Raw genomic sequence first — 71606 nt, forward strand, 5'->3', positions numbered from 1 at the left:
TTGAGTGGGAAGCGAGCATTCTACCCCTGCACCATTTCGGCGGAGCCGCGCGCATCTCTTAAACGACGACACATTGCAGACTACCGATCGCAGCGCTACAAGCGGATTGACCCTGCTTAGGCTTCACTTTTCGAAGCTCGTTCCGGGCACTCCCCTGTTCTAGTACACTCTAACTATAGCAAAGAGCGGAAAGATAATAGAGGGTGAGAAAGAATGATGCGAGGGTGAGAAGGAAGGAACGGAGGAAGGGGAGAGCAGACCATAGCACAGCCAGTATACGGCCGCGGCGGCCGCATTTTCGATGGAGGCAAAAATGCTTGAGGCCCGTGTACTTAGGTGCACTAAAGAACCCTACGTTGTCGAAATGTCTGGAGCCCTCCACTATGACATAGGAAAATGAGGGTGAGAATTGAGGTGGAGGGAAAGGAGGAGGGAGAGGTCAGGGCATTGTATAATCGTGTATACTATAGCATAAGTGTGGGTGGAAAATGAACATGAGGTAGAGCAGGAGAGATGTGAGGGTGTTGAGGATAAACGCTTCTTTGCACATCGAGGCTACGGTTTTTTTATCGGGTGGTCAAGGGGTATTGCCACATGTCATCATGTGTGAACCATCCACTGTGGCACGCGCACGCTTAGAATGTGGAAGAAGAGAATGCTGCTCTGGTCTTAATCTGTCGTCATTACCCTCCGTAATGGTGTTGGGGAAGCAGGCAGAAGAACGGGGCTCACAGCATTTTCATTTCATTTAATGGCTGCGAAGCCCATATACTTGTGTATTTCGTGCGTACCAATGCATATGTTATATGAGGTTTGCATTTCCGTATTTTCTACTTCTGTGTATTTTCTGTGGGTTAGTTTCTTGAGGACTGCTTCGTTTCTCTGATTTTTTGTAGTATCTATACTTTGGAAAAAATTATAATTCCTGACTTCTTAATCAGCCCGAACGTCTACAATAGTGTAAGGCCTAGAGGATAAATAAAGAAAGAAAAAATACAGAAATCAACCCATGATAGCATGCGAGAACCGTTATTGAAGATGGCTCTCGCCATGGGATCAATTTACAATCTCACAGGAAGGCCTTTAGAACTATTAGTGCAAAATATATGGCAGCACAAGTACAAATGACGACGAGTACCATGGGATCCAATGGTACGTCCCCGGCGTTAATGAGGGTTTCTCCCGAATCCTTCGAGCGTATGAAGTCGAAGTCGCTCACGTGCTGACGCCCAAGCTCAGAGGCGCTGTGGGTGCGGTAAAATAAAAGGTCGGAAAGGAGAAGGTGCCGAGTGGTGTTTCAATGATTCCTTGCCTGACTGTATCAACCTCTACAGTTGACCACAAAAGAAGACGGACATGACGAGCGCGTGCCAGAATTGGTGTATGCGCCATCTAGTGGCGAGCCGTCTGTTGTCGAGAGCATTGCTCTGGCGATTGCGTGACCAGAGCTGTGCTCTCGACATAAAGCCTAATTAATATATCAAAGCAAGGACGTGCCAGCAAACGCGATCGTCGAACGCACAGGGTCCACGAACTATGACGTGGACTTCAATAGCGCGAAGATAATTTAAAAAAACAACCAAACGGCAAGTCCTCTTGGGATATTAATTCACATTCACAAAACTGAAAACACGGTCAATCGTCAGCGAGGCGATCTGCCCCCGATATACACACAGTACTTATATCCCGAAACCCACATGACCAACATCACTCAGAACGTATCATTGAAGTGTTGGGTGCAGGGCCTGTTGGCACATATCTCGAACAATCGATGAACCGAGACTTAAAGGACACGTACACAAGATGACAAATTTCGGAAAGGCACAAGTGTGCAGCGCGCGTGTTCGTGAAATTTCTTTGGCGTACACGTCCTTTAAGGCTGAACTCGTCGATCTTTCAAACTGAGAAACGTCAAATACATCGTTACCAAGGCTTCCGTAGTGGGGCCGAAACGTCTTTTTATTTCAACGTTTGGTCTCCGCTTGTTATTACCCACCGTTTAGCTCACATCCAGGCCCTTTTTAGCAAGGCAGTATTGCATCCGTTTACAAAACCTGTCTTAGAGCTTGCAATATTCATGCCTCAAATTGTGCTTATATGGTTGAAAAGAAGCTGTGAAAATATTTTTCTTTTTTCGCAGTGAATGTGAACCTGTTGAGAAAGCCGCCGATTCGGAGTCCTGGCAATGGCTGATGGGCCCGCTTCTGCTGGACATTTGCCCAAACATAACGACTGAATCTATCAATGCTGCAATAAAGCGTTCACAACTCTAATGTGAAGACTTGGAACCGAACGTCCTCCGGCATGTGCAAATCTTGAGTCTTTCAGCATGACCGCTTCCCCATATCGCATAGAAATTGCGTAGGCTTATTCATCGAACATTTTGCAAGCAATATGAATACATGCGTATGCCATTGCGTGAACAGTATATTGCGGGTCACATCTCAGACACCCCCCGTATTCCCGTAGGAGAGGCCTACACTCGCTATTAGTACAACACAATAGGTGATCGTTAGAAGAAATACGCAGCAGATTGCTGCCGCAAGAGTGACCGATACATTTCAACTTAACATCGTAGACTTCTAAGAAACAAATGCAAACAATGATGGCCGAGCAGAGTATATAACTCTAGCACGCTTCAAACCTTCACTAAACATCCCAAAATGCTTTTAGAGCGCAGCTCCTGGCGTCTATTGGGTTTTTCCACGTCATTCCCTTTTTTGTCTTAAACGAGCGAAAAATTAGCCCACGGTTGCGAGAAAGTGCGAACGCAGAGCTCACAAATTAGCATTGTAGGTAAGTGATGAGGCACAAGTGGTAGAATCTACAGTGAATGCACGAAGAAGAAACTGTAAGAAAAGGGTCGCGGACGAGGAAGCACAGTGGCGTATAAAATCTAAGATCACGACGGGATAGAGCCAGCGAGCATTGAAGCAAAAAGGTACACAGCTGAAGCATTAGAGAGGAAGCGGAAGAGACGGGTATGCAAAAGCGACAGAACGGAGCAGATTTTTGCACCATACGTGCTTCTTTGCAGCCAACTATTATGCGATGGCCCCATGTAGTGTGGCTGGTAAGCGTTGACGAATGACGTCATTCTAACGTATGTGACGACCTTAACGACCGTAGAGTTTAGTTAAAGCACGCAAGAGGGAAGCCACGCGCTAGCGTCTATGGGAGCTGCAGCGCATGGTAGCACATCGATTTGCTTAAGCTTCGTTCATTCGATTCTGTGTGACTTTGTGTGGCCTGCTGGCGCTATCTCGCGAGACAACGTAGAGCAAAAGCTCAACTGCCTCACTGCAGCACTTTGACCCATTTAGGCTGAGCACTCCCAATCAGCTCACGAGGTTCCCAACGAGCTATTCTTTTATCCAAAAGAAAAGCCGAAACACAACCATAAACAAAGCCACAAGTGCGTTCGAAGCATCAAGAACGAAGACGAGGCAAAACGATGCACTACCCATTATACCTGCGGTGACTGAACTATCGCAGCGGCGCAGTTGCCCCTAGTAATTATAGTAGGAAACTTTATATAGTCGACTGATAGAAAAAAAATTAGACCATCTCCCTGAAGGGAACCCTGATGGGATGCGAAGCAGCAGCGTTGCGCACGGGTGGCGTCACGGGTTGAACGGCGCCAACACGGGTGCTGCGGTGAGCGCTGGAAAATTCGTTTGAAGCGAAACTCGGTGTAACGTTTACTGGCGTAAACGTTTGCTTGAAACGCAGACACGGGAGGCGAGCGGGCGTTGGATCCGGCAGCTGCGGGCTCTCCGGCGGGTGAGGGAGAGAGTGACGTACCCGTGCCCCGGTGAGGGAAGCGTGCGAGGGGAGCGTGACGTCAACGCCCAGCTGCGCCTTGACCTACTTGGCACCGCTCCAACACCTGCGCCGAGGGAAGCGCGTTGCCTGTGCGGACGGAGTGACAGCGTTACACAGGCTAGTCAAAGCTGCTTTCGCATCTAATATGCAAATGAAGCGCTGGCGTTGGTTTGCGGCCAACAGCGCAGTCAGTACCACGTCCTCACTGCCAAAGGCAGATATTAAACGTGTAAGTGTGGCAACATTAGAGGGTTGGTGAACTTGCATGGTGACTGAATGAAGAGCGCTAAGGAAAAAAAACGCCAGGCCTGCGCGGAAACCGCAGCACAGTCACAGCGAAAGCTGGAAGAGCGGCGTTTCTAGATCCCGTTGTAAGCTCTCTTGGGGCTACAATACAAGTACACTAGAAAGGTACCCACTACGCCATAATTCACAATTTTTGTGAAGTTGGGAAGCACCTACTAAGCCATTATTCGTCATTCTGCGGAAAAGCGAGGCACCAGCTACACGTCTGTAAGGCATTATGTGCACTTTGTTGACGCGACGACTGATGACGATGAAGAATTATGGCTCAGCGCTTTGTAATGGGTTTCAAGCTTTAAACCGCCCACCAGTTATGTAATTTGCATTGGGTGACGCCCGGTCGCTATTTCCCTCTCCCGTCATGCTGTATAACATACGTTGACGTGGGAGAGAGACGGGGGGGGGCGAAGAACTTTACTGAGACCCCGAGGAAATGGATCATGCGCTTATGGGCTTCCTTGGCAAACAATACAAGTGCACTTGCGAGGAACCCACTACGCTCTAAATCATTGTAAATTTACTGAGACCCCGAGGAAGTGGATCATGCGCTTATGGGCTTCCTTGGCAACCAATACAAGTGCACTTGCGAAGAACCCACTACGCTATAAATCATTGTAATTTTTGAGAAGTAGGGCAGCAGGCACTGTGCCATTTTTCGTCATTCTACGGAGAGCGTTGGTACCTGCTAAACGCATGTAAGGCATTATGCGCACTTTGTTGATGCTGTGCCTGATGACGATGAAGAATTATGGCAGAGCCCTTCGTAATGGGTTGGAAGCATTCAACAACCTACTCGTTGCGCAATTCGCATTGTGTGACGCCTGGTTACAGAATTCGCGTTGTGCGACGCTTGGTGCTTATTTTACTCTTCTACCACGCTATATTGCATAAGCTAATGTGGTTCCTTCCCGACATGAAGCCTGTATAGGACCTTTTTGCAAAGCCGTTTCAAGCACCGGCATGGCTCAGAGGTTGAATACTGGGCTCCCACGCAGAGGACCCAGGTTCGAACCTCGTTCCATCCTGGAATTTTTTTCTTATTTCGTTTTTTTTCTTATTTCGAGCGATACTGGTTACGGACACCGGCGGCGGCGGCGGCGGCGGACAACTACGGCGCCAAAAACGGCCGGTGAAATGAGCTCATAACAACTTTCGCTGTAAAATTGGGGGACTCTTAAGGTACACCTTTAGGGGTTGAACATGGTAGCGATATCGATATGTTGAACGCGGTGGCGATCTTTATGTGTGTGTGTGTGTGCGTGCGCACGCGCGTGCACACACGCACAGACACACACACAGGCACACACACACGCAAACACACAAACACACGCGCAACGAGCTTTGGCACAAGTGCAAACGAGCTCTGCAAGTTGCACAAGTGCAAACACAAGTGCAAATGAACTCTGGCTCCTATCTTTATGTGCATCGTCCTAGAATTTTCGTTGAAGGCCAACGCTGCGTTTTCGCTCACAACCGTAGGCATCGGAGGCTCTTTAACGCTCTCGAGTCAGAACCGGTGGGAACCCGGAGAAAAATAAGGTAGAGAGGAAAGGCGCTGGCTTTAAGCCTACAATTGTTTCACAATCGCACAGGAAATACGTACATTTATTGTTCCAGTTACCTAAGATACCAACATAAGAATGAATAAAAACCGCGCTACAGTACAATCGCTTTTACCATAGGCTCAAAGAAAAGTCTTACAGGTTAACAAGGTTCAAACAATTAGAACTGTAAAAAAAAACGCAGCAGCAACATTACTTTGCACTGTTTGCAGCAAACTGTCATTCAGCAGCAGCTGCATGGCAATCTCATAATAATGATATCTGGGAATTTACATCCCGAAACCACGATAACATTATGAGAGACACCATTGTGGAGGGACTCCGGCAATTTCAACCATCTGGTGTGCTATTAACATGCACTGAAATCGCACATTAACGGGCCTCGAGCATTTCGCCCCCATCGAAGTGCAACCGCCGTGGCCGGGTTCGAACTCGCAACCTTGGGTTGAGTAGTCGAGCACCATAACCACTCCTCCGCCGTAGCGGACACACGGAAATCTTATCAGATGTAAATTGAGGCCATTTGTTTCAATAAGGTTGACCGACCATTCTCTCAGACACGTGGCGTCCTCCTTGCTGAAAAATAATGCTTGTCTTAAATCTGTAATTACTCGAATATAATGATAAAAGCTCGAGCCACTTCCACGCCACGAAAAATGTCCAAAGGTCAAGCTGTCTCCCCTTTCGTGAGTCTGTACACATTGCTTTCTTTGTTTCGGCAAAGTTTTCACTAAGCGTTTTACGCGCCCTCTAGCAGGCTCGTGATAAGCGCCTCGAGTCTTGAGCTCGAGGTAGCAATCTTCAACACTCAGAGCTACGCTATTCGCCGCGAGATCGGGCTATAGGTGGCAGCACCGTCTCCACGCTTGTGTGGATAGGCGGTCCGCGGCGCATATACAAATATACGCAGCGGCGCTTCGCCGTAGACGGTTTGAGTCGATTGTCAGCAAATAAAGCGCGTTGACTGCAGCCTAATGGTGATGTATACGCCCTCCATTGCCACATTAGTGCACGAAACCGTCCTAACGTTCCTATTACGTGTGAGAGAAGCGCAATGTGCCAATCAATGGGGTACTAGCCTTCAGTGACATTCGTGTTTTGCACTGTGCTCGATGTTTTTTCTTGCTTTATTTGCACGTGTTTAAATTGTGTTGCACGACTGAGCCAATTAAAGTATTACGTCTTGATTTAGTGGCTACAAAAATAGAGAGCCTGTATTTCTGCGAAATTTGATGAAGTAGAACTTTGTGCATGCTGCTTTCTGTTTCCATGAATACGCTTATTCATAGGCTTGCGCAGGGTTCCCCTTCAGAGGGGGGGGGGGTGGAGGTTCATCGCGGCGCCCCCCCTCCCCGCCCTGTTAAGTCAATGTATGGGTCAGACTTTGCGCCCCCCTCTTCTTAGGTGAATATAACGGGGGAGGGGGCTGCCCTCTCTTTGCGCACGCCTATGCGCGTACTTCTATAGAAATGCGTGGCTTCAGGGCTTTTTTACAGCTGACCGGCCTCTGCAAACGCTAGTTCATGCTTTGCGGTATCACAAGGATTTCCAAATCGCGAACACTTCACGAGATGGTGTCGCTAACATTCTGCATTCACACCTCGACATTTAGTACTTTTTTTTTCATTTAGGACGACGCCAAATGCACTATATGTGATGTGCTTGAACGGCAAAGTGGTACCCACGTTGAAATGATTTTGGCGAATGGACGGTACGATGGTTAGACCTAGCGCCATATTGACACCTGCATGTATACTCGCTTATTGGAGTGCATACAACTCTCGTAAGGCGAAATGCTTATGTATATCGTGTAGGCATACGTACAAGCATTTGATACTGTGCTATCCCAACGAAATAACCTGTAATCTGATTACGTGCATGACGTACACACTGCTGCAAACGCGCATCATGTTTTTGCAACAGCGGAGCAAGGGTTTCATTCTATCAATAATATATCTTATTATTCATTACAGTTTAATAATTCATTTTATAAGGAATTCTACATTAAATGTTTTAGAGGGGCATGTGCAATCTCTAGATGAAAGTTCATGATCATTGCCTCGTTCGGCGGCAGCTTTCGTTTCCCTTTTTACAGCTAAGCCTTATATGGCTAGCCTATGGTAGATCACGCCGGCGTAGAAAACGACGCGTAGGATCACAATTTTCAGCACACCTCACCACTACCCATGTCTTTTTCACAAATGCCGCATATCAAATTTTTGACACATTCGAAGTTAATGATGCTATAAAAAATGCAGACGTCGCAATTTCTACTTCTTATTACCTATTTCTCTATTTCTATCTTCGAGTCTGAGATGACAAGTACACTGATTATTTATCTTGACAGTCCTCACAGCAGCTCATAGCAACACCAGCGCCAGTCCTGTCATGTGCTTCTCTGTCTTGTCCTCGTCAAACATGGCGCTGCAATATTTTAAGTAAGAATGTGTCACCAACTAGCGCCCCAACGTGTTTGTTCAGCTCCTAACAAAGTAACGTTATATTCACGACGCCTTAATTATACAAAACCAACCACTAATTAGGATCATACAAGATCGCATGTGAAGAATACGTGCCTAAGGAGAATATTACTATAAAAATAAGAATACTCTTTTTCTTTATCTGCATTCAGTGGGGAAGTGTATAAAGGGAGCCTGGCTGCAATCCAGAAAAAGAAGCACTTTTGGTGTAATCACCATGGCGAAGGTAGCGAGCATACGCATTTTGGTGTTTGTGGCTGCCTTTGCCTTTCTTCTTTCAGCGATGCAGAACGATGGCATGTCATGTGCCAATGCAGCCCCGACTCGACGCCCTGTTCGACCTCCCAACAGCTGTGCGCTTCCTGGCTGTTTTACCGGTCTTCTTAACAGATTACGATGAGCACCTGGTCCACGACAGCAACCTGGTCCAAGACCTCCTCCACAACCTCGTCCAGGACCTGTTCCTGGAGCACCTTCAGCATCACCTCCTGGATCATCTATCCGAAGACCTAATTATTATTTCGCCCAGAACCTGTTCCTGGACCTTCTCGATTATCATCTGGATCATTTCAAGGAAGACTTCCTCCAATACCTCGTCCAGGACCTGTTCCTGGAACACCTTCTGGGTCATCTTCATCACTTTCAATGTCACCTCTAGCCATATCTCTAGGATCATCAATAGACACGCCTCTTGGGTCACCTCTGGCATCACATACTGGATCATCTCTAGGGTCACCTCTTGGATCATCCCTAGGAACACTACCTCCATTATCTCAAGGATCACGTTCTGCATCAACTCCAGGATCAGGTTTGTCAAAGTGGCTTTTAGGGCTATCTGGTTAAAAGCATCAAAATATATGTGCTAGCAGACATTAACGAGGAAGACACAACGGCATCCGTGCTAACTTTCTACTGAATATTTGCTGTCTGAAGCAACAGTATAACTAGGTCCGCCCTTAGAAGAACGCCCAATCACCGCACATGAAAACCTGCCGCGTCCAGAAAGGAAAATTAATTCGCAGTCAGCGCCACCAAAGGGCAGCTGACAAAACAAACACGAGACTTCGCTTTCATGGAGGCATACACAATCTCTCGCGTAGTTTACTGCGATAGCTATTGTATAGACTCTCTCGGGTAGTTCCTGCCGTCGGCATCGGCGTCGCCTTTGCCATCATGTTTTGTAGAAAGTGCAAATTCGTAACATCCCTCCTGGCACCGTATCTTCTACCGCGGGAAAATGCGCGCGATCGGAAAGATGAATGCGGCTGAAGCAGGGATCAAAAGATCCGGGCATTTCCGTCGCTCGGAGGGCGCATTCTATACATCCCCGCGCGTGTTAGACCAGCCGTCGATTGCTCAAGCAGAGAGGAAACGCCCCACGCGTCCTGAACGAGCATGAAGATATGCGGGGGGGGGGGGGAGGGGGGGCACTCGAGCAGCTGCTGTGAACTTTGATTCTAAGGGCACAGGTATCAGCGGTTGGCTTGTAGCATCATCTCTGTAGGCATCAAATGAGCCGGCCCATCTCCATCGCCTGGACGGCGCATGCGATAACATCACCCCGGCAGAGAGGAACCGCCCAGGCCGTCTTGAACGAGCATGAAGAGATGCGGGGGAGGGTGGGAAGATCGCTGGAGCAGCAGCTGTGAACTTTGATTCTAAGGGCGCAGGCATGAGCGCCCGGCTTGTAGGATCATCTCGTCAGGCATCAGGGGTCGGCTGATATACCATTTTACGTCCTGCGCTCTCAACGCGAATAGACTGTTCGAAAAAAGCATCTCTCCCTGGAGCGGCCATATTCTCTTACACCAGCGTTTTGTAGAGTTACGCGATATCAGATCCAAGACAGTTATCTGCCAGCGTTACTTCGTAAAATATTACAATTTTTTGCTATCGCATTCATTGCTTCACCCTTGCGGTGAAACCGTAGTTTTTACAGCGAAAGCTGTTATGAGATCATTTCACCGGCCGTTTTTGGCGCCGTAGTTGTCCGCCGCCGCCGCCGCCGCCGCCGGTGTCCGTAACCAGTATCGCTTGAAATAAAAAAAAAGGAAATCAGAAAAAATTTCCAGGATAGAACGAGGTTCGAACCTGGGCCCTCTGCGTGGGAGCCCAGTATTCAACCTCTGAGCCATGCCGGTGCTTTAAACTGCTTTGCAAAAAGGTCCTATACAGGCTTCATGTCGGGAAGGAACCACACTAGCATATGCAATATAGCGTGGTTGAATAGTAAATTAAGCACCAAGCGTCGCACAACGCGAATTCTGTAACCAGGCGTCACACAATGTGAATTGCGCAACGAGTAGGTTGTTGAATGCTTCCAACCCATTACAAAGGGCTCTGCCATAATTCTTCATCGTCATCAGGCACAGCATCAACAAAGCGCACCTTACATGCGTTTAGCAGGTACCAATGCTCTCCGTAGAATGACGAAAAATGGCACAGTGCCTGCTGCCCTACTTCTCAAAAATTAAAATGATTTATAGCCTAGTGGGTTCCTCGCAGGTGCACTTGTAATGGTTGCCAAGGAAGCCCATAAGCGCATGATCCACTTCCTCGGGGTCTCAGTAAAATTACAATGATTTATAGCGTAGTGGGTTCCTCGCAAGTGAACTTGTATTGGTTGCCAAGGAAGCCCATAAGCGCATGATCCATTTCCTCGGGGTCTCAGTGAAGTTATTCGCCCCCCCCCCGTCTCTCTCCCACGTCAACGTATGGTATACAGCATGACGGGAGAAGGAAATAGCGACCGGGCGTCACCCAATGCAAATTACATAACTGGTGTGCCATTTAAAGCTTCTAATCCATTACAAAGGGCTGAGCCATAATTATTCATCGTCATCAGTCGTCGCGTCAACAAAGTGCACATAATGCCTTACAGACGTATAGCTGGTGCCTCGCTTCTCCGTAGAATGACGAATAATGGCTTAGTAGGTGCTTCCCAACTTCAGAAAAATTGTGATTTATGGCGTAGTGGGTACCTTTCTAGTGTATTGGTATTGTTGCCCCAAGAGAGCTTAAAACGGCCTCTAGAAACACCGCTCTTCCAGCTTTCGCTGTGACTGTGCTGCGGTTTCAGCGCAGGCCTGGCGTTTTTTTTTTTATTTCTATTTCTCTTCGCAAATGTGCTCTCTGAAGAAAGCTTCGCATCCACATTCGCCCCAATTTACAGACATGTGACCATCCCAATATCGGCCCAAGTTCTGCTTATGTTCTCTTTTCCTATCGTTCAGGCGTCTTCCCTACTGCCCAATGTAAACTTTGCCGCAAGAAAACGGGAAGCGATACACGGTTTACGCGCGAAACAAATGTGGAGCAGTGCTTAGTTGCACACCCTGCACGTGTCTCGGCTAACGGGTCCGTGTCCTTGGAACAGCTAATTAATTTATGCCGAACGCCAAATAGCGATAGCGCATGTACGTTTACTTTCCGTCCAATTTTCTCTAGACCATGTGTTACTTTGGGCATATAGGGCACGACAACTTAAAGTGTTGCGTATGATAATAAACATTCAGTTGAAAGTTAACGCTTGTCCCATTCTGCGTTCCTCATCAATATCTGCTAGTGCTATGACATCTTTTTATCCTGAATAAATATCTGGACTAACCCCTCGTTATGGTGATATGCAATCATGTTATTTTTTTTAAGTGCGGAGCACATTAAGGGTCCGGGCGGTGGTGCGCTGACGTATGTCGTCATCTCGTGTCTTCTCTTGTAGTAACGCAGTCAAAACCATGTATAGCATAGTCATGTGTAGTATACTAACGCAAGGAGCGGATATAGAATAGAGGGTGAGAAGGAAGGATGCAAGGGTGAGGAGAAAGGAACGGAGGAGGGGGAGCGTAGACCATAGCACAGTCCGAACACGGCCGCAGCGGCCGCATTTTCGATGGAGGCGAAAATGCTTTAGGCCCGTGTACTTAGGTGCACGTTAAAGGGACCGACAACTGATTTTTCTCGACCCACGTTTTTACAACGCCACAGAAACCTCACGCATCGCAGTGTTTGTAGCTGCAGTAGTTAATCCCAAAAGCACGTAGTTATTTTACAAGCAGTGTTTTTCGATCTGAAAGGCTCTAAACACGGATGTAGCTTTCCTCCAGCAACGCTGAGAATTGATAGCTATGCCGTCAGCCCTTTTCGCGATTTGTGAAATCTATCGTTTTTCTGCTTTCCCGGGAGTTCCTGTAACTATGCTTAAGCACCTTTCTTTGTAGCTTTTCAACTGTTTTTGAAAATACCAAGCTGTTACAATGAGATGATGTAGCATTATACACCTTCCCTGTATTTGTACCACGTTGTGTGCGCATCTGTCCAAGGTTGCATGGGCGACTTATCACGGCGTCGTTACTCTGTCGATGTACGAGCCAAGCAAGTCATGGAAAACGTCACTACGCATATGCGCGGCAGCGCCGAGTACCAGCGCGCGTCATTTCTGAGACGAGGCGTAGGTAGCAAAACTACAACGCTCCAAAATCTTAGCGACCTGGAAACTGCGTTCATGGTTGCATGAGCATGCTGAAACGTTGCCCAAGACGCGCTGACGAGCATGGCATTATTACGTCACGCGAAGGCAGCGCCCCTTCAATGCATACTACTAACGCAGGCCAATGTGTAAGTTACTTTGGAGTAATACCTTTTAATATAAAGAAACGAACGATATTTCAATACTAATAAAAAAATCGTCGACCGCGTACAGCAATCAACTGTCACATGGCCGTCTTCATCGGATCATTCATGTTTTTGCCGCCAGAGGCGCCACAGGTCATTTTTCACGACCTTCAATTAAGAAATAAAAATATAAATCCATCTCTCACGAAAAAAAACAGGGTTGGTTTGACTCAATGCGACGGACAATCTTTACATCAGTGAAGTCAACTCATTTCATATTCTCGGCAGTTGTCGGTGCCTTTAAAGAGCCCCAGGTTGTCGAAATATCTGGAGCCGTCCACTATGAGATAGGAAAATGAAGGTACGGAGATGTGAGGTGGAGGGAAAGGACAAGGGGGAGGTCAGGGCATTGCATAGTCGCGTATACATTGTTACATAGTCGCGTATAAAAGTGGGTGGGAAGTGAAAGTGAGGTAGAGGTGGAGAGCTGTGAGGGTGCTGAGGATAACCACTCCCATACACATCAAGGCCATGGTTTTGTATCGGGCGGTCGAGCGGTATTGCCACATGTCGGAGTCGCCCACTGCGAGCTAGGGGGCGTCCCGCAGGACCTCATTAAAGTTATTTCAATCAATGAAGCGTGAACCAGCCACTGTGGCACGTACACGCTTATAAGTGGAAGAAGAGAACGTTGCTCTGGTCTGGTTGCGTGGAAGACGTGGCCTCCTGCCTCTCTTTTTTCTTTCGCCCGTGACAATATGAATGATCGAATTGCGCTTGGTTCGTGAGGAAGTCCTTTTCATGTAAAAAGTATCCTACACGATGACACGTAACCGAAACGTACATTTCTGTGGCAGCCGTTCTTGCATCTTTCTTAACTAGAAGACACGTCGAGGGTAAACGTGATAAACATAAATCACACAGGTATGGAATATTGCAAACTGTTCAGCGGAAGTGCAGAAGATGACAGTGGAAGTGCACAAACGAGAAAAAATATGTCATCCCTACTGGCTTGGTAATAAGGCTTCATAAACTGCTATAAAACTTGGCGCCCCCCTATAGACATCGACCAGTTTTGAAAATCGTTCTTAATCTGTCATCATTACCCTCCGCAATGGTGCTCTGGAAGCAGGCAGAAGCATGGGGGTCACCTCATTTTTATTTTATTTCATGGCTACGAAGCCCATTTACATGTGTATTTCATGCGTAACAATGCATATGTTATGTGAGCATTGCATTTCTATAATTTTTACTTCTGTGTATTCTCTGTGGGTTTGTTTCTTGTGGACTGCTTCATTTCTATGAATTTTTGTATTATCTGTGCTTTGGTAAAATTCGGACTTCTTGATCAGCCTGAACGTCTACAATATGTAAGGCCTAGAGGATAAATAAATAAATAAACAAATATAGAAATAAACTCAGAATGGCATGCGGGAACCGTTATTGAAGATGGCGCTCGCCATGGGATCAATTTACAAATTCAGAGAAAGGCCTCTAGAACTATTATTGCAAAATATGGCAGCACAAATAAGAATCACGATGAGTACCATGGGATCCAGTGCCGTACGTCCCTGTGGTCAATGAGGGCTTCTCTCTAATCCTTCGAGAGTAGGAAGTCGAAGTCGCTCACATGCTGACGCCGAAGCTCAGAGGCTCTCTGGGTGCGGTAAAAGAAAAGGTCGGAAAGGAGAAGGTGCTGGGCGTTGTATGAATGATTCCTTGCCTGACTATATCAGCCTCTACAGCTGACCACAAAAGAAGGCGGACAAGGCGAGCGCCTGTCAGAATTGTTGCATGCGCCATCTAGTAGCGAGCGGTCTGCTGTCGAGAGCATTGCTCTGGCGATTGCGTGACCAGAGCTGTGCTCTCGACACAAAGCCTAACTACAACATCAATGCAATGACGTGGCAGCAAACCCGATCGTCGATCACACAGCTCCACTAACTATGACGTGGACTTCAATAGCGCGAAGATAATTAAAAGGGACCAAACGGCAAGGCCTCTTGGGATATTCATTCATATTCACACAACTGAAAACACGGCCAATCGTCAGCGATGCGATCTGCCCCGATATACACACAGTACTTATATTCCGAAACCCACATGACCAACATCACTCCGAACGTATTGTTGAAGTGTTGGGTGCAGGGCCTGTTGGTACATATCTCGAAATATCGATGAAACGAGACTTAAAGGGCACGTACACAAGAGGACAAATTTCAGAAAAACACAGGTATGCAGCGTGCGTGTTCGTGAAATTTCTTTGGTGTACACGTCATTTAAGGCTCAACCCGTCGATCCTTCAAAATAGGAAACATCAAATGCATTGTTAACAAGGCTTCCGTATTGAGGCCGAAACGTATATTTATTTCAACGATTGGTCTTCGTTTGTTATTTCCCACCAGCTTACTCACATCCAGGCCATTTTTAACAAGGCAGAAGTGCATCCTTTTACAAAACATGTCTTAGAGCTTGCAATATTGATGCCTCATGTTGTGTTTATATGGTTGAAAAGAAGCTGTGAAGATATTTTTTTCTTTTTTCGCAGTGAATGTGAACCTGTTGAGAAAGCCACCGATTCGGAGTCCTGGCCATGGCTGATGGGCCCGCTTCTGCTGGGCATTTGCTCAAGCATAACGACTTAATCTATCAATGCTGCAATAAAGCGTTCACAACTCTAATGTGATGACTTGGAACGTAACGTCCTCCTGCATGGGCAAAACTTGAGTCTTTCAGCATGACCGCTTCCCCATATCGCATAGAAATGGCGTACACTTATTCATCGATCATTTTGCAAGCAATATGAATACATGGGTATGTCATTGCGCGAATAGTAGAATGCGGGGCACATCTCAGACACCTCCCGTATTCCCGTAGGAGAGGCCTACATTGGCTGTTAGTACATCAGAATAGGTGATCGTGAGATGAAATGCGCAGCAGACTGCTGCCTCAAGAGTGACTGATACATTCCAGCATACAAGCGGAAGAGACGGGTATGCAAAAGCGGAAGAAGGGAGCAGATTTTTGCACCATACGTGCTTCTCTGCAGCCAACTATTATGCGGTGGCGCAATGTAGTGTGGCTGGTAAGCTGTTGACGCATGACGTCATTCTAAAGCATTCGACGACGTTACAGACTACAGTTTTTCGTTATAGTACACAAGAGGGAAACCTGGCGCGAGCGTCTATGAGAGCTGCAGCGTATAAGAGCTCATGGATTTCCCTAAGCTTCGTTTTTCGATTTTGGATGCCTTCGTGTGGCCTACAGGCATTCTCTCGCGAAACAACCTACAGCAAAAGCTCAGCAGCCTCATTGCACCGCCTTGACACATTTAGGCTGAGCACTCCCAATCAGCTCACGAGGTTCACAACGAGTCATTCTTTTATCCAAAAGAAAAGCCCAAAGAAAATCATAAACAAAGCCACAAGTGCATTCGAAGCAGCAAGAACGAAGACGAGGCAAAACGACGCACCACCCATTATACCCGCGGTGACTGAACTATCGCAGCGCCACAGTTACCCCTAGTAATCATTGTTTGAAACTCTCTACTGCCGACCGATATCAAACATGTAAATCAAGCTCTCGCGTTGGTTTCCGGCCAACTGCGCAGCCAGTACTACGTCCTCCCTGCCAAAGGGAGATATTAAACGTGCAAGTGTGGCAACATTAAGGGGCTTGTGAACTTGCACGTTGACTGAGTGGAGAGCGCTCAGGAAAATTGGGGACCCTTAAGCTTCGCCTTTTGGAGTTGAACGTGGTAGCGATATCGATATATTAAGCGGGGTCGCGATCTGTGTGTGCGTGCACACAGGCACACGCGCGCGCACACGCGCACACACACACACGCACGCACGCACACACACACACACACACACACACACACACACACGCACACACACACACACGCAAACACACAAACACACGCGCCTGCGTACACGAAGCCAAAGTGCAAACGAGCTCTGGCTCCTATCTTTATGTGCATCGTCCTCGAATTTTCGCTGAAGGCCAACGTTGCTTTTTCGCTCACCACCAAAGGCACCGGCGCCGACGCCGCTGACAGACATAGGAATTTCTGCGAAAGGATATATTTAACGCTCTCGTGTTAGAACCGAAGCGAACCTGAAGAAAAAGAAGGTAGACAGAAAAGGCGCCGGCTTCAAGCCTATGTTTTTTTCAGAACCGCGCATGAAATATGTACATTTAATATTCCATTTACATCAGATGCCAACATCAGAATGACTGAAAACCGCGCTACAGTGCAATCGCTTTTACTGTACGCTCAAGGAACAGTCTTACATGTTAATAAGGTTCAAACAATTAGAACTGTAAAAAATACGCAGCAGCAACATTATTTTCCATTGCTTTGCAGCAAACTGTCATTCATCAACAGCTGCATGTCAATCTCATAATAACGATATCTGGGCATTTACATCCCGAAACCACGGTAGCATTATGAGAGACACCATTGTGGAGGACTCCGACAATTTCAACCATCTGGTGTGCTTTAATGTGCACTGACATCGCACAGTAACGGGCCTCGAGCATTTCGCCCCCATCGATGTGCAACCGCCGCGCCCGGTTCGAACTCGCAACCTTGGGGTGAGCAATCTAGCACCATAACCACTCCTCCGCCGTGGTGGACGCATGGAAATCTTATCAAATGTAAATTAAGGCCATTTGTTGCAATGGGGTTCACTGAACATTCTCTCACACACGTGGCGTCCTCCTTGCTGATAAATAATGCTTCTCTTAGATCTGTAATTATTCGAATATAGTGACAAAAGATCGAGCCACTTCCATGCCATGAAAAATGTCCAGAAGTCAAGCAGTCTCCCCTTTCGTGAGTCTGTACACATTGCTTTCGTAGTTTCGGCAAAGTTTTCACTAAGTGTTTTACGCGACCTCTAGCGGGCTCGTGATGAGCGCATCGCCTCTGAAGCTCGAGGTAGCTATTTGCAACACTCAGAACTACACTATGGGGACGTAACCATGAGTTGGAACACCTTTGGGACATGCCATTCCTATAATTTGTTTATCCTAGCGTAGCTTGCCTAGAATGACACTCGACACACACGCAGGCTCAGTTGCATGGTCAAAGCTTGCGAAAACGATTTCTTGGCTACCCCATCGCCCACCCAAGGTTAGGGCAGGCCAGGACAGTTTGGTTTCAAGGAACATGCGAGCTCGTAGCGGCTGCCGGGCGTCCTAAGATGTGGCTGAAGCAAGGGAGGTTGATGTGAATGCTCGCGATCACTGTCTTTCACGACTTTTTACAAATACAGAAATTTGATTAAACTGTAAAGAACTCTTCTTTTGTTTATTTGTCTTTTTTTATTTCTTACTTTGTGTATTTTAAATCGGGCCAAGCGCGGGAACTGGTTGACTTGTGTTCGTAGCGCTTGCCTCTACTCACCCTTGCCACTCGCTCAGCGATATCACATGTTGGATCGCGCTCGGTTATCGCGCTCGGTTGGAGTGCAAACTATGAATACGGGAAAGGTAAGACATTTGATCTGGTATGCAGCGAACAGAAGCAGCAGTGAGCCACGTCGAGCAGGTCAACCATGCATTAGACGAAGATGGCTAAATTGGGGCATCACATGTTTTGCGCGGCTCTGTGGTGTGTTAACCCAGGGATTTCTAGTTCCGCGAAGGTTTTTCAGGTTTCGTAGTGACAAATGATGAGGACAAGTATTTGGGTCCATTATTTGAGCAGGTGGTGGAAAAGGGAATTGAGAGGGTTAAGAGGTGGGAAAGGATGACAGAAGAACTTGTACATAGATAGATAGATAGATAGATAGATAGATAGATAGATAGATAGATAGATAGATAGATAGATAGATAGATAGATAGATAGATAGATAGATAGATAGATAGATAGATAGATAGATAGATAGATAGATAGATAGATAGATAGATAGATAGATAGATAGATAGATAGATAGATAGATAGATAGATAGATAGATAGATAGATAGATAGATAGATAGATAGATAGATAGATAGGATTGCTCAAAGTGTCTTAGGTTCACTAAGAAATGCTTCGCATTTAAAAGAGAAAAAAAGGAAGTAAGCATAGCCATGTATAGCAAGCATTTTTTGCTGCGTGGCGTAGAAAAACTATCTTCTTCATGAACAGGCACGCGCTCTCTTCGTTATCTTCTTCATCTTCGTCCTCTTCTTCCTCTTCTCCTTCTAGTCTACTGGCTCTACTGTGACCCAGCTTTGCGCGACTTCGTGCAAGCTGCGCTAAGTTATTTGCTGCAACAAGCGAACTTCGATATATAAGCGCAAACCTATGTATTCAAGGAGCACTGATTTTTGGGCTAGTTGGTTTTCCATCACCGATCACTTCAGCGCGCGAAAACAAGGACAAAGGGAGGTGACTACAACACAAGCGCTTACTTCCATTTGCTGACATTTATTTACAGAAATGCATAATATGAACACTTTTTTCATGACGTCGCAATATCGTACTGCTGATATTATGTGAACGTGCTGAGAAACCGTGTTTCTTTCAACGACAAGATAATGGAAGGTGCGCATACGCATGACTGACCCGCCTTTGCAATCAAATCCTCCTCTATTATTGAAGTTCGCTTGTTGCAGCAAAGAACTTAGCGCAGCTTGCAAGAAGTCGCGCAAGGCTGGGTCACAGTAGAGCTAGCAGACTAGAAGGAGAAGAGGACGAAGATGAAGAAGATAACGAAGAGAGCGCGTGCCTGTTCATGAAGAAGATAGTTTTTCTACGCCAAGCAGCAAGTTTTGCGTGCTGTAGGGTGGTAGCTAGAAATAGAAGCCAAGATGTGAGGGAGATAATAGAGGCGGATTTGATTGCAAAGGCGGGTCAGTCATGCGTAAACGCACATTCTAATATTTTGTCGTCGAAAGAAGCACAGTTTCTCAGCACGTTCACGTAATATCAGCAGTACGATTTTGTGACGTCATTAAAAAAGAGTTCATATTATGCATTTTCGTAAATATAAATGCCAGTGGGAAGTAAGCGCTTGTGTTGTCGTCGCCTCCCTTTGTCGTTGTTTGCGCGTGCTTAAGTGATCGGCTATGTATTCAGCCTCCAATATCACCACATTAGAAGGACGTAACTAAGAGGTGGCACGCACCAGAGCACATGTCACTCCTAAATTTTATGCTTCCTACAAGATCCCTAGCATAGTAGGACATTCTACACAGCAGGTGGCCCTGTTCCTATGCAACCCACCAGAGAGGACTGGGAAGAAGTCCTCCTCGGCTGCTCCGACCTCCAAGCCCAACAGGCAATGGTGGCTGGAGCCCGAGCTGTCGCGGAAGCTACATGATTCCGGACTTTGGATCCCTTCTAGTATTTGCGACGGGCGGGTTCTTCCGACTCACCTGAGTCATTCCTCACAGTGTAAATAGTTAAAGGGATACTAAAGTGAAACAATCAATCAATTTAGATTGATAATTTGTACTCTGAGAGCTCTAATGTCGTTAATTTCGCCATCATATGTGTATTAATACGGGAGAAAATGAAAGTCAAAGTTTGATATTTAAATTTTGCGCCGAATTCTCCGCATCTGAAATCCTGGTTTTCAAGCTGTATTTTGCGTATTTTGGTGACATTGGCTCAACGAAATTTCCTGAAACTTGGTATGTTAGTTCTACCGTTCCGTCAGAGGACACTGTACCTCCTTTTTGCCGATTAGGACCAACGTATAACCTAGTTAACACCGTCAAAATCTATGACGTCACGGCGTTTGGTGCTGGAATTTTCATGTGGCGCCACCGCTAGCCGTATTTTCTTTTCGTGTGTTTTCTCGCTTACCAAGCATCTTCTCGTGTAAACAATGGTGTTCTCGCTGTTGTGAGATTCTAACTTACAATTATGCGAAAAATCATTTTTCTCTTTAGTGTCCCTTTAAATCAATGTTTTCTACTACCACCACAGCCTGTTGCGGATTCAAATATGACCTCCAGAAATGAACTCTTGGAAACGCCTACCTCCCCGCAAGATTCACATTAGACAGCAACATTGAGTACGCAATACTGGTTTTCACAAACGTGCCGTAATGAAACCTTCAGATGACATGGTCTATTTCTGTAAAAATAGTTGTGAACTTCCAATGAGAATGTTCATTTATTGTCGAAGCATGCGCTCACACTCTAACATATTGTGCACAACATCAATTTTGAAATTTAAAAGAAGGGCAGTATTTTTGCCACAAGGCGGTCACCGTCTTGCTACGCAAAGTTATGACAGAAATAGGAAAAATAGCTGATATATAAACAGTTCATACCATGTAAAACACACAACTGTTTAGCACACTTCCACAGAAATCATTACGACATATCATATTTAAATATTTTATAGTCCCAGTACACTATTATTCAGCGTTGCGTGAAAATTACCAAATAACAACGTCTCTCCTTAAGAACATCGGTACGTCACGTCAGCTTCACTCGTTGCCAGCGTGCGTTTCAACTTTCCTGACAAGTGTGCTATGCTAAAGACTGATTATGCGCGCATGCATGAGTGTGCACGAATATACCTTTAAAACATAATAGAAATATCCTTACAATCTTACAACCCATATGTTCGGTACCTCTTTCTGTATTATAATTATTTGATTTTTTTTTCATATGCACAACTTAATGAAAAAGAATTCTTCCGGGAAGGCAAACCCATAATCACCAAAGATGTTGCCGACGACAGAGAGCAAGAGAAATATACTTAGTTATATAAGCAGTGATGTTAGCCCGATTGATCACCTGCCTTACTACTTCTCGAAGAAAATATGCACTCGCAATACCGCGCCAGAAGCACAGCAAGAAACGAGAATATTTTCTCTACGGCACAGCAAGAGAAGAATGTATGTGGCAATGCCATTATCACAATGGGATAAGAGGCAATAATGGATCTAGTCAAAAGTTGAACAATTTTAAAACATGAGATCAGTTGTTCCCTACGTTACACGAGGGAAGCATTTCAATTCGTCATCAAATTCCGATGTAATAGCTGTGCTAAAATAACGACACCATCTGGCTTCCTTAATTACTTTTGCATTCCCTGTTAGGTATGGCGAGGAAGCTGCATTGCTAAGCAATATGCGTCGCCCAGGAATCTGCACTGGTCTTTAGCTGTTCAAAAATACCATTCTAAGAACAATCACAGTGCACACCACTGTATGACACATTATTCCATTTCCTAAAAATACTCAGCACTCGCGTGCTACCGAGTGCACGCTGGCAACGCGATAGAAGAGCCAGAGTCCGGTTGAACGCACTGTTTATTCAGGACGACCGTCCGCCAGGGCTGTGCTCAGTGACCGTCTTCCAAACGCGCATTCCCGCTCGGACGAAAACAAATTACACCATCTCCCACTAAAGGGAACCATGTGGGTATGCGAAGCAGCGCATGGCTCGACTTAAAGTTCCGTTCATCACGGGCACCTTGCCCGATGTTAACGCGTCCTTGCAAGTGGAGCACACCATGAATTCACTGTAGTTGCTGTTGCTGTTCGCCATCACGTGATTGCTGAGAGAGCGTAAGGGGGAGAAGCCACAACGTCTTACCCAGCCTCTCACACAGGCCTGAACGCGCTAGCGCGTGCCAGCGCGTTCTGACTAGGATACAACGCGTTGGTTCATCGCGCGTCTGCGGAATCTCGTTCCCCGACACCATCACATGATTGCTGAGAAAGTGTATGGGGAGAGGCCACAGCGTATTACCCAGCCCCTTACACAGGCCCGAACGCGCCAGCGCGTGTCAGCACAGATTGTTTTGTCTGCGTTTCGCCAAGCTAGGACAGCATACGGCAGCCCGGGCCCCTAAAGTGCTCAGCACGTATTATCATCAAGGCGGTCGAAAAAAAATCACAGCATATCCACGTGGTGAATGATGATGAGTGGGGCGAAGCGAACTCGCGCTGCAGCACGGCGATGGCATTGGCGCGAGCGTGGTCCTTCTTGATGGAAGATATTGTAACTAGATTGTTTGAGCACCACAATCTGTCGCACACACCGCAACTATAGCCGAAACTGTTATCAAGGAAGTCCCGCTGGAAGCGCGCGTCGGCGCCTTCGGGCAGAGCCCTCCTGATGCGTTTTGCAGCCACTTCACATGCTCGCACAGCCTCGGGCTCTGCCTGCCGGTACGCGCGCTTTCTCGCCGCTTCACGGTCCTTCACATTTTGAAGATCCGATTCGCGCCGCAGCTGTGCAGCTTCGGCCTCGCGGGCTCGAACGGCGGGGTCTTCGCGCCGCAGCCGTGCAGCTTGTCGAGCAGCTTCGGCCTCGCGGGCTCGAACGACGGGGTCTTCTCGCCGCAGCCGTGCAGCTTGTCGAGCAGCTTCGGCTTCGCGGGCTCGAACGGCGGAATTTGCTTCGCGGCGTCGACGTGCAGCTTTGGCCTCACAGGCTCTCACCTCAGGATTCTGTCTGCGAGCGCGCGCTGCCGCCGCCTTCCGTGCCCTCCGTTCCGCAGCCTTGTCTTCCATCTGGCGACTCCGAGCTAAAGAGAAAGCGTGCCAAGAGGGAGCCTCATGGCGCGTTACTATTAAAATGTAGCCTTCGGGTGTCGTTGAAAACACGAGACGTAGTAAAGAAGAAAGAACGCCACACAGGCGAACACGCACGAGAGTGTCACTCGTGCGTGGCTATGCTAGGTGGGACCGTCGCCAGTGGAACTAGACACAGCGCAGCGCAAAAGCTGCTTCGCATTTAAAACAATCACACAAGCAGTGTAACTTCCCGCTCTCATTACCCTCTGCAAGGAGAGCAGGAATCGCTCTACGCTCTCTTTCGGCGAAACCGCCCGCGTTACCGCTACTGCCGACGAACGTAGCCCGATATCCCGCTTCGGGCACCGTTCCCGGTCTCCTGTCGCTGCGGCCACATGGTCCGGGCCTCGGCGCTTGCCTGACTGTCCTATGAATTCGCTGCGGCAGTTCACTTCTCTCAAACCAACTCTCCGGGCAATATTCAGGGAAACCCGTCACAACTTTCCAGCCACATATCCCGACGATGCACTGTGACGTCGGTGGCACGGATCCCCATCTGCTACGACCTAACAGCTCGAAACATAGTGAGCAGCAGCACGCTCACACATTCTGAGAGGCTCAAGCACTCCGAGACTGGCTGCTCGATGCAATGCTTATATATACCAGGAAAGACTTATCTACACTTTGTTACATATGCGAAATCACCTCAGTCATGCCCTAGACAACCGCATTGTACATATAAACTATGGGTCGTGAGGTCGCCTCGTGGCAGCTGACGAAGAACATTTCGACGATAAATAAAACAATAAGTCACGCCTCTACAAGGTGCTGACTTTTCCGCAGCAGTTTAAAAAAACAGCCCTATTCGCTGCAGTAGACAGGGGGAAAGGTTTAAGTCTATTCTAGGCACATTATTTCTTACAGTGAAGCTTAATACGCATTCTTTGCTATTTTTAACACTGGTGCACCAGTCCACCTTATTTTTTTAACACTTTATTATCAGCAGACATGTTGCTGCTCGCCTTTAAGGCATGTTCGTTTTAGTTTGCCTATGCTATCTGCTTAGGGCAGCAGCTATCACTGCCTTGTAGATGTGGCCAAGCACACTTAATTCCAAGCTGTCAATATCGCAAAAGGAAGAGAGTACTGCAATTCAGTTTTTGTGTGCTCAACCTCTTGAAAACGTCTAGCTGAATGCAATGCTTATATAGGACAGCGAAAACTTATCAACATTATACGTAAAATATGCCAAAGCCCTTATTCATTCCTTACACATTAACGTATTGCACATCTAAATATGTGTCGTGAGGGTGCTTCGTGACAGCTGACGAAGAATTCAGGTCAACGAATATTAAAACTTCATTTCAAACCTCTACAACACACTGACTTTTACACAACACATTAAAAAAAAGCAGCTGTCTTCGCTGCTGTAGGAAGGTGGAAAAGTTAAGATCTATTCGACGCGCACTATTTCGTGCACTGAATTTTATTATGCATTTTATTCTTGTTTTACCACTTGCTCACTATTACACCTCATTCATGTAATCATTTAGGATAAGCAGAAATATTTCTGCTCGCTTTTAAGGCGAGTTAATTTGAGTTTGCTTATGCTATCAGCTTATTGTTGATATCCAAGTACTCATGCTTTAAGTGTTCGGGTAGAGGTAGTCTAGTCCTTTATTTGCGAATTTTAGTGCCACGTACGGCGTAGCCGTAACGGTGTTGCGCGCGAAGAACATCTCGTCTCGCATAAAGCTGGTAGACAACTTCTGCTCATGTACGCTACGGGACACGTGATGTTCTAGCATACACGATGTCATTGCCACCGCAATAAAAGCAATGCTAAAGCTTTGTAATACAGAGTATTTGTACTTCCGAACCCAAGCCGTTTGAGGCTCCGAGTTCTTGCGTTCCGTTGCACTCCGGCTGGCGAACAACGAGGCAACTATTTGAAGGAGAACGTGATAGTATGTTCACCATATTTAATGCTAATGACCAAATTTTGCTTGAAACTAATGTAAGCAATATTCAAAACTGATGTGATGACTGGCTAATGCTATTAAACCCTTCTAAGTGCAAGGTAATGTGAATAACCCGCCGTCGCATCCGCTCATCTCCTCGTATACAACACATAAAGAAGCTAACGAATCAGTTAAATCCTTGAAATACCTAGGCGGCACTATATCTAACGACCTTGAGTAGTGTTGACATGTTAAGGACGTTGTAACACCTAATAATAACAGAATATGATTGTTTACACGTGCCTTACTAAAAGCTCTTCCCCTCGTAAATCTTTTAGCAAACAAATCATTTCATAAGACCTGAACTCGAACAGGCTTCTTTCTTCTGGTGCCCACTCCAAATGTACACGCTTCTAATTTTTCAACAGTATCGCGGGAGCGCTGAGCGCGGGATAGGGTAGCTCTAATATTCTAAAAAAAACGCCAGGCCTGCGCTGAAACCGCAGCACAGTCACAGCGAAAGGTGGAAGAGCGGCGTTTCTAGAGCCCGTTAAGCTCTCTTAGGGCTACAATACAAGTAGAGTAGAAAGGTACCCACTACGCCATAAATCACAATTTTTGTGAAGTTGGGAAGCACCTACTAAGCCATTATTCGTCATTCTGCGGAGAAGCGAGGCACCAGCTGCACGTCTGTAAGGCATTATGTGCACTTTGTTGACGCGACGACTGGTGACGATGAAGAATTATGGCTCAGCCCTTTGTAATGAGTTGGAAGCTTTAAACGGCCCACCAGTTATGTAATTTGCATTGGGTGACTCCCGCTCGCTATTTCCCTCTCCCATCATGCTGCATAACATACGTTGACGTGGGAGAGAGACGGGAGGGGGGGGGGGCGAAGAACATTACTGAGACCCCGAAGAAATGGATCATGCGCTCATGGGCTTCCTTGGCAATCAATCCAAGTGCACTTGCGATGAACCCACTACGCTATAAAGCATTGTAATTTTACTGAGACCCTGAGGAAATGGATCTGCGCTTATAGGCTTCCTTGGCAACCAATACAAGTGCAGTTGCGAGGAACCCACTACGCTCTAAATCATTCTAATTTTTGAGAAGTAGGGCAGCAGGCACTGTGCCATTTTTGGTCATTTTACGGTGATCCGTGGTACCTGCTAAACGCATGAAAGGCATTATGCTCACTTTGTTGATGCTGTGCCTGGTGACGACGAAGCATTATGGCAAGATCTTTGTAATGGGTTGGAAGCATTTCACAACCTACTCGTTGCGCAATTCGCATTCTGTGACGCCTGGTTACAGAATTCGCGTTGTGCGACGCTTGGTGCTTATTTTACTCTTCTACCACGCTATATTGCATATGCTAATGTGGTTCCTTCCCGACATGAAGCCTGTATAGGACCTTTGTGCAAAGCAGTTTCAAGCACCGGCATGGCTCAGAGGTTGAATACTGGGCTCCCACGCAGAGGGCCCAGGTTCGAACCTCGTTCCATCCTGGAATTTTTTTCTTATTTAAGTTTTTTTTCTTATTTCGATCGATACTGGTTACGGACACCGGCGGCGGCGGCGGCGGCGGCGGTCAACTACGGCGCCAAAAACGGCCGGTGAAATGATCTCATAACAGCTTTCGCTGTAAAAATAACGAGATCTACCGACGATGCAGAAGCGCACAACGCATAATGAACTGCAAGCGCCTTCGGCTATGCTCCAACATATCTTTAGGTAATATTTAAGTAAACAGCGCCGTTCATCGGATCACATTGGAGAAACGGTCAACAGTATGCGCATGCGCGCTATGCGCAGCCACTTGCAAGCGTACTCGGCAGTGCTGTCCTGCTAGACGCATTCGATAATGGCGCTTTCTGCTCGTAATGAGTCTTGTTTATTTGTTTTCTTTTTTTATGAGTGCCATGCACATCCAACTGGAAAGTCTGGTCGTCGAGGAGGCGGACACACGTCCACTGATGTTGGTCTTCTTGAGCATCAGTGTAGCGGACGGCGCTCGTATTTCAGTGTGCTTCGTGTACTTGCGCATCGTCGGCAGATCTCGTTACCTTTCGAAAGTATTAGACGCTACCATATCCCACGCTCAGCTCTCCTGCGATACTGTTAAGAAATTGCAAAGGTGTATCTCGGTAAAGCCCTTGAATCAGATCGAAATTGCGCTACTGGGGTCATTTACTCAGCAGATTCATACGGTATCAGCGTATCATCATTGAAGCAGCCTTCCATTTACCACCTCTTAGGTATAACCGTCGCAATTCCAGCTTATCATTACTTCAGAGCTCTTTTTACAGTCCTCTCACCCTGGCACCATACATCTCACCACCAGCACGAATATCACATCACACAGGTCATACTTGAAATGTCGCTCGCCACAAAACGCGCGCTGTCACATTTTCGTCTTCATTTTTCCCATGTGTAATTGTAGACAGGGACGGCATTCCCTACCATTAGCTGCTCATCTGCCTTTACGGAAGTAGTGTCTACTTCTCTTTCAACATAATAACGTTTTATCTTGTGTAATCCCACCCCATATGTGATACTTCTGTTTGGGGCCTTTGAGGAATGAAGAAAGACTGAATGGAATGAATCATTGGTGTCAAGAAACGCCACTCCTCCAGGTTGCCCAAATCGCTGTTCTGCATATCCCCCACATTGCTAGAGATTTTTAGCGCTGACAACTGATGCAAACAGGATTATGTGTTTTCTATAGCGAAGCAAGGTTTTCAGTCTATTATTGATATCGCTTACTATTAAATACAGTACAACAATTTATTTTATTAGGAATCCTACAACAAATATTTCCGAGTGGCATGCGCAGGACGGTGTGACACTTCTCGGTTACGCTACAACAAAGTGTCGCTGAAAGTTACAGCTCGATGCTTCATTCGGCGATAACTTTGTTCTCCTTTTCACGGAGAAGCCGTGTGTGACTGCGTCATCGCGGATCACGTCCGCGTAGAAAACGACGCGCAGGACAGCAATTTTCACCACCCCTTTGCACTGCCGATTTATTTTTCACAAATGTGTTCCAAATTATTGTCCTTTTGGGAAACGCAGACGTCGAATATTTCCTATGACTCATTTGACTATTTCTTTCTTGAAGTCGGCGATCACGAATACCCTCATTAATTACCTTGGCTCTCTTCACCACAGCTCACACTGAAGTAACGTAACAGTTCGCGACGCATTCAACTCGGCAAATGCAAGCAATCAATCATACATTATCGTTCGTCAAGAATCAGGGGACGCGCGTAAGGGCATTGTATGAATTAAAAATTTAAGGGGTGTCTTTTTCTTTACGTTCGTTCTGTTGGGAAGTGTATATAAACGTACTTCGCTGTAGCCCAGAACAAGAAGCCATTTTGGTGTAATCACCATGGCGAAGGTTCCGAGCATCGGCATTGGCGTCTTTTTCGTCGCATTTGCTTTTCTTCTTTCAGCGAAGCAGAACGACGGCCAGTCAAGTGCCAATGCAGCCCCCACTCGAGGCCCTATTCGATCTCCTGCTGGCTGTACTGGTGGTGCCAGCTGTTTTACAGGTATTCTTAACCGTATAAGAAGACCACCTGGTCCTGGACAGCGACATGGTGGAAGACCTGCTCCAGTACCTCGCCCAGGACCTGTTCCTGGAACACAATCTGGATCATCTGGATCATCTCAAGGAAGACCTTCTGCAATACCTCGTCCAGGACCTGTTCCTGGAACACCTTCTGGGTCATCTTCTGGATCATCTCAAGGGAGACCTTCTGCAATACCTCGTCCAGGACCTGTTCCTGGAACACCTTCTGGATCATCTTCTGGGTCTTCAGTATCCCCTCTAGATATATCTCTACCAACGCCTCTAGGAACACCTCTAGGGTCACCTGAAGGATCCTTCCCTGGAACACCTTTTGGATCATCTCTTGGTTCATCTATAGGATCCCCTCCTGCATCATCTCCTGGAACACCTGCAGCAGAAAGCCCTGGATCAGGTTTGTCAACGTGGGTTTGGGGGATAGTTGCCAAATGGACCAAAGTGTGTCATAGCGCTAGCATACACTGACGAGGAAGACGCAACGGGGTTATTGCTAACTCTTAATCAAAATTTCATTGTCAGAAGAAACAGTGTAGGTGAAACGTACAGGGAAAAAGGTGCAGTCAGCGCACACGAAAACCTTTCGAGTAAGGACGGAGAGTTCAGTTGCAGGCAACGCCACCGAAGGGCGGCTGTTGCAGTCATCACCAGCCCCCGCCTAAAGGGCGGCTCCAACATTCTCACGCGTATCTTTATTCGCATTCATATTCGCAACAGTGCAGTCTATAAACAAAACTTTTCTTCCACATTGACTAGACGTGCAGTCTCGTGACCATCCCAAAAACGGCCCAAGTTGTGGTTACGTTCTCCTAATCTATTGTTGAGGCACCTCTTTGGCTGCCCAATGTAAACTTTAGCGCAAGAAAACGATAAGCGACATACCGCATTGTTTTCACTTGAAACAAATGGGGACTGATGCATTTTTACACATCCTGCACGTCTATTACCTAACGAGTAGGCGGCCTTGCAAATGCTAATTATTTCAGCGGAGCAGAAAATAGCACATCTACCTTTACCTTTCCTGCACTTTTCTTTAAAGGGCTCCTAAACCACCTCCGATAATATCAGTGTAATTTATATTGTCTGTTACATTTTGTCTTTGCCGTGTCTACTAATTAACAAAGATGTAAGAACGGCTGCTACAGAAAATTGTATGTTTCGGTTTCGTGTCATCGTGTAGGATACTTTTCAAATGAGAAGCATTTCTTAGCGAACCAAACGCACTTCAATCGTTCATATTGTCACGGGCGAAACAAGAAAGAGAACTCGGAGGCCACGTCTTCCCCGCAACCAGACGAGAGCAACGTTCTCTGCTTTCACTTCTAAGCTTGTACCTGCCACAGCTGGTGGTTCACACCTGCTGGCATGTCGCAATACTCCTTGTCCGTTCCAAACAGATCATCACCTCGATGTGTATAACAGCGTTTATCCTCAGCACTCTCACTACGCTCCTCGTCTACCTCACTTTTCTTTACCACCACCTTTGTACTATTGGCCTCGAGGCCCACCACTGGAAACGCCGGCGCCACCGTCGGCGTGACGTGCTTGGCAGGATCACGTGGTCTCAGCGGCCGTGTCGGCTGCTTGTGGCGCACTGCCGCGTGCTTTGAAAACGAGTTTCAAGTCCCACATGCGCTGCGGTCTGTTCAAATTCGGAAGTTTTCTCTCATTTTCTACTCAATTGAAACCATTGTAATAGAGTGGCTGCCTCCGAAGGCGACGAACATCGGGCTCTACCGCTCAGTGCCGCAGTGCCGCGCTTACGCAAAGGAGCCCAGTGTCATCCTGCACCGGTAACCGCGGGAAAAGAAACAGCGTGAAGCATGTGTCGTAAAGCTAAGAACCGGCAAGTAGACATCCGCTACGAGTCTTGTGTGCAACAAGCAGCTCCGCGACGAAGACTTTTATTACTGCGTCGGGCCTGCGATGTTCGGTGAGTAGCAGACAGCGCACACTGAGATGATGGCTCGCGCGCGCTTCCCGCCGGCGAATGATGCTTATCTGCCGCAGGATCGTAAAAGTGACACCTTTTACCACGTGCGATGCCATCTCAGAACCTTCCAATGCACCCTCTTGATCGTCGGCCCTGTGCTCAGCGTCCACAAAATCGGCTGCAGATGCGCACGTCATTGTTTAGATACGTTGAATTAAAAAAAAAACGCACAGGGTCCCTTATGCATTCGTTAAAGATGACTAGAAGGCAAAAGCCATCTTCTTCTTGTCAGTCGATGTACCGATTCTCCCGCACCCCCCTCCAAAAGCGTTCTGCACCTAACGCGGTTTTGCACGGCCTCCGTGACCGATCACGGAGGCAATACAGAGCGACCATGACGTGTGAATACGTCATCATGTGACGTCACATTATGTGACGTCATAATGACTCTACATATTTTGGCGATCTGTGACGTCATGATGACGTCATATGGTGACACCATCACGTGACGATTATTTTTTGCATCACTCGTGTTGACGCCGCCGACGCGGGACGCCGACGGGCAACCTTCCCATTGGATGAGGCATGCATTTCTTCATAAGCTACATAAATTTTGCATTGCCTCTGTGATCGGCCCACCGATGATCGGCCCACCGGCCAACCCCACGTATTTTCTTGAAACGCCACCCTGTTGGCGTTAGACACAACACTGCTGCCAAAATTGCTGGGGTACACGCCAAATAATTACTATCCTGTTTCGCGGCTGCTGGTTGCTGCAATACCTTCTATTTCATTCACCGCCATTTCAAGCTCATGTGGGTCCTAGTTCACAGCCGACGTTTGCAGAACAAGTCCGGCAAACGTTACTGTATTTTCTTTCTTTTCCTAGGCGTCGCATGCTACTACATGCTCGGTCTCGTAGACTGGTTCTCCTGAATGAATTTGTTGATGACAGAGAGCGGCAAGTTCACTGGAATGCAAACGGAACGATAATTAAGCAGCATTAAAAAAAAAAGGCGTCGCATTTGCTCACGTTTTGTGTGAGCACCAAACCAGACCAATGCGTTGAATAAAGAAACAGAAGCAGCCGCATTTGCCCGCTGAGAAGACCGATCAATACGCAGTGCGAGACAACTTGTCAAATGACATTGAAACGTACCCGAATTTAGACCGAAAAAAAAAAAACACTGAATCGTCGGGACGGCAGAGCACAAAGTTGCCATGCGCACCGAAGCCGCAGTCAGAAGGAAATTGTTTTTGAACTGCTCTGATAGCGCCCGTGCAACAGTAGTTGTTTGTTTACTCACAAATTCTCATATTTTGCGGCCTAACGTTCACAGCGCGGTGCCAAAACGCGCTCGTAGCAAAAGCGAAACCATCAGTACGAACATACATGCAGACGCTCATATACATGCAGAGGCACCGTCAGTCGTCGCGAACCCGTGCGATCGCTGGCTTGAGGCTTCTTTCTGTTATGCTCCGTTTGGTTATACAGGCAGTCTACTCTAACGAGATATTTTACATAGTTTGCACTCAGCGAGTGACTACCTCTCACGCATGAAGCCAGTTCAGGGGTCTCCAACGCGGTGACAGCGTGAAGCGGGTGCTCGGTTTTCTGCAAAGAGACAGCGACTGTAGACTATCTTGTGCTTTCAGTTCGTCGAAAATGATTATTTTGACAGTAAAGAACACAGTTCATTTCGAAAGTACTTACAGAAATGTCCTGGAGGGCTTCCGCGAGGTGTTATTGTAGAGCGCCGACAGCAAAACCTATGGGGAGCGCGCCGGCGGTATCCTGCCTAGCACGCAATCGAGGCGCGTCCGATAGAGGGCGACTCCGTAACTCCTCGAAGCCAATAGTATACACGGCTATGGAATGCCGTGGCCTCCCTCTCCCCTTTCTCTCCTCCTTACCCTTACATTGACCCTCCTTACCCTCACGTTCCTTTCCCGTCCGCTTAGTATACTTTACTATACATAGCTATGCTATACACGGCTACGTTAAATATGGTTTTATCTGCGTGACGCGAAGGAACATGAGACAACGACGACAGTACACGATGATATACGACAGCATATGACATCCCCGGCCCCAAAGGTGCTCCCCAGCGAAAAACGGCCGTCTATGCGTTCTTTGCAAGAAGCTGCTAGGAAAAGATGTGCGATTTTGCCTGATTTTACATTTCGTAGCTCGAGAACTATTAGCGTAAATATGGCAGTAGAGATACGATGTACAATAAGTACGATATAATGCCAGCACCACATGCCCCAGCGTAAAAGTAAGTTTCTCCGGAATTCATCTGGCTTATGAAGTCGACGTCCCTCACGTGCTCACGCGCAAGCTCAGACTCGCTCTGAGTAGGGTGAAAAATAACCTCGAAAAGGAAAAGTCGCTAGGCGACATATGCACGATTCCTCGTGCTGATCGTACCAACATGTACAGTTGGGCACAAAATAATGCGGACGACGCGCGTGCCGAAATTGCCGTCTGCACCACCTAGTGTCGACGCCGTCTGCTGTCGAGAAGATTGCTATGCTGACTGCTCGGCCAACGCAATGCTTTCGACAGCCGACGGCTCGCCTCTATGCGGCGCAGATGGCAATTTCGCCGAGTGCTCACGTGGTCCGTATTATTTCGTGCCCAAATGTGCATCGCTGAATATGGTGACATTAAAATACACCATCTCCCGCTAAAGGGGACCATGAAGCGATGCGAAGCGGGAGCACTTGCACGATCGCGTTCCGTTGGCGATCGTTGGGGGGAGGGGAGAGGGAAAGTGGAGAGGGGTATGGGAGAGGGGGAGGGGGAGAGGGTGAGTGGATAGGAGGTGTGTTGAGAGGGTATGCGCATGCGCAGTAAGGGTGGTCACGCCGCACACCACCACCACCACCACCACCACCACCACCACCACCACCGGATTGAGCTCCGCCTTAAGATACTTCGCATCTAAAAAGCAATTAAACAACCAAACTGCGATGTCGAAACGGAGCGCGTGGCAGCAAACATGATGGCTGAGAGGCAGTCTCCACGAGCTATGAGATCGTCTGGGATAGCGCGAAGATAATGGGAAAAAGATAGGAACTAAACGGCAAGGCTTCTTTGAAAACACTTCACATTGATAACTAAAAACATGCTCAATAGCAAGTCACGCATTCTTCTCCGGATAAACACACGATACATACGTCAAATCACGAAGCCCATGTGACGAACGCCACTGAAAACCTATCGCAGCTGGAAGCGTTGGTACGTATCTCTTAGGATTGATGAACCCAGCCTTAAAGGACGCGCACACAAGAGGAGAAATTTCAGTGTGCTTGTGAATGTTCTCTTGTGCGCGCGTCCTTTAAGACAGAGTTCACTTATCTTCGAAGCTGAAAACATTGTTAACAAGTCTCCCGTAGAGGCGGCCAAAACGTCTTTCTTTTTCAACGATTGGTCGCCGCTTGTTATTTCCCACTGTATTACTCACACTGGGTTATATTTAAGAAGACAGAACTGCATCCGTTTACAAAACATGTCTTAGAGCTTTCAAGGTTGATATCTCACATTGTTCCTACGGGGCTGAAAAGGAGCTAAGGGAATTATTGTTTTATTTCGCAGCCAATCTGAACGTGTTGGGAAATAAACCGATACGAGGTCCTGGCCAGGGCGGCAGATATTGAAGGCCTCCGTTCTGCTGGATGTTTGTGAGACCATACCGAGTAAATCAATAAATAGTGCAATAAAGCGTTCTGAACTCTAATGCGAAAACTTGGAAAAGAAATTACTCGTGTGCGTGCGACATCTACATGTGCTACGCCAACAGTCGAAGCCAAGCCTGCGTGGAACGCACACACAGCCACAGCGAAAGCTGGAAGAGCGGCCTTTCTATATACTACAAGTACACTTGCAAGGTACCCACTATGCATTAAAACATCATAATTTTTGTGAAGTGGGGAAGCACCATCTATGCCATTATTAGTCAGTCTGCAGAGAAGCAAGGTATCCTCGCATTGTTCCTTTATTATGCCTTACAGATGTGTAGTGGCCGCTACACATTTGTAAGGCATTATGTGGACTTTGTTAATGGTGTCGCTGATGACGATTGAGAATTATGGCTGAGCCTCTTGTAATGGGTTGGAAACTTTAAATGACTCATAGTGACGCAGTTCGCATTGTGTGACACCTTGTTGTTATTTTACTCTTCTATCACGCTATATCGCATACGTTAGCGCAATTGCTTGCCCGACATGACTCCTGTATAGGGTCTTTTTTTTGAAGGAGCTTCAAGTACCGGCGTTGTTCTGTGGTAGAATACTGGACTACCACGCAGAGGCCCCGGTTCAAGTCCCATCCAATACTGGATATTTTTTGTCTCATTTCGCGCGATAGCGACTGCGGACGCCGGCACTTGCAGCGGCAGATGCGGACAACTATGCCACCAAAATCGGTTCTTGGTTCTCATAATAGCTTTCGCTGAAAAAAAAAGTGGAAGAAACGACAGCGACTGCATGACGAAGAAATCGGAGGAAAAGGGCCGCACAGAAAAAACACAGTGCCGTAGAGGACCGACGGTGGCGATTGCAGAGAGGCTGTGAGAATGGGAGCTGAAGGGTACGCTGCCGAAGCATCGGAAAGCAAGTGGAGGAGACGGATATGCCATAGAAAAAGGAACCCGCAGATTTTTTTCGCGATACGTGCGTCTCGGCGGCCAACCACTAAGAGGTGGCGCCATAATAGTGTGGCTGGTAAACGGCGAAAAATGAAGTCATTCTAAGGCATGCGGAGACCTTGCCGACCGTAGAGTTTCCGGAAAGTGCACTAGAGGGAAATCTGGCGATAGTGTTCATGGGAGCAGCAACGCATGGCGCTTCAGCCAGCATGGGGATGTTGGGCAGCACATAGGTTTCCCTAAGCTTCATTCTTTCGACTTCTTGTGGCTCCGTGTCACCTGCATTCACTAGGTCGAAAGGAAATGTTCAGCAAAAGTTGAACAGTCCCACTACACTACATTGATTTCTTTTGCCCTACCAATACCTATCAGCTCACGAGGTTTACAACGAGCCACCGTTTTATCGGAAACACAAGCCGAAGCACAACGATGAGTAATGCCACGAGGGAGTTCAAAGCATCAAGCACGAAGACTACGCAAATCCATGTACTACCCATTATTCCCATGGTGGCTGAATAATCGCAGTGCCACAGTGGCCTCTAGTAAATATTGTAGGAAACTCTACATGGGCGACTTATAACACATACAGAAATCGGGCACTCGCGTTGGTTTCGGACCAACTGTGCATTCAGCACTCCGCCCACACTGCCAATGGCAGCTATTAAACTGGTGTGGCAAAGTGGACTGGTTGGCAAACTTGCATAGCGACTATAAACAGCGCTAAGGAAACCAGAGCAAGCAGAAGAAAGCGAAAGTAGACAAGAAAGGTGCCGACTTCAAACCTAGAGTTATTTAGAGGCGCGCAGGCAATATGTAAACTTACAATTCTAGTTACCTCACATACTGAATATCTAAATGAGATACCGCACTACATCACAATCTCTTTTAGCGCAATAGCACTCGTAACGAAAGCTAACACGGTTAAGAAACAGCAAAGAACACAGCAGCGACACTGCTTTTATTTGAAAAATTGCATGACAATCTTATGAAGTGTTAATTATGGCCATTTGTTGCAATGAGGTACACCGACCGTACTCTGACGCACGTGTCGTCCTGCTACTTGATATGAAATGTTTCTGTTAGATCTGTGATTATTCGATTATTATACAAAAGAACGAGTCAGTTCCAGTCTGTGAAAAGCGTACGAAAGTCAAGCTGTCGCCCCGGTCATGAGTCATTACATATTGCTTTCTACGTTTCGACAAACTTTTCGCTAAGCATTTTGCGGACGCTCGAGCCGGCTCGTCAAAATTTTCTCGCCTCGTAAGCACGAGGCATCTATCTTCAACTCTCGCAACTAGTTTTCAGGGGCGTCGCAGGGAGCTGGAACACCCACCGCGACGTGCCCTTCACAAAATTGGCTTGTCTTAGCATACCTAGTCCTGACACTTGACACACCAGCAGGCACAGTTGCATGGTCAAGGCTTCGGAAATCACTTTGTTGGCTACACCATTGGCCAGACAAGGTCAGGGTTCACACCAGCTTTGAGAACGAAATACTGGCTTACAATAGCATGCCGGGGTGAACACTAACGTTGTGCGGCCCATGGCTCATACGATAACTTGTTATCGGAAGCGTTGAGAACACACGGACTGGTCTACCTTTCCGTACAAATTGTTTTTTGCGTGCAGCAGCAAGTGCACACCATGCGTCGCATAGTGAAATATTATTTTTACGTCCCAAAACCACAGTATGATCAAGATGGACAGCATAATGGAGTGCTCATTAAACATGACGATCTTGTGTTCGTTAACGTGCACCTAAATTTTAGTTCACGTGACACTAGCATTTCGCCTCCATCCAAAGGCGGCGGTCACCACCGTTAATCAATCCCGCGACCTTCGGGCCAGCAGTCGAGCACCACAACCGCTAGACCACTCCGGCCGTGATGACACATTCTGCGCAACATAAATTATCAAATTTGAATAAAAATGGCGCTATTTTCGGCAAGAGGTATTCAGCTTCATGGTGTGTGTAATGATAAATGAAACACGACAGAGAGCTGACATACTGATCGCCGGTCCCGTGTCACATTTGTAACAGTTTACCCTGCTGGCTTGTAGAACATTGCCAAACATAAATTTTTAAATGTTTTGTAGTCATAGTACACTTTTGCTGCACACTGCGTGAGTACTACAAGAGAAAACCTAGCTTCTCAAAAACATCTCCGCTGCTTATTGCTTCTTTAGCGCCAAAGACATTCGAAACAAGAACTGAAAGAATGCGACACCCACATGTATGATCGAAATGTATGATCGAAAATGATGGAAATAGCTACCGTTGGAGATGCTTAAAGAACTGCAGGAATAGAGATAGCTGCAGTTGAACTGACAAAATGCAACGAAATAGCTCATCTATTACACCTTGCATCGACACGCTGAGTCATGGACTTGTTCGTTCAATGAGTCATAAACTTGCGCATTACTGCATTATATTAAAGAGGACAGGCTAAAAAATTGAAGAGGCTGACTACGCTGCTGCTGCATATATGATGTGATGCTGCATTCGAGAAACCCTTTACGAAGCAGTTCTCATCAGTACCATTCAGAGCGACACTACTGTAAAACCTACCATAGTCACTGCCACTAGATAAGAAGCATTATTTAAATTTTGGAAAGTGAAATATGACTAGTGAAAACGTGGTGGGAGTATTACAGCATTTTTTGCAGCTATTCAACAATTATATGCTGACCTAGAAAGAAATCATGTGCCTCAGTTATGGAGTCTATAACCACAAATGACACCATGTGATTTTTCAGAACATCTTTTTTTACTTATTCATTATGGGCATCAATGACAGTGTCGAGAGGTTACTGTTGCTGAATAAAAGAGGCTACATTCAAATATTAGGGCTGATAGAAACACCTGAGAAAGGAAGAGAGAGAGGTAGAATAAACATCTTTACTGGGGTATTACTTAAGCATCGTCTTCAGGGTGGTCTCCCCCTTAGACAACAAAAGAATGGTGAAAGCCTGGGAGGATTACCAGTTCACAATAACCGGTATACTATCCTTAACTCGGGAAAGGGCTTAGGAGGTTTGAAAAATGAGGATATTCTCACGGGGTCGTGACGTCGACGAAGGCAGCTGTCGGCGTGCCGAAGATGAAACTTTTTATTTGACCGAACTTGTGGCCGCCAAACGTCATTGGCAGCTGGTGTGCAAAATGTGTTGTCGCCATCTAAAATCGCTTTGTTGGCAATTAAGGGTTCAGCGGCTGCGGCAAATTTCTTTCGTTTACCGGCGAAAAAGAAAGTATCTCTACGTGCGCGTGGTGGTGGTGGTGGGAGTGATTCCAGTAGTATGTAGGGTGGGGTGCAGATCACGTTTCGGGCTAATTAAGACATGGGTGTCTTGCGCCGAGGTAGCATTATGAAAGAAGTCGCAAGATGAGAAATATTGCGGCTTTTACGCTGCTCCTGTGCAAAATAGGTATGGCGCTTATGTGTTCATGAAGAAGCTGAAAGTGTATTAATGCAATATACATTGTTCTACTGTTTTTTTTATACTTTCGGTCATTCAGAATTCGGTTAAATCGCACATTTTTTCCGGTCCCGCGAAATCTGAATTAACGAGAATGAGAATGTATAATCTTTTCTCAACGTTTTAGCGCGCTAGTCTTTGTAAGTCGCCTGCTTTAGGAACTTACACAATTTGTAAGAGAGGCAGATGCCATAACTGTCAGTAGCACCTGTGTGGCATGCCACATCGCTATTAGCCGGCTGCCATTCTGCAAAACAAGCGAACCCGCCACAGTGGTCTTGTGGTTATGGTGCTCGCCTGGTGACCCGAACATTCACCCGGTCGCGGCGGGTCAACCCGACTGCTGACCCAGCCGCGACGGCTACATCTTCGATGGAGACGGAAATGCTTCAGGCCCGTCTACTGAGATTTAGACCAGGTGGCCGCTGACACCAGGTGGCCAAAATTCCCGGAGCTCTCCACTATGGCGCCCCTCATAATCATATCGTAGTTTTTGGACGTTAAACCCCAGCGATTAATATTATTTTGCAGAACCATTGTCTTTCAAGTTCCCAAAATGCTATCATCGTCCTCAACCGGAATGATTTCCAAGGAGAATATGCAAGAAGTGTTTCTGTGCTGACATCAGTCTGTTGTGAACGCGAGATAGGCGAGTGATTCTCGGCGTATAATATAGCGACCACAGTCGCATAAAATATCTCGTTGATATGCTCGCAACGACTGTCATCACAGAGCGAGATGTCAGCTATTCCAATGAGAATGCAAATTACCGTGAAAGTCATGGCTGGCCTGATCACGCAAGGCGTAGTAACCTCTCTTCGACAAATTTCAGTTGGAATACGAAAACATAGCTAAAGGATCAAGGCGTTCAGCTCATTGTTTTTGCTACTGTATTTCTTTTCCACTTTCAACCCGTTTTGGGGAAACCCAAGGAGGCGCTGCAATACTACATCGAGAATTTTTGCAATACTTTAATCAAGAGCAGCTTCCTTAACTCCACAATATTTTCATGGTATTTCTTGAGTAAAAAATTCTTCTTTGTTTTACGCGCATATTGCCGTAAAGTTACGGAATTTTTTTACTTGATACTGCGCTACATGATTAAAGGGAGCGACAATGAATTTTTATGGTGCCTATTTTCATAAGCGCAACGAAAAGCTTACCGGTGAGAGTGTCTAATCACGGAATGGTAACGTGGAAAACGCAGCGAAACATTTGTAATCAGAATTTTTCTGTCTACGGCGAATATGAAGTCGTACACACAGATGACAACACATGCTGCAAACAGTGAGCGGGAGAGCGGTTCATATTCGAGCGCGGTGGTTTGCTGCGCATGCGTGAACATCGCGCGCATGCGCCCCGGCTCGACATGTTCCACTGGCTACCGCGAAGGCAGCACCGCTTCTCACCGTGCAACTCCTTTTACCTCGTCAGCAGAACTATATAGAGCGGGGATAGATAATAATGTAGATACCCTAATTCTCAGGACTAATTATGGCGCGCATGACGGCATCACACTACGTGACTATACGTACAGCAAAGTGATCGACTCCATAATCCAGCTTAAGGCTCTTCCGCTAGGCTGCGCCACATACCGCATTTAAATGCGAATGCATTTCTTAGTCGGGCTATGCAAGGCATCCGGCGTTGTCCGCGCGCCTCTCCGCTCTCACTCCCTCTCCCATAGCAACAGCTGCGGGCGCGCGCGCTTATCCTTGCCCCTAGCAACCGGAGCAAGTGGTGCGGGCGGAGTAGCGGAGAGTGAGTGGAGAGGAGGAGCGCGCTCTGGCGTGTGAAGGCGCTCGTATCGTGGGAGCTCGGCGGAGCTCTCGCGTGTGTGGAGACAGTGTAGGATAGGGTAGGTGCTGTGCTTCGCCGCTCCTTCTCTCGCCGTTCGCTCTCTCTCCTCCCTGCGCCACCGCCTCAATGCAGTGCGTTTGAAACGCGTTTGTAGCATTTGTGCTGTCTTGGCACAGCCTGAAAACAGCGCGTTCTAAACGCGTTTGTGCTGTATTGAAGGCGGTGGCAACATCCCTGAGGTGATTACGAACGCACGTAAGAAGCGTTCGTTGAAAGAGGCGCCCAAAAGAGAGACACTTGAGCGCGTCGATGTGTCCAGCTTTACGCCATTAAAATTACTACGCCGTGTACTCTCGGCGGAAGAAATGCATGCGAATTTCCTCACAATTCCCTTCGGGGAAGTGGGGGCATTTTTTTTGTGAACTTAAAACACGATTTAAAAATTAAAATCCTGCTCACAACGCGAAAAGGATGCTGGAATCTGTCACCATATTTCGCGGTCTTTGCATTTCTACCAGGATGGTATCACTCGTTCTGGTTAGTTTTCGGTCCCCTTAACCGGATACACCATGTGAGCAGCCGTGCTTTGCTAGCAGCATCGGTTTTCAAAGTCGTATGATCTGCTCCTCGACATCTTGAAGAGTTGATCGAGCAGCATACGTTGTTGACGCCGTACATATGACTGCGCAGTGACACGGTAGGCACTGAAATCTCACTTCGTGTCTTTACTCACATCCAGCATCAATATGATACATAATCTTGAATACCAGTTGCTCGTGTAGCCGGCGCCGATGTGCTGGTAGCAGTGCTTGGTAACAAATACACGTGTTATTGTAATAGTCGGCAAAGATCGCCCTTACAGGATTATTAGGCTTTTTCAGAGGCACCAAATACGTTAAAATGGCCCTTTTTATAAATAAAGATTGTAATCGTTGAACTAGAAGTAGATATCGTGTGTGTGAAGCAGCTCAAGACAGTGGACCAAGCGGTGGAAGGAAAAGGCAACATCAGCAAATGAGAGACTTGCTTTTGCAGGTATCGTTTTCTTCTCTGTCCTGCATCGAAGGATAGTGCACGCGCTCGACAGGGACGTCACAATGTGGAACGGCGACACAATGTGGAACGAGTAAGTTTTAGAGGCTCTCCAGCGGCGGATTGGCAAAACCACGATAAATGAAACAGTAGTTGAAAATAGGAACTCGAAAATACTTTAGGACTATCCGAAAACTTCCTAAACAGGTTGCACTGATCAGCTTTCGCTCCGGTGCTCACGTGTTCGCGTTTTTATTCTCCACGACAGCACTTCTCCATAAAACAGCTCGCTAATCTAAAGAAAATTATGACAGCTTCGCTCTAGAGATGCAAGCCCGGGAAAAGTGCGTGGCTAGGCAGCCTTTGTTGTTTCTATTTACGTTTCTCTTTCGTCTTTTTTTTCTGCCTTCTCGGTGTTTCAACGCAAAAGTGTTTTATGCCGGGGTCCAACAAGGATACACTGACGCACTACCATCAAGGAAATACGTCAGTGAAGTACAGATGACAAAAAAATGTCACCATCTCCCACTAAAAGGAACCATGTGGTGATGCGAAGCAGCGCGTGGGTCGACTTAAAGTTCCGTTCATCACTGGCACCTTGCCCGTGATGAACGGGGAGCACACCATGAATTCACTGTAGCTGCTGTTGCTGTTACTCGCCCCGAACTCTTGTTGGAGCACGCCACGCCGGTTGATCGCGCCTCTGCAGAATCTCGTTCCCCGATGCCATCACGTGATTGCTGAGAGAGTGTGAGGGGGAGAGGCCAGAGAGTCTTACCCAGCCCCTTACACAGGCCAGAACGCGCTAGCACGTGCCAGCACACGTGGTTTTTTCTGCGTTACGCCAAGCTGGGACAGCATACGGCAGCCCGGGCCCCTAAAGTGCTCTGCACGTATCATCATCAAGGCGGTTGAAGATCAAGACGAAGAAGACTTCACCTAGGTGCGAGCACGCGCTCACTAAGTTACAGATGGCTATGGCAGGTTTTAGAAAGCGGACGGTCGCCACTGGAACTACGGACAAAGCCCAGCGCAAAAGCTGCTTCGCATCTAAAAACGAACAGGAAAAGTTTCGTTGATTTCGTTGTCCTGGGAGTCGAGTCCACGACCTCCAACCAGCGTCGATAGTAGCTCTATCTCCCACACATTTTCCCTTTCACAGTTACCTTGGTTGACAAGCGGGGGGGGGGGGAGGAGGGGGTATCGCAGTCTGAGACTGGTGAAGTTAAGTACTGCATCTCGACACTAACAAGTTCCGAAAGGGAGCGCTTTGGTGCTTTCAGATGGTGTCAGCCTTCGGTGCGGTCAAAGACACGCGGCGTCAACGTGCGTGCATCCACGTGAAGCGGTGCTATAGCCTGCGAAACACCTATAAACATTGGGCAAGCTTTCCATACATCGATGTACAAAAACAATAACAAATACTCCTGCGAAGACCCGGTTGAATTTCATTTGATACCGTTTTATAGGTTGTAATTTTTCTGTTTCTTTGTCTGTGTTTATTTGTGTTTGTTTCCTTCTCTCTCTCTCTCTCTCTCTCTCTCTCTCTATATATATATATATATATATATATATAGATATATATATATATATATATATATATATATATATATATATATATATATATATATATATATATATATATATATATATATATATAGATATATACTTCTCGCCCCTTCTATATTTCTTTCTCTTTGTCGCTTCTTCTTTCGTTCTATTTCTGCCCATTCTGTCTATATTTTCATTTCTTTCTGTCTTTCTTTCTCTGTCTTTCCAACCTTCTTTTTCTCTATGCTATGCTTTACTCTCTCCCTTTCACATTTCTCTCCTTCTCACCCTCAGATTTCAGTCCCTCAACCCAGTGCTATACAGAACGGCATTCCAAGGAACAACGTTCCAAGAACTTGCTCCTTATGGGAGGAACGGAGGAGCGCAGAGATACGTTAGGGATTGGTCGAAGTGTAACAGTAACTCGTTACGTTTACGAGGGAACGGCCGAGGGAACGGCGTTCCTTCTGTAAACGATCCACGGCATTGAAAAGACGTGCACATTTACGCGGCATGCCAAGCAGAGCAGGGCGGTCGGGCGACCGCGTAAGCAGCATTAAACTACCGCTGGCCTGTCACGTGACTACGTTGCATCCTGGTTTTCATTTCAAAGTATCTGCCGGGGCGTAGGGAAGCGCGGCGCTGGAACTGACCACGTTCGGGGAAAAGAAAACAAAACAAAACAGGTGACTTTATTTATTTATTTATTTATTTATTTATTTATTTATTTATTTATTTATTTATTTATTTATTTATTTTTTGCGTTTGTCTGAGCCAGTCTGGACAGCAACTATGCGACGTTCTGGAGTCTGCAGGCATCGTGGAGACCCTTTACTTGGCATTCGAGAGCCATTGAACCCTTTCTCAAGCCAACCACTAGGAAGGGGCGCGCTTTTAACTTGTTGACATATTTGTTCGGCCAGCTCACAATTCGTTTTGTGTTTTTGTGTGTCTGTTTTGCGATGCGCATTTGGGCTGTTCTGCTAAGTGTCCCCGTGACGTTTTCGGTATAATCAAAAGGGGGTGTGGCCTATGGGGACACCAACGAAAAACCGAGGCGCCCGCGCGTAGTTCCGCGAGATGTTCGAGCGCCAGAGATAGCAGAGCGAATCCGCCAGCAATTGACTGAACGCTCGCAGCCGAAAAACTCGTGCTAGCCACCAAAACCCCGCGCGGTCGCCTCTCGCTTCGTATGAGAGGACTTCCCCCTCTCCCATTATCCTCTCCACTTCCCCTATTCCCTCCACCTCTCACTTTCCTTGCTTCTCTCCCCCTCTGAAACGGGGGGTCTAAATGCCGAAACGCTGCTTCGCGTCCCCACATGGTCCCCTTTAGCGGGAGATGGCGTGACTTCTTTCTCGACGGCTGGTCTTTTGGCAGCTGTCGACAAATCTACAGCCATTTGACACCCGGTTGCGTGGATGGCGGGGAAGAGGCCCCATAACGCAGTGGACGCGGGTGCCGGAGTGGCGCGTGCCCGGTCCTTTCAATGGTTACGTTTGGGCATACATTGCTTCAACGTTCTAGTTATCTCCACGGCTATCGGCCCAGTTCAGTTTGACAGCCGCCGCATCGGAAACATCTCTGTCATGCAATACACGATACGCGTACATTCAGCGTTACGCTCGTATCGCTCCCACTAAGCCTGCCCTCGCCCCTACGAACTTTGTTGACTTTGTTCTCATTTGCGTACAACACGGCAGTACCCTCCAGTGCTTCGGTGGAACGGTTCTTCAGCATTGCGAACGAAGTGCTAACAAAAAAAATGCCCCCACCTCCCCGAAGGGAATCGTGGAGAAATGCGAATGCATTTCTTGCGCCGAGAGTACACGGCGCAGTAATTTTAATGGCGTAAATTAATGACGAGACGAGGATTTGTACCGTAACCATTTATTTACACATTCATCAGCACCTGTTTGTGTTGTCATTGTACCTGACGGCCATAATCTCAGCCTTGTGGTCGCCGTTGACGTTTCACAGCGGCGTCTCGAGCACACATTTCGAGAGGCGCCCAGCCAGCGGAAGGGAGAGTGGGGCGCAGGGAGGAGAGAGAGCGAACGGCGAGGGAAGGAGCGACGAAGTACTGCACCCAATGCCACCTAGAAGAGCGGTGCGGAGCCGGCGCGCGCCCGCGCAAACCGCGGTGAGGAGGCGGAGCGCGCGCAGTCACGTGGGGTGTGACGTCGCTGCGCCGTTGCTACAGACGCTCCTCTCCTTTCCTCGCGCCGTTGCTATGGGACGGCGGATTCAGGGTCGCTTATAAAGTGCATTCGCACTTAAAATGTGTTCGTCTGTTGGACAGCAGCATCAATATGCAACTCTTACGGAGTTCAAGCATGATATTTTACTGAGTTGCGAATATTTATAGTGGACTTTATTCTCCACTCGTACTGCAATATTGAATCAGCGCTCATTGAACGCCTATATATTTTGCAGTTGGCTGTGCTTCCTTGCTCAAGAAATATTGGTGCACGTGGAGAAATTTGTATTTGAACATCTAAAGCGCAGTATCCTGACTGCGCACTTGAAGAGCAACGGGAAAAGTGCAACGTGTGTTGCGCTTGTGATCGATAAGCACCGGTGTAGTTAGTCATGCCTCAAGTATATCCGGTGTTATCTAAGAAAATCGCTATAGGAACGTTAATTTAGATACATTTTATGTCAATATAAACTGCCGCGGCAATGTTCTAATGCGTGTAATACACCTATTTTGATGTGAGTTTTGAGTTGCTCACTTTATTTCAACTCAGGATTTGTCTTAAAAGACCAATTGTAACCTTAATGCAACGACACGTTCCAACTTTCGAATTGTAACTGGAACGCGTTCCTTTCGCATTAAGGAAACTTGAACCGTGAACTCATTTGAAAATCGAAGGAACGAGGAACGAGCTTTCGTTCCTGTTTCAGAAGGACGTGTACAACACTGCACGTGACTAGAGTTACGTGCTTTTGGCGAGCACGTCACGTCACTAGTTCTACATGATTTTACGTCACGTGAATAGCGCAACGTGTTTTGGGCGGAAACATGTCACTTGAATAGTAGTACCTGATTTTACGTCACGTGACCAGTTTTATGTGATTTTGACGGGAACGTGTCACGTGACTGGTGTTACGTGATATATTTCTGTGTCGCTCCCTGTATTTTCTATCACTTTTTTGTGCATGTTTCTGCATATTTCTCTTTATGTGTAATTCTATCTTTGTCTTTGTATCGTTGATGTCTTTCTTCCATTTCTATCTCTCTATTTGTCCCTTTTCCTTTCTTTCTAATTTTTTTCTTTCTCTTGCTTCTTTTCTATTTTTCTCTAGGCCATCAGGTTATTGCATTCCACGCCGGAAAAAATGGTGCACGTGTTGTGGGAGCGAAGCAGAAAATGAAGAAGAGGACGAACAGAGTGCGTGCCGGTTAATGATGGTGATATCTTCTGTTCACACTACCCGGCGCAACGAAAGGTGAAACTCCGCTGTTTAAAACCTAAATAAATAAGACAAATTCACGACACCAGCATGGCTTCCTTAATTTACTGTTCCATCCTATGTTAGGTGTGCCAAGGAAGGCACACCGCAGAGTAATTCGCGTCATCTAGGAATGCGAACAGTTCTCCAACTGTTCAAAAATTACGATTCTAAGAACTATCGCACCTCGTCCCACTCTATAATAAATTATTGCATTGCGCAGGAAGAAGAACGCATTACGCGAACTGACTCATAGATAATAGACATCGACATATACCGAAGCGCAATCTTCGATTCTCCTTTCAGCCCCCCCCCCCCTCAATCGGGGCAATGCAGCGTTCAATGAGCTATCACTACCGAAGCTTCTGACATTGCAAGCTCTCAATATCGCAAAAGGAAGACAGCACCGTTATGCAACATGTGCGTTCTCTAACCTCATGGGTGCATTTGCTCCAGAAGAAGACATGCAGAAGAGAGAAAACATCTGCGTTTTATGTAAATAAATGTAAAATCTCATCGCCATTTCCTGCAAAGTACTCCACAGGGATCGTACATTTCAATTAAACGTCGTGAGGGTGCTTCATGACAGCTGACTAAGAACGTATTTTAGTGAATAATAAAACTCTCGCTAAGAAATGCTTCGCAATAAAAAATATGCAGGATCAGATGGGATTTCAACACGGGTGCTCTTTGCGGCAGTCGAGTATTTTAACACAGAGCCACGCTGGGGCTTGAAATTCGTTCACGAAAAGACCCTATACAGGCGTCATGTCGGCCAAGGAAGCGCGTTAACATACGCGGCAGAAGAGTAAAATAACAACCAGGCGTCACACAATACTAAATGCGCAACAAGTCTGTGCTCTAAGGCATCCCACCCACTACAAAAGGCTCAGCCATAATTCTTCATCATCCTCAGCCACATGCAGCACCAGTAACGTGCACATAATGCTTTACAGATTTGCAGCCAGTACCTCGCTTATCAACAGAAAGAAGAATAATGGCATAGTGCATGCTTCCCTACTTCCGAAAAATTCTGATTTATGGCGTAGTGGACGCCTTGCACGCTAAATTCAATTAGTTGCCCCAAGAGAGCCTCGAAAAAGACGCTCTGCTCACAGAAACTGGCATGTTAGCACCTTCTGAAAGCTTGAGCTATAAGCCCACTGCGTCGTCCGCAGCTCGTGGCTTCATTGCAGCTGCGGAGGTGTGGGACATATAACAACACGGCGATGCGCAATTTCAACGCAGGCCGCACCCCACTTCGGCGGCTGCAAGACACCGAACACACACAGACAAGCAGCGGAATCGGCGACGTCTGCGTTGCGCATATCATTCACAATAACAAAGACATTGCGCTCGCCACCATCTACCTGAGAACTGTCAAGAGCCCCTTCCACACATGCACACGGGTTCGAGAAACGTGCGTGTGTTCTGCATCATAACGGACAAGTGTAAACACTACGTATCGGCTTACCACATCTGGTGTTCGTAATACCCATGTTGCTATTGGCATCGTTACGCAACTGAAACAACTGGTTATACAACACATTTGAGACTATTCACCATATCTGTGTGTGTACACCATTTGCGCCTATCCTAAGCTCCATTTTGTAATGTCTTGCTTAATGTAAAAAATTACGCCACAGTCCCCTCCCGGTGCATGCTTCGCATTACATCGATTCCCCCGGTAGGTGGGATCTGCACAATTTTTTCTGTGCTCACGATGCCTTCAAGCGCGCATCATAGGTTTACAGCAGCGTAGCAAATGATTTCATTTTTTTCTTGATGTCTGTTATCTTATATTAAATCTCAATAATTCATTTCATTAGTAATTCTATAGTAAAAGTATTGAAGGGGCATGTACAGGAAGGTGTGGCACCTCTACTGTAAATACAGCTGAAAGTTCAACATCGATGTCTCATTCGGCGATATATTTTTTGTTTGTCGTTTAATAGCGCGGCTTTATATGGCTAAGTTCTGGTAGATGGCGTCCGCGGAAAAAACAACGCGTAGGACAAAAGTATTCTGCGCCTCTCGACATCACCGGTGTCATTGCAAATGTCTTTCCTAAACTTGACCTTCCGGAAAACGCAGACGTAGCAACAACTATATCTTATGATATATTTGACTATTTCTGTCTTCGAGCCGGCGATCATCAATACACTGATTAATTATCTTGAATATCTTCACTACAGCTCACAGCAAAATAACGTAATATTACTTTATGCAAATGCAAGCAGTCTTTAGGATCATACATTATCGTTGCTAAACAATCAGAGAACGCGTTTAATGGTAATGTTACTATTAAACATTTAGGGGTGCCTTTTTCTTGACATCTGTTCTGTTGGAAAGTGTATATAAACGTTCCTGGCTGAAATCCAGAGCATGAAGCCCTTGTGGTGTAATCACCATGGCGGAGATTCTGAGCACCCGCATTGCGCTCTTTTTGGTAGCTTTTGTTTTGCTTCTTTCAGTGATGCACAACGACGGCCAGTCATGCGCCAATGCAGCCACCACTCGGCGCCCTGGTCGACCTCCTGGCTGTGCTGGTCCTAGTTGTTTTGCAGGTCTTGTTCAGCACATAAGAGGTCCACCTGGTCGAGGACAGCAACCTGCTCGAGGACAGCAACCTGGACAAAGGCAACAAGCTGGTCAAAGACCTGTTCCAGCACCTCGTCCTGGACCTGTTCCCGGATCACCCACTGGATCATCTCCTGGATCATTATCATCATCATCATCTACAGAATCATTATCTGGTGCACAACCTCGTGATGGTAACAACATTCATCGTTCGTTTTCTAATTCAGATTTTCGTCATTATTGAAATGCATAAAATTCTTTGCAGTGGTAGTGCCAATCTTACTAGATCTTTCTGTGAATATCCCGGTAATCTGTCTATTGCAAAACAACATAAAAAAGGGGTGATGCCCTTATTTTTCATCAAGCTTGTCAGAGGTTAACCGTTGTCTAAAAATCAAGCGATATGACAAAGTGTCGTTGGGTTATGAAATAAGATTCCTACAGTAACTGCGAGAAATTTGCGTTTTTCAGCTGAGGCACCTTTTCCTTCGCCGCGGCGCTCCCCGTGAACGTTTGAGCGAGAGAAGGCGTGCTCTCCTTCCTGACGCTGTTCAAGCCTTGCTCGTTCAGTGCAACATTGTTCATCGCCTAACGACTGCTAACGAATGGCTTCACTGGACGATTTAAGTGCCCTCTCAGTGGTTTGCTGTCTGTGTACACCGCATCGGACCAGACTATTTAAGACACCGTGCTTTCATCTGTCACGTGCGCCTACAAGACCACTACGCACGCGAGCACAGCATTTGCGACTTTCATTTTCTTGCACGGACGCGAGCCATCACGCACGCTGGACACCATGGCTTCCTACCCACCTGACTCATGTGAATACACTGCAATTTCTGATGCCACCAGGTACTAGAAGATTGCCTATAATTAGCCCGTTCGCTGACAAACAAGGACCAAAAACACCAAAAGCTAAGGTACGACGCCGACCGACCTCTCCCTACTTTCATGGCAGGTGCCTTTTTTTAGCTTTGAATTTCATCAGATACTCCTGGCCTTTCGTAAAATCACTAGCCAAATATCATGGCCCTACCGCATTCTCGCTCGTACATCCCCAGTCAATTGAGGTTCAACGTTTAACACCGGCCCCAACCCTTCCGTCGTCGTGGCAGAGAAATCGTCCATGTGAGTCGCCTCAAGCCTTATTATGACCCTGGTATATTGAGGACGCCTTAAGTCGCCAGGATGGCTACGCTATTCCCCGGGGGTCCATGTAATGAACAATACAAGACGACGACGAAGCAGCCAAGGAAGCAACCCAAGCTCTCGCGACCCGACCTCTCGCTTGCCTGGACTTTGGCTCCTTGGCACCGCCGTTCCGTGACGTTCGCCCTTAACGTCCTTCGTCGTTCTTTGACGTTTATACGTGAAGAAATCACGAGACGTCGCTAACAATTGCTACTCAGCATGTTATTCTGTCACACCTTGGTATCCATGACAAAAAGTTGCGACGAAATAGCAACCTCCCGCAACATGCGCAACGTAATAATCAGCTGCGTTACAGCGTACCAACAGGTTAAGTAGAAGATTACCGTTCCTTCAAGGGAAGCTGAAGTTGTTTTAGAAATCGGTAAAGCTTAGGTCGTTAACAAAGACAGACATAATTGTCGACGATGCCATAATTTTTTTCTGCGGTTATTGCTGCAGGAGCTTTAGAATCCGCGAAAGAAAAGTTTGTCTTGCTCCGCGCACGCGAGCACGCCGCAAATGTGGGCGTGGAAACCAACATTTTCTTCGGTTGCTTTGGTGGAGCCGTGCTGCACTCCAGCCGCTCACTGATCCGAGCTGCGATAGCACTGTTTATATCACGAAGGCTCAAGTAAGGTGAAAGTTCTGCAGCTGGATTACGATACACTCTAAGAAAAAAAATGGCTTATTTAGGGAGGGTTCCTGCCACCCAACAATAATCGCCATCTGTCTCGCTCGCGTTTGCTTTCTTGAAAACCCGGCTCTCGTCACTTTTCTATCAAGAATGCTATGTCACGCTGAGAAGGCGCGCACCATTAGGACCGGGAAGTGCCGAGACCGCGATGATAACGCGAGGAAAGTACGAGAGGTAGATGACGATTATCGTTGTGTGGCAGAAATACTCACCAAATACTCGATTTTTTTCATACAGTGTATCTTTCGAGTCTTTAACCGTGGCCTCCGTGACGAACCTGAGACATGCCGTTGCCGGAGCTAATCGAGGAGGCTACGCTCCGGCAGTGCTACTGTTGCAGATAACTCTGCGTACGGAGGATGATGCCACCGCGTTTGCTCAGCATCTGAAGAAGCCCTGCGGCCACAGCCTGTGTTTTTCGCCAGAAAGTGCTATTTGCGCTCATTTTAGAGAATTCTCACTTGCGGTTTTTGAATTTAGCAGGAATCAAACTGTTCTTACATGCACCGAAGTCAATCTTTTTAAAAAGTGCTTCAGTTTCCCTGTAAAGGGAAAAACACTACCATCTGCTCTTGCGATGCAAGAATCAGCCAAGAAAGCCTGTGCGATTTTCGCCGGACTAAAGCTTTGCACTTAAAGAAAGGAAAACTGCCTACAAGTTGATAAGAAACCAAAACGCACAGATTTATGCAACGATTGTTAACTTGTTGACACGGCGAGGTTAACTTGATCACACGGCGAGGGCAAAGGTAAGTCAGGACTTGAAATATCATCAACTTTGAATGCTCAAGGTCACTACACTTTTATTCTAAGTGGTTGAAATTTATATCTGCATAGCCCAATTACACGTATGTGTAATGCCTTTCTGCATTTCATGTGTTTTCGTGGCTGTTTTTGCGAGGTTTGTGTTTACGTATTCTGCATAGGTGCGTGTTTGCATTCATTTTCCCGCGTCTTTAATGTGGTTTTATTGTGGTGTATTTTAGGAGGTGTCTTGCCAAGGTATATGTTTATAAATTAATTGCAAATGTACTGTAACTATGTTCCACCTACTACCGCTGAAAAGCTACAAGAGCCATGCAGCCGTATCTCTGCAGCCAGACCTGACTTATGGAAGAAGATGCGCATGCGTCGGTTGCCTTCTATCATGCATGCTTGGTACGAATCTCTCCTTTGGGGTTCGCGTTGCTTCTCTCTAAACCTGCACAGGCAAAGACGATGCACGCTATCTCTATTTCCCGCAGCGCACCGCTTGTAGGTCAATGTTGAATTCTAAGGTGATTTGACGTTGTTCAGAGAACCGTGCTAACAACGCTGATACCAGGGAATTTTCCCTTGGTATGGGTCTATAATTTCTGCGGGTGCAAAACGAGCGATCGCAACCGAGTTTGCCACTATGTATAAAGTGATAATCAAATGGTGGGCATGGTACTTGAAACGGCATAACAAATCTTTAAAGTTGCCTAACTACGTCACATTTAACAAGGGAGAATTACATAAGGATAAAAAACATTTCTTACAGTTTGCAACACCTTCTATACTGCAATTACAGGGCTGGAAATTAGTTAAATAAATATTTGTTCTTATTCCGTAGTGCTGGCAAACGCGTGGAGACGTCCGGTGACGGGGAATTATGGCCACGGCATCGGCTGACGGGACTCGTTCTGCTGGGTAATTGTCCAACGACGACGATTGAACCAATCAATAGTTCAATAAAGGTTTCTCAGAAAAATATAAAAACCTGCATCAGCAGAACCTACTGCTTCACGTGCAGCACATTTCTCTTTCAGTATCATGGAATTCCGATCGAGCAGACTGGCGTAGACTACGCATGTCTACGCGATCTAAATCTAAAGTCTAAATTTAATAGACTCGCCAATTGCACTAGACTACTGCGGCGGGTAACAACCGTAGCTAGAGAACACAAGAGTGCCTCTTTCGGCCGTTTAGCACGTGTGCATTGAAAACGAAAAAAAAAACAGCGTTAGCAACAGAGCTCAGTTCGTCTATATCGTGTTGTCTTGTACTAACTTTTCCTCGGTCTCTAGGCAACGGACTCCTTGGGTGTCCTCTAGAAGCGTTCTCGTATTGACGCTTTCTGTCTAAACAATCAGTGACGTAAGGAGTCGGAGCACTTCGTCCGCGCTTCCTCTGCTCGAGCAGAGGCTTAGCGCTGCCATCGCCAGGATCTGACCGCGCTAAAATTTTACATAAGGCAAATGCGATGATCATCACAGAAGTTTTATGCGCATTAAACGGCTCCTGAACGACCTCTGAAGATACGAAAATGGACGCGTTGTTCTGTCCCGACGTTTCCCGTCTTTTCGGCACGATTCGTAACGTCAACAGTCCGTTCATGTGACGTCACGAGGAAACATCTTTTGATTGGTCTATAGGCGAGGAATATCAGCTGTGAATTGTCTCTTACCCTATTTTTGCCATGTAGTCCCGCACACGTTATGCCTCGTCTCGCATAGCTATCACGCGCAATGAACTGATTTCACTTGGTTTTGTCCGTTAATGACTAACGCAGCCGGAGATCACAGCGAGTAGCCGAGAAACACCAAACCCTGATAGGATTAACGCTTAGTGGTGACATTGTCCACGCATTTTAAGAAGAAATAAGGGGCAAGGAGGAGCTCGAGCCCGCAGGAAGGGTAACATAACCAAGATAAAAGCCACCCTCTCATTTTTGAATTCAGAGTGCTTAAGGGGCCCTTTACCATAGCTGCTTTCTGTGTAGGGACAGGTGATGCCGCAAAACCATTATGGAGGTTGGTCACATTTGTCACCGTTTTATGTCTCAGCAACTGTCGCCTGCACGTGTTGTTAACTGCAGCCGCCATTAGAGCTACACTCACAAGCAAATTCGGCGCAGTCGTAGAAGTTTTCTGTCGGATAATGTCCGAACTCGATAAGAATGCCAATAGCGCTAAGCTCTGCATAAGATTTCTCACTATAAGACCTAAAGGACAGTGTGGCGCTACCGTTGCGGCGCCATGCCAGTTTCATGAAGGAGACTGTGCCATACCGTCCTGTCATAATTATGGGAAATAAAAGAGATATACACGTATGTAGCTCCATTACCGTGGAACACGAAGAAGCGCGTCGCACGGGCACCCAGCGATTCCCGTTCGTAGAGACCAAAGCGCCAATGACGCCAGTATTAGAGGTACGCATGTAGGGTTCCTCGGCACCAGTAGAATCTTGTTGGGCAGATTTACATACTCGGCGTGCGACATTTGCTCTACTTTTTGCTCCGCTTTATTGACTCCCTGCTTGTTACGGCAGTTGAGATACGCGTCGTCTGCAGCGAGTTCCACCAGATTGATTTCCCCATGAGGTATAGTCACGTAGCGACGCAGAGCTGCGCCGACGCAGAGGAGGCACATAGGGAGGGCCATCCGCTCGCTCGGCGAGGCAGTGGCGTGCTCTCTTGTGCCACGCCGGAGTCAGCCCCGTGTTTCCAAAACGTTTTAACGATTTCAAGCTAATTAATAGAATTACTTCTTCTGTATTTATGGTAATTATGTTATTTTAGACCTTCTTTTTTTCTTGTTAACCCGGGTTTGAGCATTGCTAGCCTTGGTACGGCCTGTATTGAGCGCTTTACCTTCAGCGTGACCGCGCCACATTGTGTGAATGGACGGCAAGCCGGTCCCCAAAAGTGTACTGCACTTAACAGGATGAACATCAGTCTATATAGAAGGCAACGGCTTCACTAAAGAACAATACGCCTTAAGTTAGGCCTTCTGCATGGGCAAGTATGTAATTGTCCAAGAAAACGAAAACGAATAAAACTGCGTACCATATATGGCTCTTGAAAGCCTAACATATTTGTGGATGTGTGTCCAGAATGGTGTGTGCCATATTTTACGTCACACGGTGGCTCATCAGAAGACGCATACAGCCGAACGAGCCAAATCAGATAGGGAAACCAAACAAACTGTAAAATCAATTTTCGAAACTGAGGATTGCAACATGAAAAGAAGAACAGCGCAAAAGACAAGGACTGACGAAGAACACACCACACAGCGCTGACTTTCAACAATGACTTAATAGCTGAGCGTTGTTCATAAATGTGCGAGAAAATTGCACATGCCTAGAAGGGTGCAGCCAACAACCACTGCGATATAATACCAGCAAAACTCTTGTCACTTGTTGATTGAGCAGGAAGCCAGTGTACAGCTTAAAGTTGATCTAGATACGCAATCTCTTTTTGCAAAAGCGCAACTGAAAGGGATTGCTGGTATTATATCGCAGTGGTTGTTATCTGCATCCTTCTACGCATGTCCACTTTACTCTCATATTTATGTACAATGCCCCGTTATTAAATCATTGTTGAAAGTCAGCGCTGTGTGGTTTTTTCTTCAGTCCTTGTCTTTTGCGCTGTTATTTTCAATTATGTTCTACCATCTTGCCCAAGTTTCCACGCTTCATAGCTTCATTTATAGTACAACGGGCTCTTTTTCATGTTCTTTTGCCTCTTCCAGTGTTTGAGTAAGTCCTATTGCCCTGGCTGTTTGCCAAGCTCGGTCATTTGCCTACTGCGTCCGTGTCAAGATCTTCCCTGCTGAGGTAGAGTTTCTTTGTGCTGGCTTGACTACCTCGGTGGGACACTGTGTTCGCATTTGCAAGGTAGCGAAATGGTTGCGCCAGGCCCCGCATTTGCCGCGATAGAGTGCCGCGAAAGTCTCTGTCGCTCAGGACACTTCTTTATTGTGTCGAGTATGAGCCCCACAATTCAAATCCAAGCAGTGATGATGAGTATTTACATATGAGAAGAGGAAGCGCATAAACAATGCTCACAATGTATATATACATATATATATATATATATATATATATATATATATATATATATATATATATATATATATATATATATATATATATATATATATATATATATATATATATATACAGGAGGGTTATGCTAAAAGTAGGGGCCGTTTGGTCCCCAGAAAATGAACATTCGTTAATACAAGTATTTATTGGCTGGCTAATTTAGCACAAGACTACTTCAATTTTCTACGTAATCACCGTTAAATTCTAAGCCATTTTCTTACCACTGCACAAGTTCGCCGCCTGGAAATTCTTTGCTGTTTGACTTAGTCGGTAAGCATTTTTAGTACCCACCTTGCACACACCGTGATATCTGGGCTTTTCAGTTAAAATCGTGCCAATTCTAGTGCGACTGACAAGAGGAATTTCATCCGACAGACAACTAACTCTCAATCGTCGATCTAAATGCAATACCCGGTCCACGTGTTGAGCAGTTGCATTGGTCTTGATTCTAACCCTTCCACTGAGCTCTTATTCATGCACATTTGTGCGGCCATTTGTGAAATGTCGACATGATTTTGTTACCTCTCCTTGACTGATCACTTCATGTTCATAAGCTAGGCACAATTCAGCATAAATATCGGTTCGCTTCTTGTCTTTTACTCGCTCAATGAGCGTGTAAAAGGCAAGAAGCGAACCAAAATTTGTTTCGTAAAACACACAAACAAATTCACTGATTGCCGTTCAAGTGTGGCGTATAATCTTCCTTTCAGCTGCGGCCGCTTCTACGTAGGACAGACGGGCCGCTGCATTATTCAGAGATTATTAGAACATATAAGATCACTAACCGGAGGCACACCTTCTAATCTATCGTTACATCGTCGAGAGTGTAAATGCACGCCAAAATTCAATGAATGCGCAGTTTCGTGCCGACATAGGAATGAACAAACGCGTGTGATGATTGAGGCATGGCATATCGAGAACAGCGGTAGCACATGCGTGAGCCAACCGTCGATTAACATGCATAAAGATGAAATCAACTGCCTTAACAGTTATCTTTCGCGTAGGCCCCCACGCGTGCCTGATTGATACATTCGCCTATTGCCTGGGCATGCGCAGATAAGTTTTCGTGTATTCTTTCTTTTCCGTCGTTGTGCATCTATTTAGTTGTTAGTCGGCGTTTGTGGTGTCCTGACTCCTTTCTTGTGTCCGTGTTTGCACGCCCTGTCTTTTTAGAATGAATACTTACCAACTAGCTCAGCTCTCTGTTATTCTAACCAAGTCATTCGTTGAAATTGAAGATGAGGCTCGGTTAAGCAAAAGGCCACTCTAAAACGGTGAGAACACAAGACACGTACGAGAATACAGGCGCAAGCACTCAACCGAATTTTATTTAGAGAACCAGGGATAATTGGGCATGAACGAACATATGTTATAATCATGACGCCATGATGCCTGTAACGCATTAGAAATACAATTTCATTATTTGCAAGTGTCACTGAAGCACAGCTCACGCACATGACATCGTCGTGCAAAGTGTAAGAAAGTGACAGTTTTGCCGCAACGGCGAAGCAATGAATGCGATAGCAACAAATTGGAATGTAACGCGAAGAACAGAAAGCAGTTCAAGATTGCCAGCGCGTCGCTCGAGCCCCAAGGACGCACGAGAAGAACGCACACAGGACGAGCGCGAACAATCATGCGTCACAGCTCGATTCTTGAAGCGCACCTCTGAAACATAAAGTAGGACGCACGAAACGAACGAACAGGCACACACAGGCCGAGCGTGACCTAAATGTCGCAGTTGTTATTTATTTCTGTTTGAAAAGCGCGCTCCTTTCGCAAACGCGGCCGCTGCAGCGAGCGAACCACACCCTGTAGGGCGAAAAGCCTCGGCGTTCGCAGGAGCGGGGCGAGAACCTTTAAAGCGCGCCCAGCGCCCAGCGCGCACATCGCGTCATCTCACTGGTGTCTAAGAAAGCACGCTGAAGTAAATTCTGTATATAAATAGCTCGCCGTTAGGATGCCGAAAGACGCTACTCTCCGTGGCTTAGCCGTCTAACGCCGCGCGTTTCGGAGCGAGAGGTCGGCCGTCTCGATTCCGCGCGTCGGAAAGTATTTCTGAATTATTTTTTGTGGCTTTTCTATATATACATATACGGTGCATGACGACGGCGACGGCGACGGCAAAAATTAGCTAAAACTGTCCATCTAATTGCTATCGCAATAAAAGCCTACAGTATCCTGCTTCGTAATCTTTCCCCAGGACATGCCCGAAACTTTTTTCAGTGTGAGCCGCGGATTGATATCCCAAAGCTTACAGTAATACCAATTGTTAGTGTTTTACGTGCCAGGACCACGGTATGATTACGGGGCACGCCGTAGTGAAGCACAGCGGAAATTTCGACCACCTGACGTTAGTAAGCGTGCTCCTAAATCTTACACAACGCTTACAGTGTTTTACCGCATGCCTACACCCATTGTTCCTTCCAGCACTGTTCTCTTCCTGGGCGGTTTTTAGTAACAACGTCCCGCTTGCACAATAAGGGTCTTTAAAGAAATGTGTCAGAAAACCATCAAAAATAAGGTAAATGTAATATTTGCTCTCAGCCTTCAAAATGATTTTTGTGCGGTGGGACACATGTTTAGATTACTCCACAAAAAAATTACGGCAGTCATTAAATATATAATTATCTAACTTTTTGATTAGCGGTGATGGGCAGTCGTTGTCAAATGAGAGCATTGCTGTCCTTGAAGTCACGAGTGGGCAATCATTCAAGAAATCCACCAATTCTACGGATTACCTAGTCATAAACGGTTCGTCGACCGGGAGATCTACGGGAGAAACCGATGCTGCCGTTCAACTTGGGCCACTCAAGGATAGTAAAGGGAGGCATTGCATCAAGCTGTTTCAAAAACGCCTTGAAAAAGTCATGCTTCCATGGCACAGTGAGCAGGCTCCCAGCCCAATGACACGATTGCGTTCAAGCAGGTTTCCCACTTAGGGTCTGGTTTCTATAGCGGAAATATGCTTGGGACAGCTGAGGCCTTGGCATGATCGAAAGCAAAACAGAGAAAGGAAAAAAAAAACACGGCTGGTATTCATTCCCTATATACCCAACATTTCACACAAGTGTAAGAAATTTGCTGATAAGCGCGATGTAGGCGCAGTATTATCGGCCCCAATAAAACTGAAAGGCCTTTGCAAAAGAGCAAACGAGGACGAGGCTAACACGTCGCAAAAAGCTAAATGCGAAGTTAGACACCAAACCAAATTTTTCGAATGCTCCGTTGGCCTGGTTTACCACATCCCCCTGACCTGCAACAGCAGCTACATTGGACAAACAGACAGATGCCGGAACACGAGACTGCGAGACCACCGCTATGCATGCGTAGAGATCAGCGGACCAAGGAAATTGGCCTCGCTCTAGAAAAAGTGTGTATGCACAGCTTTGTTTGAGCAGTTCAGTGTGTTGTTTCTTACGAAAAAAAGAGACAGCAAAGGAGGGAAATAGTTGAGGCATATAACATTGAATCAAGAGGATTCGGCGCGCGCGTGAGCACTCCAATTTTGTCGCAAAGCAAAATAAAAATTCAATTCTTCACCGACACGTTATGGTCCTTTCAAAAACGAGTGAGCCGGCGAGCGCTGCGCGAACTTGCTAAGAGCACCATGATTGATCAGTTTCACTACTCTTTGATTTCACGCATTTTTATGTTCACACTTTCACCCATTCCCTCGTTCTCTTTCCTTCTCTCATGGGGCAGTTCCAGGTGGCTCCACATGAAAGATTTACAGTTGATATTATGCCTCCCCCTGCTCTGGTTGTGTTTTTCTGCCCCTCCGTTAGTGTCCCCTTGTTACGCCCATGCAGCCCACTATTCCGCAACCTATGTTAAACTTGTGCCAACTAGCCGAAAGGAGTGCTCGGCGAAACCGCGACAGAAGCTCCGTTGCGCGCAACCAGCAGATGACCAAAATGACGTCACTGTTCACGATGGCGATTGCAGTGGTGTTCTGCATGTGTTAACGTACCTGTGTCATACGTGCTGTCATCGCAAACGATACCCGCACCATCACTAAGTTAAGTCGACCGCTGGTTGTTAGAGTGACGCTCGCTTATACTGGACCTCTCGGAAGAGTATGACAGATACGCTCTTCTGAGTTTCGGTTTAGGTTTCACCGACAAAACTGGTCGGTTTTTATTACTCGCTAATAATTGCCAGTGGTTGTTTTTCCTAAATCTGAAAGCGGCACCAAACTCTTCGCAGGAAGGGCTGCAATTTTCCCATTTGACACAACCACCTTTATCCAATAAATAAAAAGCCAATTGATTTAACTTCTTTATCTACTGTCATAATTCATGTCTCTACTCATGTTAAGGTGCCTGCCACTACAGAATTCGTAATTATTAAAGCAGCATGAAAATATCTCATTTTAAAAATATTTGAGCATATTCTGACACATTCCTTGAAACACCCTGCGTATGCTCGCTTGCAGTTTAGGCGGATTTCCTAGACGGGATTTCGTATGCATTATGTGGATTGTGCTTCATGTTTTCAAAGTAGGCTATCCGTTTTGCTGTCAAAATCAAAAGGCAAATTGTGCTCACATTACACGGGAACTGGGCTCGGCGCACTCGGCAGCGTGAAGTACGAGCACGCGCGTAACATAAAAAATACGACGTGACATTTAGTAATCCGACAAGTTAACGAATTGGATGAGGCACATCTTCGCACACATTGCAATGGATTCGCTAGTGATTCACCATGAGTGAGCGTTACCTCAGACACACTGCACAATACCGATATGCATTTTCTTGAAGTGCACATGTAATGGTAGAGCCAGACTCACGCTTTTATAGGGCCTATTTTGCTGCCTACTCCGCATCTGTTACATTACTGGGAACACTAGAACACCTCGTTTCGCATAAATCGCGCGTAGAACTGGTCCTCATGCACACTCTGCAAAACGTGGTATTTTTGCGTACGCAGCGCAATCGCCAACGCAGCGAGTGCAGTACCAAAGCTTCCTAATATGGTCTTTAGCATATGCACCCCAAGCCATTGGGGCCTCAAGATCTTGAGTTCTATTGTACACCCGCTGACGAAGACAACAAAACTGTACTTGCGAATGGCCCCTTTAGAAAGCTTACAGTTTGGTGCAACACTTTCATTAGTCCAGCTTACGCAAAATAACTACGATGTACGGTGCACGCTTGCCTGGACTGTTTACGGTATGTCAGCCTCTACAAACACGTATATTGTGTCTGTAAGAGCACAGCGAGGATTTCGTTTTCTGTATATTCATTTCATTATTATTTTTTGCTGTTTATTTTATTATGAATCCCATAAAAAAACAAATTATTGGAGGGGCATGTGCAGAATGGAGTGGCACTTCCCCGTGACGCCACTGTACACTAGCCACAGCTGAACCTAAATGCTTCATGCGGCGATAACATGTTTTTTTCCTTTTTCATGCGAAATCAATTGCATATTGTAAAACGCAGATGCCACACTTATCTTATCTTATGACCTATATGACCCATTTCTTTCTTCCAGTCGGCGATGTTCAATAAACTCAACTATTATCATGGTTGTCGTCACGAGAGCTCATAGTAGATTATTATTGTAATTAGGTGTGCCTTACATAATGCAAATGCAAGCAATCATTGGGATCATACATCGCTCGTGAAGAATTAGGGAATGCGCGACGGAACAATATTATTGTAAAGTATTTAAGGCGTGGCTTCTCATTTACGGGCGTTCTGTTGGCAAGTGAATATAAACGTACCGGCTGCAACACAGCACATGAAGCACTTGCGGTGTAATAACCATGGTGAAGATTCCATTCTTCAGCAGTTTAGCCTTGTTGGCTGCGTTTCTTTTTATTCTCTCAGCGATAGGGAATGACGGCCACTTATGTGCCAATGCGGCACCCACTCGACGCCCTGTTCAACCTCATCTTGCTTGTGCCTCTGGCTGTTTTGTAGGTCTTCTTAACTTTATAAGAGGACAACCAGGTCCCGGCCAGCAGTCTCGTCGAGGACAACAACCTGATCGACAACCTCAACCTGGTCAAGGACACCAGCCCGGTCGAGGACAACAACCTGGTCAAAGACCTGGTAAGGAGTTCGTCCAGATCCTGTTGCTGTATCCCCTCCTGTAATATATTCAGGATCCTCTTCTGGATCATCTCCCAGCTCACCTGATGTGTCTATGGCGAGCCGTCAACGCGAGAGAAGACGACGAAGTTGCGATTCAGCTGCTCCGCACGTTCGAGCCTAGCGCGTGAGAAGAAGACGCCCGCAAGAACGACAGCGGCTGTGGTTGTACATCGGAGAGCAAGCAGCAATAAAATATGTGGGAAAGTGAACGCCTCACGTCATCCCACAAGTGGTGACCCGGACATCGAACGGCAACGCGACTCCTGCTTGTCCCTTCGCCAACGCACTGAGAGTCACGGCCATCCCCGTTTCTTCGGTGACTACAGTAAGGACTTCAGCAACGTACATTCCGACTGACCATGGACACCACACCCAACAGTGACGCAACGCCGAATCCCACGGTACCCGACCCTGTCGTCGCTACTCTCAAGATACCGGAGTTTTGGCAGGCGGACTCGGAACTCTGGTTTCTGAGTGTCGAGCCACTCTTCCGACGACACCGGGTCACATCGCAATCAGCGAGGTACGACTATGTCATCGGCGCTTTACCACCTGCTGTCATCGCCATCGTAAGAGACATTCTGCGCTCTCCGCCTCCTGACAACCCCTACGACACTCTTAAAGCAGAGCTCATCCGCCGGACAACCGAGTCGGAACAGCGTAGCGTTGCCCCAAGCATTTTGTCCTGCTGCTTAATGGACGCGAGGACAGTGTCTCCATTGACCGCATTAAGCCGGCCTTCCTCGACACCGACGCCGTCCTCGCAGACGACAAGCCATCCTCCAATACCAGACGAACGCGCTTCGCAACAGTAGCAACTACCAGCTACTCATAAGGATCGCTCCTTCGCGCACTGGCTACCTCGCTAGAGGGGGGGCCCTATGGTGAGCCGTCAACGCGAGAGAAGACGACGAAGTTGCGCTTCAGCTGCTCCGCACGTTCGAGCCTAGCGCGTGAGAAGAAGACGCCCGCAAGAACGACAGCGGCTGTGGTTGTACATCGGAGAGCAAGCAGCAATAAAATATGTGGGAAAGTGAACGCCTCACGTCATCCCACATGTCTTTGGAGTATGTAGTACATCCTCATGGTAAGGTGAAATCAGTTTTGTTTATTATGAGGTTCTCATTTCTTTAATGCAAGAAATTGCTAGCATAGTTTGTACCGTTCCTAAATGTTTCTCTACTCATCACGACAGTCATTATTGCCTAGCACGAACTCAGAATAAACGTGGTGTTTCCTTTATTTTTCCGAAAGCTTGATAAATAGAAACCTTTCTCGGAAAACGAAGAAAGATAGCAAAGTGCCATTTCATGACGAAGCGACATGCATGTATACCAGACTTGCACCACTACAGAAAAAAGTGATTGCTGGCAACTACATTTATTTTTAACAAATACTCCTGATTACCACAGTAAATCATCGCCCCAAATTACCACGATGGCAAAACTTAGAATGCTTAAATGTATTTAAATCAACTCACTATATCCGGTTCATATTTTTACTAAGAGAATGAATAAAATCAACTGCTGGTGATAATTTAGAACGTGTTTTGACGCCCCTGACACTTTCTGCACTGTCGCTAACAATTACAGCTCAAATGATCTTTCTTCAACATCTGTCTTTTTGATGTGACGTCTCTTAAAAGCAGTAGGAGCAAAACTGCAACCTTAAACAACATGCAAAGAAAGCCTGTGTCGCAGCGAACCAATATGTTGAGTGCAGGATTGCAGTTTTTTTAAGGAAAAATCTCTGATATATATGTGTTCAAGGGGGGAAGATGCGAATGAAGCGCGTACATTTTCCTATATCTCAAGCTTACTTCGAAGTTAAAGAATATAAATCGTCCTTTAAGGTAATATGAAAGCGGTGCGTAGAACTTCTGTAGCGGTCGTTTCGAAAGTTAATATAAATTAAGTAGAAGACACGACGTGGGTAATTGTAAACTTGAAGTATAGATACACAGAATAATCCAAAACGTTTATGAGCAAGCCCATAAGGCTAAGGAGCATTCCTGAAACGAGAAACCAAAATGGGGGCACCTGGGCAACAAAGAAGAAACAACGAGGCTGGTGGACTTCCCCTCCTTCTTTCCATAAGCATACCGCTCACGTCAATCCTCCGCATATTCACTTCCATTTTCCACACCCTAGTTATACTATAGTATACATGGCTATGCTAGGCTTTACCCTCTCTCCTGGTGCTTCCTCTCCTCACCCCTACTTCCCTTTGCCACCGCTTGCTATACTCTAATATACATGGCTATGATATACCTTCTTTCTCTCCCTTTCTTTCTATCTGTTTCTCTCTCTGTCTACATATGTTACTTTTTCTCTCTTTGTTTCTCTTTTTTTCTCTGTTTTCTTCTATCTATAATTTACTAGTTGTCACGCCCCTAGCAACGCAATCATATTGCCACGCCCGCTTCATGTTATATTTTGATGTATTCGGGTTTGACCAGCAAGGACGGTTAGCAACGCTCGGCGCTGACCGTGCCGCAGTGTTCGGGAAGCTTCACGGTTGTAGTAGATCATTTTGTGAAGATTGCCCGCAGGAAGCGAACAGTCTAGATTATTCGCGTCCTGCGGGCAATCTTAACAAAACGATCTACTACAATCGCGAAGCTTCCCGAACACTGCGGCACGGTCAGCGCCGAGCGTTGCTAACCGCCCTTTCTGGTCAAACCCGAATACATCAAAATAAAACATGAAGCGGGCGTGGCAAGATATAGGCTGTCTCCCGTTCCGCATTCGTGAATGCGCCTACTTCTACTCTTCGCTCAGTTGATTACTGCTGTTAGCCATGTGAATGCCATTTTTCGTCGGTAAATTTATTCAAATAAAATCACGACTGGGATCACATATCGGCGTTCGCGAATAATCAGGGCGCGCGCTAAACGACATCTTTGTTATGAAAATGTTAAGCGATGTGCCTGTTTACGTACATTCGGCTCCAATGTGTACATAAACGTGACTTGAGTAACCAGGGGGCGAGTCAAACAACATCGACGTTATGAAAACTTTAGGCGATGTCATTGTTTGGTACAATATGTTGGAATGTGTATATAATCGTACCTGACTGCTAAGCAAAACATCCAGCCTTTGTGGTATAACAACCATGGTGAAGGTTACAAGCTTGCAAATTGTCTTTCTGGCCGCACTAGTTTTTCTCTTTCAGCGAGCCAAAATGACGACCACTCATGTGTCAAAGCAGCAACCACTCGAAGCCCTAGTCGAGTTCCTGCTGGTTGTCCCGGACTCGGCTGTTTTGGAGGTCTTTTACGACGTATAAGAGGAACACCTGGTCCAGGACGGCAACCAGGCCGAGGAGAGCAACCTGCTAGAAGCGCTAGAACAGCATATTCTCTAGGAGCTCTTGCCGGACCATCTCCTGCATCATCTCCTGGGTCGTCTCCCGGACCATCACATGGATCATCTCCTGGGGCAGGAGTTCATGACGGTAACATGTTATCATGGTTGTTTTATTTTGTTAAAATTAGTTTGACTCGTCTCACTACAGCTCACAGCAAAGTAATATTTCGTGATGCCCTCAATTATGCAAATGCCAGCAACCATTAGGATAATATATTATCGTTCGAGAAAAATCAGGGGACGCGCCTAAGGGCAATGTTACTATTAAAAAGTAGAGGGTGTTTTTTTTGTTTGCATGCGTTCTGTTGGGAAGTGCATATAAACGTGACGGGCTGTAGTCCAAGAGAAGTAGCCCTTCTGGTGTAATCACAACCGCTAAGGTGCTGAAGATCCGCATTTTAGTCTTTTTGGCCGCAGTTGCCCTTCTTAATTAAGCAATGCAGAACGACATACAATCATGTGTCAATACACCTTCTACTTCACACCCTGGTAGTGTTCTTTCCAACTGTGCTATTCCTGGCTGTTTTGCAGGTAATAACCGTCCAATAACACCACCTAGCCCAGGACAGCAACCTGGTCAAAGTCCTTCAATACATCGACCAGGACCTGTTCCTGGAACTCCTTCTGGATCATCTTCTGGATCATCTGAACCATCACCTTTAGACATATCTCTTGAAACATCTCAAGGATCTTCTCTAGGATCACGTCAAGGATCACATCCTGGAACACCTGTTCGATCATCTCTTGGATCAACTCTAGGATCACCACCAGCATCATCTCCTGGGTCATCTTCTCCATCATCTCCTGGATCAGGTTTGTCAACGTGGCTTATTGGGCTGGTTGGATAAATGGATCAAAAGTTGTCATAGCACTAGAAGGTACGGACGAGAAAGACGCAACGGCAGAGTTCGCGGGTACAGAATTTTGTCCCTTGAGTTTGAAATCTGTTTCACAGAGAGGGCGGCGCAGTGAATGCGATAGCAACGTGTTCTTCTATTCGAACGAAGGCTAGCAGCTACCTCTTTAACATCCGATCTCGCGTAACTCTACCAAAGGCTGGTGCATGGGAATAGGACCGCTGCCTGGAGAGAAGCGGTTTTCGTGTTGTTTGTCCTATCAGTGGTCACAGCGCGAAGCGATGATATAACAGCACGTAGAAGGGTATACAAGCCTGTTCTTGATATCTGCCAAGGCATCAGCAAACGGCTTGTAAACACTTCTACATGCAGCAGAAGTTGCTGTAGAATGGCTTTATACCCTTCTACAGCAACTGTGAACCTTGACTGAGTCAATGTTCACAGTTGCTGCCCGAGCCACGCAGCCCCCACCCTCGGTTTCCTTTCATGCTCCGTCGCCCAGCGAAAGGCTGGCGGGGCGTTTTCTTTTTCTTTCTGCTTAAGGTGCAATTATGGCAGGCCTGGTATGCGGGATGATGTTATCGCCTGTGCTCTCCGTACGACGGAGACGGCCAGCTTGTTTCATCTCTGCTTCAGCTCTGTTCCTCGCCAGCGCTCGCGAGCTTTCACTCGCAGGCATAACATACGATGGGCGGATCGATTTTCTCGGCTTGAACTTTATACGGAACACGACGGTTATGCTCTAAACCTGTCGAGAGTGTCCATACAGTTCCTACTGCAAGAAAAACTTATACAAAAACCATAGAAGCGGGCTTGTCTTTTTTCTAGACAGCTGCACTCCTTCCGCTGTAAAGCGTTCGTCCGTTGGAAGAATAAAATAATCAGACGGCTTTTCCATTCTTTTCGTTCTCGCCTTAACTACCCTTCTTACAGGCGATATCTAGTTGCCGTTTATTTTTTTGTAAAGCACGCATACAATGTCAGCACTAAGTGTTTAGCCTATGAGGATTTCGCGCTTGTCCGCTACACGCTGTTATCTCCGCTTGCGCAGTCGGGAAACGCACGAAATGAAGCGCACTCAGTTGATCGCGCACGATAGTCATGCAAGATAAGGAAGAGCGAGTGGGCGACTGCATGACAAAGCACGGTTGGAGAAAACTCATGACTGGTATTTCTCGTATATGCACCAATCGAGAGCATGTACCCTAACGACGTCACGTGAATCACCGTTCTGGCGTCACGAACTGCTACGAAAAGACGAAAAACGCCAAGAGAAAATAACCCAGGCAGCACAGCACATTGGTCCAATATTGTTTATACGTTGGCAAATGATGGCCCAATGATGGCCCATACAAACCACTATAAAACCAATGTTGGCAAGCCAGCCTACAAGGATGCCAATAATGGTCCATCTTTGCCAGCCAACATACAATATTGGTCGTGCTATTCTTTGAGGTTGGCAACAACGGCCCATCGTTCCCGATGTAAATACGATATTGGCAGAACCAGGCCGTATGGATGGCAATATTGGGCCAGCTTATCCGTTGGTAAAGCAATATTGGTTAGGTAATGTCAGTAGATTGGATATATTGTCCAGTCAATCTGACTGGTTAAACAATATTGGACGGCCAATGCTACGCGCCGGACAATATTGTCCAGACTTACACGTTGTCGCTCCAATGTCTTAAACACTGGCAAGCATATGCATGATTAATCGGCAAGAATGTTTTTTCCCCTTTTACCATCACTGAGGGAAGGTTAGCCCGAATCGAGCCACCACCTGCATGCACGCTATTATGAAAATCACTTTGTCCGGCATCCAGCGCACCTCAAAGAAGATTTCTGGTTACTTATCACCATAGGCGTGCGCAGGGTTCCCCATTAGGGGGGGGGGGCAAAGGTTCGTCGCAGCGTCCCCCACCCTACTAAGAGGTTCGTCCGAATTAACCGGGTTGCGGACAGGTATGGCCGAATTAACGAGAGTGTGATGCCGTTAAACAATAAACATGCTTGCAGGGACCAGAGAACGCGTCCTAATTATCCGACTTTCCGAATTAATAAGTGTGGAATTAACGAGCTTTTACTGTATAAAGATGGCAAAAACAGTCCATCGTTGTCAGCCAACAAACAAAACTGCAAATTCCAATCTATAAGAAAGGGAACAATGGCGCACACAGGGTCTCGATTTTTAGGTTGGCATTTAGTGTGGCACAAAATATATGCAAAATAGTTGGACAAAATTCGTTTTACAGATGTTGAGCAATGTAAATAAGTACCAAGTTCTCAACTGAGTTTTGCGCGCTGTTGGAAATACATCTATGAGAAAGGAAACACAAAACAAAATCTCACTTTGCAATGCTTGTTGAAAGTTAACGTTAATTGTGTGATACAGCCAGCGTATACATCGCAACTGTATAAAAACAACCAAAAAACCCTACTTTTACATTGATTGAAGCTGTACATAGCGTTGACGAGTTAATGGAGTAGAATAGAAGTCATCTGCTTCGCAATGGGCCTCTGCGCTGGTGCGCCTTCTGCGCACCGCACACGCACCGAAATTATTCTCACGGCTTTATTAGCGGCAAACAATCAAAACATTTCATGTGACTTCAACCACGCTGTGTATTTTCGTGTTTGCTACACGACTGGTTGAATTACAGGATTATAACTTCTTTGTGTGCGCGCTACAGCGACGTGCTGTCCAAGACTACGGTATCGCCCGCGGAATCTTTAAATGATCGATGAGTTATGTTTGCACTTTCAACGCTTCACACAACCAGACGTGTTCACTTTGAATAAATGTTCTCGGTGATCGGGAGGCCGGAGAAGCAGCGCGGCGCCATGTTTTGCTCCGGAATTCACGTCCTCTCCTCGCGGCAGTGGGGCAGCGCGGTGGTCGCTGGTCATAAAACACTTGTCACTTGACGGCTGCTCCGCCCACGACGGTTCGCTTTCAATGCCTGTGACAACGAGGGGGGGGGGGGGGGTTGAGGGAGATGGCGGGAGACGACGGCAGCCTCGGAAGATGCGTACGCGTTTCGGCCCCTTCTGGCCGGCGGCTATTCTTCGTCAGTCAGTGGCGGTTACTTTCCCTCGTTCGGGCTCCCAGCTTCGGCGGGCGCGCGCCCCTCAGTATTCAGTCGAGAGTCATCGGGAAAAAACGGAGTCGGATACCGAGACAGGATGCCACGATTCTACGGATACCGAGATTCGACGGCGATGCCACAGTGAGAAGGCAGCTGCCCTGTTCTTCATCGGACCTGACTGTTTTGACTTTTGAAGAGCGATCCGCAGATGAGCGCCGATGTGTTCTGACAACTCGCAAACTTTCCGCCGGATTTTTGTGTTCGTATCGCGTTCAGTAAGTCGTTTTTCTCCTTCGTCGCATGTTACTTTCCGTGTTGTTCGTAAGTGAAATGTGTGCTGCGTTTATTATTGTCTACATTACCGCGTAAGTTTTTTTTAAATTTGCTAGTTTGTGAATACCGATGTGGGGGGCTTTATTGTGCGCTTCGAAGTAGGTTGGTTAAGTTCTCGCCCTCAGCGATGTTGTCAGCATTTGCGTGTGCTATTTTGTTCTTTTCTCGCGTTGTAGTGCGTCAGCTTAACACCCTTTTTTCATTTGCCCTTCGCCGCTGGATTCGCGCAAAGAAATGATGGATTTGTAACACACAAATTTTTATTAGTTGTGAAGTTGTCGCAGACTTTCAAGCTCTTGCCGCAGTCACCTTTTAATTAATAAATAGGCGATGAACTTTCTGGTAGTTCAAGGTGGTTATGGATCTCGGCTGTATCGAATGTCTGTTCACGTGTACATGTTCATTTATTTCATTTTGTATCACGCTTCGCTTTTCACTGACTTCCTTTTGAACCTTCGGTGAACTGACAAATCAAATAAGCGCTAACACCTAGGGAGGCTGTGTGTGTTTGTGAGTGGTCCCGTTTCCCCGATTTCTAATATAAGGACGTTATTGAAGGTAATTAGTGTAGGTTCTGTGCAGCTGTTATCTGCCAGCAAGCGGTCAGCAGAACAAAGCGCGAAATGCGAAATTATTTTCAAAACTTGCAGTATCTTTGCCATATGTATACATGCAGAATAAACTTGTGTGTACTCTCAGCTTTTGTACGCTGATTATCCCTGCTGCTTGCCTAAAAGCAAAAGCGTGGGCAACATGCATTTATTTACGTGCACAAAAATCTACCTCACGTTAAACTACACATTCAGTGGAAAATGTTTTCATTTCCAGCGTTAAACGCTGGAAATGAAAGAACGATGGTGCAGCCAACGATAAAGGCTGGCAAAAAATATTGGAGCTGCCAATATTTATACAATGTTGGCGATACGTACGACGAACAATGTTGGCTACAGCCATCCTTGCCATTATTGGCGATATGTTGGACGGACAATGTTGGCTACAACCATCCTTGCCATTATTGGAAAATCATTGGCATCCAATATTGGACCAATGCACATTTAGGTGTAGCAAACCCCCAAAAGCCAACGCAGGACCAATATTTCTGCCAATGTTTACCAACATTGTTCCGAGATTGGTCCAATGCCGGCGTGCTGCCTGGGAAGAGGCTCGTTTTTATTTTGTATTTTCAGAGGCTATTTGAGGCGGCCTGATTAACTTAATTCAAAGGCTAACGCGCTCATAGCTAATTCAAAACCTCCGAGATGAGCGCTCAAAAGCGGATCTCTGGGGGCTGCGTTCGTTGCGTTGAAGCGCATTCTTTCATTCTCATTTCCGTCGAGAGTTGTGAAAGCTTCCTCACGTCAAAATGACGTTGCGGAAGAAGAACCGGAACGGAGTCGCCCTGGTCACCGAACTCCAGCCAATCAGCCGTGGCCGAAATGGACAGTCCACTAGAGGGACAAATCAAGAATAACTCCCCAGCCATAAAAAAATTAAGCATGCTGGGAATTGTGACCAGCGCCTCGATCACGAGCGGGGAGTGGCGTCGGATGCTGTTGGCATGCGGAAGCTAGACGCCCGCGCTCGTCAATTATTACTTCTTTTCCATAAGCCCACAAAAAAAAGGAATCAAACGAGAGCACGATGGGAATTGGGACACGAACGCGAGGAAGTAGCGGCTTCAGATAATGTTGACTTGTAGACGCCAGGTGCGCTGCCTGCTAATTTTTTTTTTAGAGCACAGCTCTTAGGCACCCGTTCCTGCGTTGAGCGTCGTCGCCGTCGCCGTCACCCTTGGCGACGTAAGCGATAGACATTAAAAAGTAA

The 71606-nt window shown here is 46.6% G+C and overlaps 1 protein-coding gene and 2 long non-coding RNA genes across 4 annotated transcripts; 2 read left to right on the plus strand and 1 right to left on the minus strand.

Moving 5' to 3' along the window:
* Nucleotides 1–27995: 27995 nt before the first annotated feature.
* LOC119400343 (uncharacterized) lies at nt 27996–29041 on the minus strand. The gene is made up of 2 exons (XR_005185067.2): nt 28933–29041; nt 27996–28860 (listed from the first exon to the last, which is right to left on the minus strand). It is a non-coding gene; the product is annotated as an uncharacterized LOC119400343 (long non-coding RNA).
* Nucleotides 28617–46764, plus strand: LOC119400342 (tetra-peptide repeat homeobox protein 1). Of its 2 annotated transcripts, none has more exons than XM_037667363.2 (2): nt 28617–29211; nt 46575–46764. In XM_037667363.2, the coding sequence occupies exons 1-2, from the start codon at nt 28617–28619 to the stop codon at nt 46673–46675; spliced, it is 696 nt and encodes a 231-aa protein (XP_037523291.1). In that variant the 3' UTR covers nt 46676–46764. The 2 variants fall into 2 exon arrangements, with proteins under 2 accessions (XP_037523291.1, XP_037523292.1); XM_037667364.2 differs by lacking the exon at nt 46575–46764 and adding an exon at nt 34349–34517.
* Nucleotides 46765–49063: 2299 nt separating this feature from the next.
* Nucleotides 49064–52926, plus strand: LOC119400977 (uncharacterized). The gene is made up of 2 exons (XR_005185334.2): nt 49064–49495; nt 52781–52926. It is a non-coding gene; the product is annotated as an uncharacterized LOC119400977 (long non-coding RNA).
* Nucleotides 52927–71606: the final 18680 nt, after the last annotated feature.

The sequence above is a fragment of the Rhipicephalus sanguineus genome, chromosome 7 (assembly GCF_013339695.2).
Source record: "Rhipicephalus sanguineus isolate Rsan-2018 chromosome 7, BIME_Rsan_1.4, whole genome shotgun sequence".
Lineage (NCBI taxonomy): Eukaryota > Metazoa > Arthropoda > Arachnida > Ixodida > Ixodidae > Rhipicephalus > Rhipicephalus sanguineus.

Coding starts and splice junctions, on each gene's coding strand:
- LOC119400342 (XM_037667363.2), top strand. CDS start 28,617: ATGGCGAAGGTTCCGAGCATCGGCATTGGCGTCTTTTTCGTCGCATTT. Junction 29,212..46,574: donor AGCAGAAAGCCCTGGATCAG/GTTTGTCAACGT, acceptor ATTTTTCTCTAG/GCCATCAGGTTATTGCATTC.